This window comes from Oncorhynchus masou, chromosome 8 (assembly GCF_036934945.1).
Source record: "Oncorhynchus masou masou isolate Uvic2021 chromosome 8, UVic_Omas_1.1, whole genome shotgun sequence".
Taxonomy (NCBI): domain Eukaryota; kingdom Metazoa; phylum Chordata; class Actinopteri; order Salmoniformes; family Salmonidae; genus Oncorhynchus; species Oncorhynchus masou.
Window position 1 is genome coordinate 10,575,536 of NC_088219.1, and position 72,089 is coordinate 10,647,624.

At 44.2% G+C, this 72,089-nt stretch overlaps 1 protein-coding gene and 1 long non-coding RNA gene across 2 annotated transcripts; both read left to right on the top strand.

The window, feature by feature from the left end:
• The first annotated feature begins 2,746 nt into the window (after nt 1-2,746).
• On the top strand, nt 2,747-36,764 carry LOC135544058 (telomerase-binding protein EST1A-like). The gene is made up of 19 exons (XM_064971425.1): nt 2,747-2,889; nt 9,088-12,610; nt 12,761-12,953; nt 14,233-14,343; nt 14,452-14,558; nt 19,248-19,326; nt 19,609-19,719; nt 19,850-20,065; nt 23,851-23,912; nt 24,139-24,284; nt 24,897-25,010; nt 27,419-27,587; nt 28,201-28,423; nt 28,751-28,930; nt 29,146-29,295; nt 32,764-32,908; nt 33,161-33,414; nt 33,647-33,728; nt 33,988-36,764. Exons 1-19 carry the CDS (start codon nt 2,784-2,786, stop codon nt 34,116-34,118), a joined length of 6,102 nt encoding a protein of 2,033 aa, XP_064827497.1. The 5' UTR covers nt 2,747-2,783; the 3' UTR covers nt 34,119-36,764.
• A 19,158-nt stretch (nt 36,765-55,922) lies between these two features.
• LOC135544060 (uncharacterized) lies at nt 55,923-63,668 on the top strand. Its single transcript, XR_010456291.1, has 2 exons — nt 55,923-56,228; nt 59,616-63,668. It is a non-coding gene; the product is annotated as an uncharacterized LOC135544060 (long non-coding RNA).
• Nucleotides 63,669-72,089: the final 8,421 nt, after the last annotated feature.

Consider the following 72,089-nt stretch of genomic DNA (forward strand, 5'->3'; position numbering starts at 1 on the left):
TATCATTGTTGACTAGAGGCACATATGAAATGTAATGTATTTGAAATGACTTACAAGCCAGCTTTTACATATCTGATAAAGTCAAAATCACTTCACTCACCACCCAACCATTTCACGTAAGCAAGAGGTGTCATACGCCAACAAATCCTTCAGCATGGGGTTCTATTGTGTAAAGGTTAGCACTCTGAATCCAGCGATCTTCAAATCTCGGTTGGACCTTCCTGACTACTGTGCTGAAATCCATCCACGAACTGGTAGTCCTTGATTCATCTGACTAGCTATTTGTCATCTACCAAAATCAAAAGGCACAGATAGCCAAATCAACTATCCTCCAAAAGGTAGAACTAAAGTAAAGGTGTATAATGTTTTCCAATAGATTCATTATTTAATCCAAATATTTCTAAAAAAAAAACATTTAAAAGAGTCAGATCCCTTTTAGCCATTTGTTTTGTTAGCTACAGGTTGGTGTTGTTTCACTTTGTTGACATACTCTGACCCTAGGCTACTGACCCTAGGCTACTGACCCCGTTCTGGGTAGTGTGGTAGAAAGAGTATAGCCTAGCATGAAAGTCATTTAGGCAGGTTACCTTCGCTTTCTTGTGCACAGGGACTATGGTGGTCTGCTTGTAGGTATTACAGCCTCGGTCAGGTAGAGGTTGAAAATGCCAGTAAAGACACTTCAAATTGTATTTGTCACGTCCCGAATACAACAGTGAAATGCTTACTTACTAGCCCTAAACCCCAAAAAAGAACAACAAAATTAAGAAATACAAGTAACAAACAACTAAGGAGCAGCAGTAAAATAACAATAAGAGAGGCTATATACAGGTGGTACCGGAACAGAGACAATGTGGAGGCTATATACAGGGTGTTACTGTACAGAGACAATGTGGAGGCTATATACAGGGGGTACCTGTACAGAGTCAATGTGGAGGCTATATACAGGGGGTACCTGTACAGAGTCAATGTGGAGGCTATATACAGGGGGTACCGGTACAGAGACAATGTGGAGGCTATATACAGGGTGTTACTGTACAGAGACAATGTGGAGGCTATATACAGAGTGTTACGGTACAGAGACAATGTGGAGGCTATATATAGGGGGTACCGGTACAGAGACAATGTGGAGGCTATATACAGGGTGTTACTGTACAGAGACAATGTGGAGGCTATATACAGAGTGTTACGGTACAGAGACAATGTGGAGGCTATATACAGGGGGTACCGGTACAGAGACTATGTGGAGGCTATATACTGGGTGTTACTGTACAGAGACAATGTGGAGGCTATATACAGGGGGTACTGGAACAGAGACAATGTGGAGGCTATATACAAGGGGTACCGGTACAGAGACATTGTGCGGGGGCACCGGTGAGTCGAGGTAATTGAGGTAATATGTACATGTAGGTAGAGTTATTAAAGTGACTATGCATTGATAATAACAGAGAGTAGCAGCAGCGTAAAAGAGGGGTGGGTGGGTGGGGGGGAATGCAAATAGTCTGGGTAGCCAATTGATTAGATGCTCAGGAGTCTTATGGCTTTGGGGTAGAAGCTGTTTAGAAGCCTCTTGGACCTAGACTTGGAGCTCCGGTACCGCTTGTCGTGCGGTAGCAGATAGAACATTCCACGACTATGGTGGCTGGAGTCTGACAATTTTTAGCGCCTTCCTCGGATACTGCCTGGTATAGAGGTCCTGGATGGCAGGAAGCTTGGCCACAGTGATGTACTGGGCTGTACACACTACCCTCTGTCGTGCCTTGCGGTCGGAGGCTGAGCAGTTGCCATACCAGGCAGTGATGCAACCCATCAGAATGCTATCAATGGTGCAGCCGTAGAACCTTTTGAGGATCTGAGGACCCATGCCAAATGGGCCCTCGCATGCTCTGAGGACACGTCCTGGTAATCAGTCTAGACCTCATGTGGCTGGAGTGTGTCAGCAGTTCCTGCAAGAGGAAGGCATTGATGCTATGGACTGGCCCGCCCGTTCCCCAGACCTGAATCCAAATGAGCACATCTGGGACATCATGTCTCCCTCCATCCACCAATGCCACTTTGCACCACAGACTGTCCAGGAGTTGGCGGATGCTTTAGTCCAGGTCTGGGAGGAGATCCCTCGGGAGACCATACGCCACCTCATCAGGAGCATGCCCAGGCGTGGTAGGGAGGTCATACAGGCACGTGGAGGCCACACACACTACTGAGCCTAATTTTGACTTGTTTTAAGGACATTACATCAAGGTTGGATCAGCCTGTAGTGTGGTTTTCCACTTTAATTTTGAGTGTGACTCCAAATCCAGACCTCCATGGGTTGATAAATTTGATTTCCATTGATCATTTTTGTGTGATTTTGTTGTCAGCACATTCAACTATGTAAAGAAAAAAGTATTTAATCAATACTTCTCGTCAGGTCCCATATTTCTTTAGTTCTGTAGCTAGCAGTTCAATAAATGTGCTCTAAACTCTCTTCATCACTACAATTAGACAACCGTGGTATGACATGGCCTACAAGGGTGATCGGGGATTGGAGAAGCAGTTTTAGCGTATCTTCATACTGTACTGTCTTTGTCACAATAGACGACTGCATACAATGCTTTTGGAGCCATCAATACCATATCATTATCGCCATCTGTCGGCCTTTCGGCGAAGTAGAGCCTAATGTTCAAGCTTGGCTACTGTGCCCAGAATGACAAACAAGTTGTTTATCTAAACGCGTTTCTCTGAGGGCGCGTTGTGTTTTGTCCCTCCGAGTCGCCGTGTGTTTGTGTTGTTGGATATAGACGAAGATGGCGGACGAGTTAGACATCAGTGAACTAGACAGAGTACGGATTTCTGCTGCGGAGCTTCGAGTTGAAGCGTCGAGTTTCGTCAACCACGGCGATGTTCACAGAGGTGAGAACGATCGCAGAAAGTGCTCAATACATTAAGAAAGAGAACTCAAAATGAGCTAGCCAAAGTATAAAGTGCTACGAAACTAAGAAGCTAACGCTAACTTGCTAGCTAACGGTAGCTAGGCTCATCATGTGGTCGTTTGTTTTCAAACGCCCCCCCCCCCCCACCCCCCATGCTTACATAGGTATGGGAAACATGTTTACATTGCCAACGCAAGTGAAATAGATCATAAACAACATTTTAAATGAAAAATAAAAATTACACTAACAAAACAAAAGTTTCAAAATAATAGAGACATTTGGAATGTTATATTATTATGTAAAGTTACGATGTTGAAACACAGTGTAAACAGTTGAAGAACATAATGGAAAATAAATCAACATGGGTTGTATTTAAAATGGTGTTTGTGCTTCACTGGTTGCCTTTTTCTTGTGGCAAGTGAAATGCTTACTTACAAGCCCTTAACCAACAATGCACTTTTAAGAAAATACAACAAAAAAGTAAGAGATAAGAATAACAAATAATTAAAGAGCAGCAGTAAATAACAATAGCGGGGCACCAGTACTGAGGTAATATGTAGGTAGAGTTATTAAAGTGACTGCATAGATAATAACAGAGTAGTAGCAGCAGCATAGAGGGGCGGGGGGCAATCCAAATAGTCTGGGGAGCCATTTGATTTGACGTTCGGGAGTCTTGTGTCTTGAGGGTAGAAGCTGTTTAGAAGCCTCTTGGACCTAGACTTGGCGAATGACGGGGATGAGGGCCTGTACGGGTGTTTGGAGTATATCCTTCCTGTCCGACTCATTAAACAGAAATTCTTTGTCCAGTTCGAGGTGAGTAATCGCTCTTCTCATGTCCAGAAACTATTTTTGGTCATAAGAGACGGTAGCAGCAACATTATATACAAAACAAGTTCCAAACAATGTGAAAAAACAAACCAAATAGCACGGTTGGTTAAGAGCCAATAAGACGCCAGCATCCCCTCCTGCGCCATCTTGAACAGAAGAGGATTCCAACATTTTAGAATACCATGTCAATCAATTATTCGTCACGTGCTTCAGAAACAAAAGGTGTAGACTAAGCAAAATGTTTACTTACTGCCCTTCCCAACAATGCAGAGAGAGAAAAAAAAGAGAAGTATTAGAAAAATAATAACACATGGAATAAATACAGAATGAGTAACGATAACTTATACACGGGGTACCAGTACAGAGTCCATGTGCAGGGGTAGGAGGGAATTGAGGTAGATAGGTACATATAGGCAGGAATAAAGTGACAAGGCAACAGGATAGAAAATAGACAATAACAGCAGCGTATGTGATGAGTCAAAATAGTTAGCGTGTAAATGGTCAATGCAGATAACCAATAGCTACCTGGACTAACTATTTAAATACCTATTTAGCAGTCTTATGGCTTAGGGTATAAGCTGTTTAGGGTCCTGTTGGTTCCAGCCTTGGTGCGTTGATACTGCTTGCTGTGCGGTAGCAGAGAAAACAGTATATACCTTGGGTGGCTGGAGTCTTTGCAGCCAGTCAAGATGATCTCACTAGTGCAGCTGTAGAACTTTTTGAGGATCTGATGGCCCATGCCAAACCTTTTCAGCCTCCTGAGGGGGAATAGACGTTGTTGCATCCTCTTCACAACCGTGTTGGTGTGTGTGGATGATAATTCCTTAGCGATGTGGACACCAAGAAACTCGAAGCTCTTGACCTGCTCCGCTACAGCCATTTCAATGTGGATAGGGGCTTGCTTTGGCCCTCCGTTTCCTGTAGTCCACGATCAGCTGCTTTGTCTTGCTGACGTTGAGGGAGAGGTTGTTGTCTTGGCAACACACTGCCAGGTCTCTGACCTCCCTGTAGGCTGTCTCATCGTCGTCGGTGATCAGACCTACCCACGTCGTGTCGTCGGTAAACTTAACGATGGTTTTGGAGTCATGCACGGCCACGGCTCCATAGTACCGTTTCATATTATATAAAAAAACATTTGGTCCCTACCGATCTAAAAAGCTCACACCTATTATAAAATGTTTATAAAGTCAGTTAGGTTTATAAATGTACAAAAAAAAAATGAAGCAACAGCAACTAGTTTCTTGTATGTGCTGTAACGTCCACTTCACTTTCATGCACATCTCAAGTGTGGCAGCTGTGATCAGCCAGCCACATCCCCTTCCAGCCATCACTCACCTGCTTCTCTCCGTCCACTCTTCCTGTGCATCTATTCCGCCGTCAGTTTTTAAAATGAAAATTAGAGGTGATGTTGTTACATTTGTACATTTGATACATTGGAGCTGCGCCTAGGGCTTGTTACTCTGACTGTATTACCGCCACGCTGGTAGTCACGAGTAATGACTGTAGTTAAATTCCACATGACCGCTTAGTCACGGTAATTAGGCTTCTCCAAGCTCTGATGCTGCTGATGGTCATTAGTAGCCTACCAAACTTGCTAACTACCTGGTACTCAGCACTCTATTGTCCCTCTAATCACTCTGACATCAATGCAAATGTACCCAATAGCTTTCTGTAGGCAAGGAATACTATATTTATTTCTCAACTTTCCCAATATTAAGAACATTGTTTTGCTTGAAACAGGAGTATAGCCTAGCTGGCTGATATGAAAATTAACAACGAGAAAAGAGTCCTCCATTCACTATTTAAGTGCATAGATTACTTGTATTTTTTCCCCAGACCCGCTGCAGGTGCCTGATAATGGTCCATTCTAAACTCATTTCACACACAGTACCAGTCAAAAGTTTGAACACACCCACACATTCCATTTTTCCCCTCTTTATTTGTACAATTTTCTACATTTTAGAATAATAGCGAAGACATCAAAACTATGAAATTACACATATGGAATCATGGAGTAACCAAAAAATCTAAATCGATTTTAGATTCTTGAAAGTAGCCACCCTTTGCCTTGATGACAGCTTTGCACACCATAGCTAAAACTTATATCCAGGCCCTGGGGCAGCTGTGAGTGTGTGCCATGTCCGTTTTTTGTTGTTGAAAAATGGGGCATAGGTGTGCTACATTTTCATGCAGGCTCTCTCTTTCTCTTCTCTTCTCTCTCTTTCTCCTTCTCTTCTCTTCTTTTCTCTCTCTCTCTCAATTCAAGGGCTTTATTAACATGGAAAACATATGTTAACATTGCCAAAGAAAGTGAAAAAGATAATAAACAAAAGTGAAATAAACAATAAAAATTCACAGTAAACATTACACTCACAGAAGTTCCAAAAGAATAATGACATGTCAAATGTCATATTAAGTGTATATATATATATATACACAGTGTTGTAACGATGTGCAAATAGTTAAAGTACAAAAGGGGGGGAAAAACAACATAAATCTGGGTTGTATTTACAATGGTGTTTGTTCTTCACTGGTTGACCTTTTCTTGTGGCAACAGGTCACAAATCTTGCTGCTGTGATGTCACAATGTGGTATTTCACCCAATAGATATGGGAGTTTATCAAAATTGGGTTTGTTTTCAAATTCTTTGTGGTTCTGTGTAAACTGAGGGAAATATTTGTCTCTAATATGGTCATATATTGGGCAGGAGGTTAGGAAGTGCAGCTCAGTTTCCACCTCATTTTGTGGTCAGTGTGCACATTGCCTGTCTTCTCTTGAGAGCCATGTCTGCCTACGGTGGCCTTTCTCAATAGCAAGGCTATGCTCACGGAGTCTGTACATAGTCAAAGCCTTTCTTAAGTTTGGGTCAGTCACAGTGGTCAGGTATTCTGCCCCTGTGTTCTCTGTATAGGGACAAATAGCATTCTAGTTTGGTCTGTTTTTTTGTTAATTCTTTCCAATGTGTCAAGTAATTATCTTTTTGTTTTCTCATGACTTGGTTGGGTCTAATTGTGTTGCTGTCCTGGGGCTCTGTGGGGTCTGTTTGTGTTTGTGAACGGAGCTTCAGGAGCAGCTTGCTTAGGGGACTCTTCTCCAGGTTCATCTCTCTGTAGGTGATGGCTTTGTTGTGGAAGGGTTTTCTGGATCTTTTCTGGATTTTGATAATTAGCAGGTATCTCCCTAATTCTGATCATTGTTTGGTGATCAGTATTTGGTGTTTTACGTTGTGCACCGAGGATATTTTTTCTGAATTCTGCATGCGGTCTCAATTTGGTTTTTGTCCCATTGTGTGAATTCTTGGTTGGTGAGCGGACCCCAGACCTCACAACCATTAACCGCAATAAGTTCTATAACTGATTCAAGTATTTTTAATTGGTATTAGGGATGTACCGATATGCCATTTTTGGCCGATACCAATAACCGATATTTAAAATTATAGCGGCCTTTTAAGCATTCTAGTACAATTAAATAGTTAACACACACACATGGACGCAGTGGTCTAAGGCACTACATCTCAGTGCAAGAGGTGTCACTACAGTCCCTGGTTCAAATCCAGGCTGTATCACATCCGGCCGTCCCATAGAGCAGCGCACATTTTGCCCAGCGTTGTCCGCGTTTGGCCGGTGGTATGTCGTCATTGTAAATAAGAATTTGTTCTTATTGACTTGCCTAGTTAAATAAAGGTTACACACACACACACACACACACACACACACACACACACACACACACACACACACACACACACACACACCAAAAAGTTATTTTGTTGGCATTTACGTATGTCCCCATTACCAGTAATAATCAACCTGACGATTTTGCAGGTTTTCCTTCTTACAAAGCATGTAGAGGTCTGTAATTTTTATCATAGCTACACTTCAACTGTGAGAGACGGAATCTAAAACAAAAATCCAGAATATCACATTGTATGATTTTTAAGTAATTAATTTGCATTTTATTGCATGACATAAGTATTTGATCACCTACCAACCAGTAAGAATTCCGGCTCTCACAGACCTGTTAGTTTTTCTTTAAGAAGCCCTCCTGTTCTCCACTCATTACCTGTATGAACTGCACCTGTTTGAACTCGTAACCTGTATAAAAGACACCTGTCCACATACTCAATCAAACAGACTCCAACCTCTCCACAATGGCCAAGATCAGAGAGCTGTGTCAGGACATCAGGGATAAAATTGTAGACCTGCACAAGGCTGGGATGGGCTACAGGACAATAGGCAACAGCTTTTTAGATTCCGTCTCTCACAGTTGAAGTGTACCCATGATACAAATTACAGACCTCTAAATTCTTTGTAAGTAGGAAAAGCTGCAAAATTGGCAGTGTATCAAATACTTGTTCTCCCCACTGTATATCGTCCATCCCTAATTGGTATGTCGAATTTGATGCTCTTTTTGATGGCATAAGAAGGCCCTTCTTGCCTTTTCTCTCAGCTCGTTCACAGCTTTGTTGAAGTTACCTATGGCGCTGTTGTTTAGGCCGAGGTATGTATAGTTTTTTGTGTGCTTAGGACAACGGTTTCTAGATGGAATTTGTACTTGTGGTCCTGGCAACTGGATCTTTTTTGGAACACCATTATTTTTTGTCTTACTGAGATTTACTGCCCAGGTCTGGCAGAATCTGTGAAAAAGATCTAGGTGCTGCTGTAGGACCTCCTTGGTTGGTGACAGAAACACCAGATCATCTGTAGACTTTTTGACTAGAGATTCTAATAGGGTGAGGCCGGGTGCTGCAGATTGTTCTAGTGCCCTCACCAATTTGTTGATATATATGTTGAAGAGGGTGGGGCTTAAGCTGCATCCCTGTCTCACCCCACAGCCCTGTGGTAAGAAATGTGTGTTTTCTGCCTATTTTAACCGCACACTTGTTGTTTTCTTTCTCTCTCTGTTTCTCTCTCTCTCTCTCTGTTTCTCTGTTTCTCTCTCTCTCTGTTTCTCTTTCTCTGTTTCTCTGTCTCTCTCTCTCTCACACATTCTTAAACTGTCTCTTGCTGAGGGTTAGTTTAAGAGCCTGATGAGTCAGTTTAGTTCATTAGCCGACTGGGAGATGAATCACACATAAGAAGGTGAGATAGGGTGTGATGTGCTCTGTGCAGGTGGACCTGTGTCTGTGTGTTAACTCTGCAGTGTTACTGTGTGTAGGACAGGACAGGACAAGCAGTCTGTCTGTTGTCTGAACGTCCTCTCTACAGCTTCTTGGAACACTTTCAAGTTCATAACACACATCTTGTCATCACTGCTAATATATCTCTCCCTTTCTCCTCATTCCTCTATCTCTTTCCCCAACTATTTCTCTCCCTTTTTTATCTCCCCCTTCCCTCTCTCCCTGTCACAGAGGAGCAAGGAGAGGAGGGGCATGGCGAATGCCAGCAGCAGAGTAACCACGGCAACGACGCATCAAAAAAAAACGATCTGCAATGCTACACGTCCGAGGCCATCCATGGCAACCGTCACCATGACAGCAAGGAAGGCGAAGTGTTGACCTCCCCTCGTCACCCTGTAACCATGACCTCTGACCCTGAGGAGGAGCTGGTGATGTCACCACCGCCACAGAAGGAGGAAGAAGGACACAAGATGGCCGCCACTGAAATGGTTTCAACTGAACCTGGATGTACAGATGGGGAGATGGGGACAGAAGGAGAAGATACATATGGAGGAGGGGGTAGTCATGGTGGGGGAGGTTTTACTTTTAACCACGAAGGCTCTCGAGCATCTGCACAACAGAGGACTCAAAGAGGTGACCACCACACCAATAGAGTCGACAACAACAACAGTAGCAGTGCAGGCGGGCCATCGTGCTCAGGCAACAGACCACAGAGCTCCATACAGAGGGATGGAGGGAGAGAGAAGGACCAGAGAGATGGAGGGAGAGAGAAGGACCGGAGAGATGGCGGGAGAGAGAAGGACCAGAGAGATGGCGGGAGAGAGAAGGACCAGAGAGATGGCGGGAGAGAGAAGGACCAGAGAGATGGTGGGAGAGAGAAAGACCAGAGAGATGGCGGGAGAGAGAAGAACCAGAGAGATGGCGGGAGAGAGAACGACCAGAGAGATGGAGGGAGTGAGAAGGACCAGAGAGATGGAGGGAGAGAAAAGGACCAGAGAGATGGAGGGATAGAGAACGACCAGAGAGATGGAGGGAGAGAGAAGGACCAGAGAGATGGAGGGAGAGATAAGGACCAGAGAGATGGAGGGAGAGAGAAGGACCAGAGAGATGGAGGGAGAGAGAAGGACCAGAGAGATGGAGGGAGAGAGAAGGACCAGAGAGATGGAGGGAGAGAGAAGGACCAGAGAGATGGAGGGAGAGAGAAGGACCAGAGAGATGGAGGGAGAGAGAAGGACCAGAGAGATGGAGGGAGAGAGAAGGACCAGAGAGATGGAGGGAGAGAGAAGGACCAGAGAGATGGAGGGAGAGAGAACGACCAGAGAGATGGAGGGAGAGAGAAGGACCACAGTGGGAGAGACCCAGACCTCCCGGAGCCAGCAGGGGGTTCCCCTGGCTCTGCCAAGCCCACCAGGAAGACTCGTAAACCGGACCGGGAGATCTATCAGCCGGGGGGCCGAAGGAGCACCACCAGCACCCAGGGGAAGGAAGTGGGAAGAGAGACAAAGAAACCGAATATCCCTTGTCCTGGGTCTGGTTCTGTTAGAGAGGAGGCTGTAGTCAAGAGAGAGCCAGCCCCACAAAAAGAGAATGGAGGGGAAGAGAAGGGGAATGGTGGCACGTGTGAGGAGAAGGAGAGAAGGCAGGGGAGCAAAGCGGCAACAGCAGTCTCAGACCCTGTATCAGAGAACCTGACTGGGAAGATGGAGAAACTCAGTGTGACTGTCCCAGCCAGGAGAGAGGAGGAGGATGAGAGAGGAGGAGGAGAGAAAGGAGAGGGTCAGGAAGTAGACAGGAGGAAGAAGGCTAGCGTTGAGGGCAGGAGGAGCAGAGGAGTTGAGGGAGGAGGAGCAAATGTAGGTGAGAAGAAGAGAGAGAGGGGAAACCGCAGGAACAGAGGAGGAGGAGGGGAGAAGGGGGGCAATCAGGACTCCAAGAGAAGAGGAAGAGAGGGAGGAGGGGGGAAGGGTGAGCGAGTGATGAAAGAGAGAAATAAGAGAGAGTCAGAGGGGGACAAGGAGGGGGAAGCAAACCGTCCTGCAGATACACTGCCAACAGAAGGAAGAGAAAAACAGAGGGATAAAGAGATGGAAAGAGAGGAACCGAGGGACAGGGACAAGCAGAGAGGGAACAACAGACCCCGAGACATAGACAGAGAAAGAGAGGAACCGAGGGATAGGGAGATGGAAAGAGAGGAACCGAGGGACAGGGACAAGCAGAGAGGGAACAACAGACCCCGAGACATAGACAGAGAAAGGGATGGAGAGATGGAGAGAAACAGAGAGAGGCCAGCGGAGGGGAACGAGAGGAGCAGAGCCAACACTAGTCCTAACAACAACCACCACCACCCATCATCATCCTCTAAGCGTTACTCCAAGTCAGACATCAGAAGACCCAGGAACCGCACCTACAGCACCAGCTCTGCCAGCAGTGGCACCAGTCTGGACGGACCTGGACTGGGACAGGGAGGGGGTTTGGGGGAGGACAGGGCCCGACGAGACCGGTTGGGGCGCAAGGAGCGAGAGAGAGGGGAGGGAGGAGGAGGAGGTCAGCTCCAGAACAGGAGGAGAAGCACTAGAGACTCCTCTACTGACTCACTGGAAGAGAGCAAGGTGGGAGACTGGATGGATGAGAGGAGGAGGAGGAGGAGAGACGGAGGAGAGAAGGACTGGAGCCCGGAGAGGAGGAAGAGGGGGGAGGAGAGCAGAGGGACAGGAGGGAGAGGAGGGAGAGACGGAGGAGAGAAGGACTGGAGCCCGGAGAGGAGGAAGAGGGGGGAGGAGAGCAGAGGGACAGGAGGGAGAGGAGGGAGAGGGGGGAGGAGAGCAGAGGGACAGGAGGGAGAGGAGGAAGAGGGGGGAGGAGAGCAGAGGGACAGGAGGGAGAGGAGGAAGAGGGGGGAGGAGAGCAGAGGGACAGGAGGTCTCCTGAGAATATCGCACAGTGACAGACAGTCAGGCTCCTCCCAGGCTACCTCAGGCCCTGGCGAGGACCCCCAGGGGCGACGCAGACAGGGCACTGGGCCTCGCAGCAGGGGGAGGGGCATCCTCATCCTCCCCGCCCACACCAACCTCTCCAATTTGCCGGCAGAGCCCGGGTCGAGGCTTCTGTTTGGTGGGATCCGTGGAGGAAGAGATGCGGGGCTAGGGAGAGGAGGAGGAAGGGGCGGAGGAACAAGGCGTCTCTGGGACCCGAACAACCCCGACCAGAAACCCGCCCTCGGGCTCTCCCAGCATGCATCGCTCCAGCAGCAGCCCATGTACCTGCAGACAGGCGTTGGTTACGGAGCGCTGCACTTCTTGGATACAGATGACGAGGCTGCAGGGAGTCCCCCGGTCCGCCAGGGGGAGCACTTCCACCTCCAGCAGCAGGCTGCAGCCATGGCCCAAGCCTTCTACAAGTACCAGAACTCTGACAACCCTTACCCTTACAACGCCAACCCTAACCCCAACACACGCTACCCCTACCCTTACCACACTATGCCCGCCGGCCCTTACCAGATCCTCCCCTCTAACGACATGTACCACCCGGGTCAGTTCTACGGGGGATACAGGGGCCAGGGGTACCCGGATGGACCCGAGGCTGTAGCAGGGGGTGGATCCGGAGCAGGTGTAACCCCTGAGGAGGCTGGGCAACATGCCAGAGGAGAGCTGGGGAGACTGCTGAGAGCTGCAGACAGTCAGGAGTTACAGCTCACTAACCTGTTGTCTCGAGACAGACTCAGTGCTGATGGACTAGACCGCATGGCTCAGCTCAGGTAAGACATAGGGATGGAGAGGAGAGGAAGCAACAGCTCACTAACCTGCTAATGGGGGGGCGGGGGGTGGAGGAGTCGTGAAAGCTGCAACCTGCTGTCTAAAAACAGACTATGCTTCTTTCTTTATCTTGTCTCCCCCCCCCCCCCCAGAGCTGACCTGTTGACCCTATACGAGCGTGTGATCCTAACGGACATAGAGTTCAGTGACAGCCAGAACCTGGACCAGGCTCTATGGAAGAACGTGTTCTACCAGGTTATAGAGCGCTTCAGACAGCTCCTCAAAGATCCCAGTGGAGACTCAGCTCCGCGCATCACCACCATGCTACTGACACTGCTGGACGAGGTACACACACACAGGCATCAATCAGCTGTTACCTAAAACACATGTAAATATTGGACTATAAATTGTGCCTTCCTTTATTGTATTTACGCTGAAATGTTTAATCTATTCTACTGAGAAATGTACTTTTTGTTCCTATTCTTATCCTTCGTTATTTATTATTGTTGTTGCATTATCCAAAAGGAACCTGCAAGTAAGCATTTCGTGGGACGGTGTGAATCATGTGTGTCCCGTACATACGACTAATAAAACTGACCTTGAAACACGTACAGACACACACACCACGTACAGACACACACACACCACGTACAGACACACACACACCACGTACAGACACACACACACCACGTACAGACACACACACACCACGTACAGACACACACACACCACGTACAGACACACACACACCACGTACAGACACACACACCACGTACAGAGACACACACACACCACGTACAGAGACACACACACACCACGTACAGACACACACACACACCACGTACAGACACACACACACACCACGTACAGACACACACACACCACGTACAGACACACACACACCACGTACAGACACACACACACACCACGTACAGACAGACACACACCACGTACAGACACACACACACACCACGTACAGACAGACACACACCACGTACAGACACACACACACCACGTACAGACAGACACACACCACGTACAGACAGACACACACCACGTACAGACACACACACACACCACGTACAGACAGACACACACCACGTACAGACACACACACACACCACGTACAGACAGACACACACCACGTACAGACAGACACACACCACGTACAGACACACACACCACGTACAGACAGACACACACCACGTACAGACACACACACACCACGTACAGACACACACACACCACGTACAGACACACACACACACCACGTGCAGACACACACACACACCACGTACAGACACACACACACCACGTACAGACACACACACACACCACGTACAGACACACACACACACCACGTACAGACAGACACACACCACGTACAGACAGACACACACACCACGTACAGACAGACACACACACCACGTACAGACAGACACACACACCACGTACAGACAGACACACACACCACGTACAGACAGACAAACACCACGTACAGACACACACACAAGCACTGATTACGTGAACAGCACTGTAATGCGAATAGTATTGGTGACAGTATGCAGACTACATTTCTTCAGGGAACTAAACTTTTTCTATCATGCTGTCGTTTGTTTCCCAGGGGGCAGTATTCTTTGATGCGCTGCTGCAGAAGCTTCAGATGGTGTTTCAGTTTAAACTGGAGGATTACATGGACGGCATGGCCATCAGACCACGACCACTACGCAAAACGGTTACTACTGTGTGTGTGTGTGTGTGTGTGTGTGTGTGTGTGTGTGTGTGTGTGTGTGTGTGTGTGTGTGTGTGTGTAATTAACCATGTTTAATGTGTGTTGGTTCAGGTGAGGTATGCTCTGATCAGTGCCCAGCGGTGTTTGATCTGTCAGGGGGACATCGCCCGTTACCGGGAGCAGGCCAGCGACTCGGCTAACTACGGCAAGGCCCGCAGGTACGTAGCACATCAACCGTGGCTATTGGCTACCACAAAACACATAATTGTCTGACCATTCATACATGTCCATTCATGTGTGTTCCTGCACGTTTCTCCACAATGGAGAAAACGGTATGATTTTTGTTCTCAGGTCTCTTTTGCTAAATATATTTTCCTCAGGGAGACTATTCCCCGACTAGTAAATGTAGCTTACACCACAGCATTGTTGAATACTAATTTCTGATTGGCTAGAAGGGCATTCTAGAATGTACATTAAAACCAGATAATGGGAGAGTTGGAAAACACCTTGATGCAATATGCACCTACGCATACTTGCTACACAGTTCAGGAAAACTAAACCAACAACCACACTGTCGTGTCTTTAGTATCATTGAAGGTGAAAACGTATTTTATCAAATCAATTCTCTGTAATTATTATTACGTGATTAAACTGATCATGTAAATGTAATTAATTTGGAAGTTGGGGCACCATGGAAAATATTCACCTCTTCAGATATTTTAATATCTGATCAATTAGTCTTCTATTAATGATTTATTATTACCTTTGTCAGTCTCATCTGAACGTTGTGAATTTTTGGTTGTCTGCACGAACCCACCCTTTACTATAAATCATCCATACACCAATTGGCTCAATTATTTATTTACTAACTAATGAAACAATTTCAGAATATACAATGCATAATAACATTATACAGTAAAATGCCGTCCCTAGTGGACTAAACAAGACAAAACACTGGGGTTATAACTTGGTAAATTCAGAGAGAAGAGAAGGAGGTTTTGGAAGGAAGACTAAGGAACATGGGTCTCTATAGGACCTGGGAAACTATTCTCACATAAATATATCCCACTAACGATCGCTCATTCGGGAAAAAGCAATGCATTGTATTTACATGAAGCTGGTGATGTGATGCTCTGGTTTTCCCAGTCGATGTCGCCCTCGTCCTTTGTGGAAACTTCCGGGTCATCATGTGAGAAGTTAGCGTGGTCGGAGAGGTTCATCTCACTCTGGAGATTGGTCCAAGTTGGTCAGTGTTGTCGTACTAGATTTGCTACCTTTCCAGCTGCAGTCTGATAGGCTGTCATCTAGGACTAATTTATTCTTGAGTGATCAATAGTTCAGCGTTCATACCATTTCAAGCTATAATTCAAGCTCCCATGTTTCCTGGCCTGTATGGTTGACATTAGAATTAGCCCTTTTAAACGTGAAGACAAATCCTCGCAATATTCGGGACTTGAGTGAATTTTTGTTATGTAGAGTGGATGTCCAACTATTCGCCACCACAGCTCACGCTGGTGTTTGCTTAGTTCAATGTGAATTGGGTCATGTGGGCTCTTATAGAAATGTAGAAAAGGGGATGGTTCATCATTTCCAACCAATGCCTATTCACTTCGGCGTGGCTACTGACTTAGTTAAACTTTACAGGGAAGACAATTTTCTCATTTTAAAAGTGAACATCACATTACATCATTTCTTAAATAGTTTCATCTTTACTCATTAATTTTCTCTAAGAATTAGATGCAAACCTCATAGCTGAGGCACCTGTATAAACAGAAGGTAATGTGGCTGTATGAGATTACGAACATGAAACAAAACGGATGGGTCGTAGCTGGCTTCTCCACCGACCATTTTCACATTCTCCAAAATAGGACTATTGTTCCATTCTCACATTCTGGGATGTAGTAGAATTGAGCGGGAGAATCCCTTTGTCTTACAGTGAAGCTCTCTCTCAATTGCATGGTCAGGGAAAGTCTCTGTGGTATTTACGACGTGGTTGTAAGGTCATAAAACTGCCCCGTAAAACTGTGTGTGTGGGGGGGGGTGTTTACATCTCTGCTAGCCAATTCACTGACCGGGCCAGCGTTGACAATGCAAACCGAAATTGGATATATTGTAAACGCAGGTCCAACGAGGAAAAAAATAAATATCCATAATATCCATAAATATCAAACCAATTGAACAAACAACTGGGTTTCGTCTCTAGCAATTAAAATATGAGAAAGTATGAATTCTCTTATAAAAATGAAAATATCAACAACAAAAAAAAAAATTCTACTTGTAAATGTTTGCTTCTAATGGCCGCTGTAAAACATTCTAAGTATAAACCATAAACTTAGTGAATACCGTTGGTGTTTAACATGAGGGTTTCAGCATCAGCTGTCAGAGCAGTTTACCGATCACTGTACCTGTACACAGCCCATCTGTAAATAGCCCACCCAACTACCTCATCCCCATATTGTTATTCATCTTTTTGCTCTTTTGCACCCCAGTATCTCTACTTGCCCATCATCATCTGCACATCTATCACTCCAGTGTTAACGCTAAATTGTAATTATTTCGCCTCTCTGGTCTATTTATTGCCGTATCTCCCTAATCTTCTACATTTGCGCACACTGTATATACATTATTCTATTGTGTTATTGAGTGCGTTTGTTTATCCCATGTGTAACTCTGTTTTTGTCACACTGCTTTGCTTTATCTTGGCCAGGTCGCAGTTGTAAATGAGAACTTGTTCTCAACTGGCCTACCTGGTTAAATAAAGGTAAAATAAAAAAACATTTAAAAAATGAAATATCCCCTATTTATTTTTTTGCACTATATTTAATTTACTATGTCAATATGTTTTGCCGTTAAACTGGTGGCAGTTGTGAAAATAGTCAAATCATTGGACAAGTTGCAGAGGTAATTGAAAATAATGCTAGTGCTGATTGGATGCTTTTTTCATTCATTAGGCTATTTTCTCCTGGAGCATATGGTCTCTCTACTAAGAACTGTTGGACAATATGGACACAGATATATATATATATTTTTTTTTAAATATATATATGAATTTTAAAAATGCAGTTATTAAAGTAGAAATTACCAAAGTTGCAATAGATTAACAGAAAATCTATGGCAATTACCAGGATTCCAGTAACTTCAGTAAATTACCGGTAGCTATCAAATCACATGCGCCGAATACAACCGTGAAATGCTTACTTACAAGCCCTTAAACAACAATGCAGTTCAATAAATAGTTAAGAAAATATTTACTAAATAAACTAAAGTAAAAAATAAAAAGTTACACAAAATGACTTAACAATAATGAGGCTATATACAGGGGTACCGGTACCGAATCAATGTGCAGGGGTACAGGTTAGTCAAGGTAATTTGTACATCTAGGTATGGCTAAAGTGATTATGCATAGATAATAAACAGTGAGTAGCAGCAGTGTAAAAACAAAGGGGGGGGGGGGGTCAATGTAAATAGCCCAGGTGGCCGTTTTATTAATTGTCTTTTGAACCTAGACTTGGCACTCCGGTACCGCTTGCCGTGCTGCAGCAGAGAGAACAGTCTATGACCTGGGTGACTGGAGTCATTGACAATTTTCTCTTCCTCTGTTACCGCCTAGTATATAGGTCCTGGATGGCAGGAAGCTTGGCCCCAGTGATGTATTGGGCCGTACGCACTACCCTCTGTAGTGCCTTACGGTCGGAGGCCGAGCAGTTGCCATACCAAGCGGGGATGGAAGCAGTGAGGATGCTCTCGATGGTGCATCTGGGGAGCCATGACAAATCTTTCCAGTCTCCTGAGGGGGACAGGTGTTGTCGTGCCCTCTTCACGACTGTCTTGGTGTGTTTGGACCATGATAGTTCGTTGGTGATGTGGACACTAAGGAACTTGAAACTCTCGACCCGCTCCACTACAGCCCCGTCGTCGTTAATGGAGGCCTGTTCAGCCCTCCTTTTCCTGTAGTCCACGATCATCTCCTTTGTCTTGCTCACATTGAGGGAGAGGTTGTTGTCCCGGCACCACACTGCACTGACAGGTCTCTGACCTCCTCCCTATAGGCTGTCTCATCATTGTCAGTGATCAGGCCTACCACTGTTGTATCGTCAGCAAACTTCATGATTGAGTTTGAGTCGTTCTTGGCCACGCAGTCATGGGTGAACAGGGAGTACAAGAGGGGACTAAGCACGCACCCTTGTTGGGCCACGGTGTTGAGGATCAGTGTGGCAGAAGTATTGTTGCCTACCCTTACCACTTGGGGGCGGCCCATCAGGAAGTCCAGGATCCAGTTGCAGAGGGAGGTGTTTACTCACAGGGTCCTTAGCTTTGTGATTAGCTATGTGGGCACTATGGTGTTGAACGCTGAGCTGAAGTCAATGGACATCATTCTCACATAGGTGTTTCTTTTGTCCAGGTGGAAAAGGGCAGTGTGGATTGAGATTGCGTCATCTGTGGATCTGTTGGGCGGTATGCGAACACTTCATGGATACCGACGTGAGTGCTACAGGGCGGTAGTCATTTAGGCAGGTTACCTTCTCTTTCTTGAGCACAGTGACTATAGTGGTCTGCTTGAAACGTGTAGGTATTACAGACTTAGTCAGGGAGAGGTTGAACATGTCATGGAAGATACTTGCCAGTTGGTCCGTGCATGCTCTGAGTACACACCCTGGTAATCCATCTGGCCCCGCGGCCTTGTGAATGTTGACCTGTTTAAAGGTCTTGCTCACATCGGCTACGGAGAGCGTGATCACACAGTTGTCCGGAACAGCTGGTGCTCTCATGCATGCTTCAGTGTTGCTTGCCTCGAAGCCAGCTTTACAACCCCTACACATAAGTGTTCTCTCTTTTTGTGTAAAGTCATCTTCTCTTCTCTCTCTACCTTCTCCCTCTTCTTTCTTCCTCTTCCTCCGCCTGTCTAGTTGGTACCTGAAGGCCCAGCAGATTGCTCCTAAGAACGGACGACCCTACAACCAGCTGGCCCTGCTGGCTGTCTACACGGTGAGAGGATGTGTTATTTTCTACAGTAGGGGACAAGATGAGACGAGACAAATATCTGCTGTGTTGTGTTGATGTAATGCTGTGTAAAGTATGTATTGCTGATTTCTCCCCTCCCAAAAATAATTTCCATGAAAATAATGTGAATAATGTATATAGTTAGTAATATTTTGACAGACACATCAAAGATCACTCGCATCTCTCTCTCTCTAACTCTCTCTCTTTCTCTCTTTCTCTCTCTCTCTCTCTTTCTCTCTCTCTTTCTCTCTCTCTCTCTCTCTCTAGAAGAGGAAGTTGGATGCAGTGTATTATTACATGCGTAGCCTGGCGGCATCCAATCCCATCCTCACTGCCAAGGAGAGCCTCATGAGTCTGTTTGAAGAGGCCAAACGCAAGGTCAGACACACACACACACACTGGCCACAAATACACCTATAGCTCAACCGATATTGCAGCTAATGAATTCATAGACCAAACACATCCAAGCCTTTCATCTCCTGGTTCTGTCCCCTGCTTGTGTATTCAGGCAGACCAGATGGGGCGGAGGCAGGAGTCAGAAGGGGGTTCCAGGGGCCCGGGGGTCCAGGGTGGAGGAAGAGGACGGGGGGAGCCGGGGGCCAGAGTAGAGATCTGGCTTCGCCCTGTCGTCCAGGCAGGGGCTCTCTCATCACACCGCGGGGGCAGCGAGTCCAGCAGAGACTCTGAACAGGACGGAGAGCTCGGCAACCTCAGCGCTAGTGATGTGAGTACAATACACATATACGTATGCACCCACGCACACTCACTCTTTACCACTTCTCTTCTGCTTCTCTTCCGAGTGTGTTCCAGTTCTTCTATATTGGACGTTGTTAATACTCCTCTGTGTCTCTTTGTGTCCATCTGTGGGTCTGCACATGTTCACTCATGCTCCAGAAGAAGTGTACACACACACACACACACACACACACACACACACACACACACACACACACACACACACACACACACACACACAGAGATACACACACACAGAGACAGACACACACAGCAACAGAGACACACACACACACAGAGACACACACAGCAACAGAGACACACACAGAAATGGAGGCACACATGACCTTGTTTCCAGACACACAACAGGAACTATTCACCATTATCCATGTCTCTCTCTCTCTCTCTCTCTCTCTCTGTCGGTCTTTCTTTCTGTCTTTCTGGCTCATATTCCCCTCTTCCTCTCTTTGGAAAAAAAATCTAAAATCTGTTTTTGCTTTGTCATTATGGGTTACTGTATGTCGATTGATGAGGGGGGGAAATAATTTAATCAATTTTAGAATAAGGCTGTAACGTAACAAAATGTGGAAAAAGGGAAGGGGTCTGAATACTTTCTGAATGCACCGTATATGCTGTCACTCCCTCTGTTAAATACCTCTGGTTCTCAGGTGTATATTAGAGGTCGAACGATTAATTGGAATGGCCGATTAATTAGGGCCGATTTCAAGCTTTCATAACAATCAGAAATCGGTATTTTTGGCCGAATTATTATTTTTTTATTTTATTTTTTACACCTTTATTTAATCTTTATTTAACTAGGCAAGTCAGTTAAGAACACATTCTTAATTTCAATGACGACCTAGGAATGGTGGGTTAACTGCCTCGTTCAGGGGCAGAACGACAGATTTTCACCTTGTCAGCTCGGGGGATTCTTACATGGCACATATTGCACCTTTACTTTCTTCTCCAACACTTTGTTTTTGCGTTATTTAAACCAAATTGAACATGCTTCATTATTTATTTGAGGCTAAATTGAATTTATTAATGTATTATATTAAGTTAAAATAAGTGTTCATTCAGTATTGTTGTAATAGCCATTATTACAATTATTATTTATTTTTTGAATTGGTCAGATTAATCGGTATTGGCTTTTTTGGTCCTCCAATAATCGGTCGACCTCTACTGTATATTCCGTCACTCTCTCTGTTAAATACCTCTGGTTCTCAGGTTCCCTTGTCCACAGGGCACAGTCAGAGAAACACACCCATATTCTCTCTCTCACACACACATGCACACAGACAGACATAAACACACATATACACACACTAGAGATGTTTTCTCTCTCAGGAAGTGGTGGCTCTGTGACTCACCCTCCGTAGTGGACAGACAGAGTGCGTCGTGGGCCGCGGCGCTCTCGCCGTCTCCATGGAGATACGCCCTCGTAAACACATCCACACACACACACATACGCAGGCAGACACACAAACACACACACACACACCCGCTCACACACACAGTCTTGTACAACTAACCTTGATGGCGACACACAGTTTAGTCCCATTCTAAATACAATTTTCCCTAACCCCTAAACCTAACCCTTACACTAACCTTAACCAAAAAACCTAACCCAGTTTTTGTTAGTTTACTTTTCTTGTGTGGACTTCTAGTTAAACATGTTCAGACACACACAAGCAGGCAGAAACATGTAAACACACAGATGCCAACACACACCCACACACAGACACATATGCAGACATTAGGGATGGGCACTGTTATATGAATATTCAAGTACATTAGTATTAGAATACTTGCGAGAATATTCAATTTTTTTCAAGAAAAAATAAAGAAACGCCCTATTTTAACAATGAAATAGCTTTGTCTAAAATGATCTGTGATATTGCAACACACGGATACACCATGACATTTTAAATTCTTAATTCAATAAAACAATACAAATTTTTATGTTGTTTTTAAGACGTGCCCCCAATAAAAATGCATAATGTAGTCTTACAAAGGTTCTACGCGTTTGTTGTAATTGTTGGCCAATCAGTGGCACCACAGTCCGAGGCGACATGTGTAGAAAGCAATGTGGGAGATCTCTAATCATTGCAAAATTGAATTAAAATTACGGAATTAAGTTAGCTAAACGAGAAGGAGTAGGTTGCGACGAGCGACCATCAGGTTGGCTGTTTAATCTGAATGGAATTGTTGTAGACAAGGATGGGAAGCACAGCAAAATAGACTCAATTAGCCTAGTAGCTAGCTAGCTGACTAACATAGCTGTCTCAGCTAGCTTCTTCACATCGATTTGATGCCGTCAAGACAGGCACTACAAGATGGGATGATAGATAACTTATGGCATCCAGGGATTCTTCTGCCATAGAAACCCGGGCAGCCTAAGTCCAAGCAGTATATGTTTTTCATTTTTTTTTTTTTTACATTTTCGGGGTGGAAAAATGCTTTGTGTAAACCTAAAGGAAAACTCCATCCAAAAACAATCTTTTGGTATTTGTTTCATTAGTCCATTGTTGATATAGTCCCATAATGCATCATACGGGCCGGATGTCTGTACAATAATCTTAACAATCCAGTTGCCGTTTCCATTCCCACGCCCCCTGCCACACCACCTAAGCCCTTTTTTTGTCTAGAAAAAACCCTGGCATCCACAAGTCTGTATTGGCTACTCTCTCTCCTTCCCGTCTCAAACACAACGACCCCCGCACAGCTGCAAGCAGAGCAGCACCTCTCTACCATGTTTTCGCTGGCTGTGTAGCAAGCCATTTCCCAAGCTGAAACACAGTTCCAAATGTTTGTTTTTTTATTTATTTTTTTACATGTAGTTCGACTATCCGGGATATCTGTAAAAAATATATATGTAAAAAATATATATATTATTTGAATAGTGAAAAAATTTAAAATGCCCTTTACTAACACAAACACACACACCACACACACACACAACACACACACACACATCCATGTGTCAAACCTGTTAGTTAACAGGCTTCCCTATGACTATATCAGTAGTTCATGAGAAATGTCTGTCTTTGTGTCTGGAAGACTGTTTACCATAGTTTAACCTTCCTCTCTTTTTCTTTTCATCTCTTCAATTACCTTTGTTGTTTTTCTGATGTAAGTTGGCCTATAGTCAGGTTCTGGTGCCCACCTTTCTGTTCAGTCTCTTTCACCTACCTAGCTGTTATAACAAGTGTTATAACCAGTCCCCTTCACTTAGCTGTTATAACAAGTGTAATAACCAGTCCCATTCACTTAGCTGTTATAACCAGTGTTATAATCAGTCACCTTCACTTAGCTGTTATAACAAGTGTTATAATCAGTCCCATTCACTTAGCTGTTATAACAAGTGTTATAATCTTTCCCATTCACTTAGCTGTTATAACAAGTGTAATAACCAGTCCCATTCACTTAGCTGTTATAACCAGTGTTATAATCAGTCCCCTTCACTTAGCTGTTATAACAAGTGTTATAATCTTTCCCATTCACTTAGCTGTTATAACAAGTGTAATAACCAGTCCCATTCACTTAGCTGTTATAAACAGTGTTATAATCAGTCCCCTTCACCTAGCTGTTATAACAAGTGTAATAACCAGTCCCCTTCACTTAGCGGTTATAACAAGCGTTATAACCTGTCCCCTTCACCTAGCAGTTAAATAGCATAGAACAACGAAAGAAGGCGACAGGACAGACATGACTAATCAATGCTAGACCTACTATCTGACTCATCCGTGCTCTGTTGCTCTTGTCTGTCTTCAGCTCAATAAGAGGTTCATACTCAGCTTCCTCCACGCTCATGGAAAACTCTTCACTAAAGTGGGGTGAGTTATTTTGGTGTGTGTGTGTGTGGTCGTGAATTAAATATGTAGACTTCTTCTTTTTTTTAAAGCCCGTGTGGTTATGTGTATGCTCTAACACACACATTTAACAGATTATGCTGTTGTTTTTGAAGAAGGATTTTACTTCCAATCACTGTGATATGTGGTTGTCTTACCGAGTATCTCTGGATAAGAGTGTTAAATGAGCAACATGTCCACTGTGTGGCAGCATGGAGTCGTTCCCAGAGGTGGTCAGTCGTGTTCTCCAGGAGTTCAGAGTGCTGATCCAACACAGCCCCTCCCCCCTGGGCAGCACACGCATGTTACAGATCATCACCATCAACATGTTCACTATACACAACGCTCAGAGCAGAGGTAACACATGCGCACACTCACACACACACACACACACACACACACACACACACACACACACACACACACACACACACACACACACACACACACACACAGAGAAAAGCGACCTTGTACAAAAGTATTGTGCAAAAACACTGAAGCCTATGATCTCTTTCTCTCTCCCTCTACCTCCTTCTCCCTCCCTCTCTCCTTCCCATCTCCCTCCCTCCCCCTTCCTCCCTCTCCTCCCATCTCCCTTCCTTTCTCTCTCCCCCCTCTCCTTTCTGTCTCTCCCTCCCTCTCTCTCCTTTCTCTCCCTCCCTCTCTCTCCTTTCTCTCTCTCCCTTCCTCCCTCTCCTCCCCCTTCCTTCTCCCTTCTTCTGTCTCTCTCCCTCCCTCTCCCCCCTCCCTCCTCCCCTTTCCGTCTCCCCCTCCCTCCTCCCCCTTCCTCTCTCTCTCTCCCTCCCTCTCCTTTCCTCTCTCTCTCCTTTCCTCTCTATCTCTCCCTCCCTCTCCCCCTCCCTCCTCCCACTTCCCCTCTCTCCCTCTCCTTTCCTCTCTATCTCTCCCTCCCTCTCCCCCCTCCCTCCTTCCGTGTCCCTCCTCCCCCTTCCGTCTCCCTTCCTTTAGGAGGAGATGGTGAGGTGAGGTCTGTTTTACAGGAGCAGACTACAGCTCTGGGTCTGGCCATGTTCTCTCTGCTGGTCCAGCGCTGCACAGAACTACTGAGAGACACACCTGCAGGTATGTCATTCACAGATGGGATATTTGTATATATTGTATGGTTGTAAAATGACTGTCGGACTGACAGTTCATATGAGGGAAGAGCACTCTAACCCACTAACCCTCTAACCCTCTAACCCTCTAACCCTCTAACACACTAACACACTAACACACTAACACTCTAACCCACTAACACTCTAACACTCTAACCCACTACCATTCTAACACTCTAACACTCTAACCCACCAACCCACTAACAGGCTATTGTGAAATGGTATAACCTGCAGTAGCCAGCTAACTAGCCATTTAAAAAAAAAATTGTACCTTTATTTAACTAGGCAAGTCAGTTAAGAACAAATTCTTATTTTCAATGACGGCCTATGAACAGTGGGTTAACTGCCTGTTCAGGGGCAGAACGACAGATTTGTACCTTGTCAGCTCGGGGATTTGAACTTGCAATCTTCCGGTTACTAGTCCAACACTCCAACCACTAGGCTACCCTGCCGCCTCTACACTCTAACCACTAGGCTACCTGCCGCCTCTACACTCTAAACCACTAGGCTACCTGCCACCTCTACACTCTAACCACTAGGCTACCTGCCGCCTCTACACTCTAACCACTAGGCTACCTGCCGCCTCTTCACTCTAACCACTAGGCTACCCTGCCACCTCTACACTCTAACCACTAGGCTACCTGCCACCTCTACAGTCTAACCACTAGGCTACCTACCGCCTCTACACTCTAACCACTACGCTACCTGCCACCTCTACAGTCTAACCACTAGGCTACCTACCGCCTCTACACTCTAACCACTAGGCTACCTACCGCCTCCACACTCTAACCACTAGGCTACCTACCGCCTCTACACTCTAACCACCAAGCTACCTACCGTCTCTACACTCTAACCACTAGGCTACCCTGCCACCTCTACACTCTAACCACTTGGCTACCCTGCCACCTCTACACTCTAACCACTAGGCTACCATGCCACCTCTACACTCTAACCACTAGGCTACCTGCCACCTCTACACTCTAACCACTAGTCTACCTGCCGCCTCTACACTCTAACCACTAGGCTACCTGCCACCTCTACAGTCTAACCACTAGGCTACCTACCGCCTCTACACTCTAACCACTAGGCTACCTATCGCCTCTACACTCTAACCAGGCTACCTACCGCCTCTACACTCTAACCACTAGGCTACCTGCCGCCTCTACACTCTAACCACTAGGCTACCTGCCGCCTCTACACTCTAACCACTAGGCTACCTATCGCCTCTACACTCTAACCAGGCTACCTACCGCCTCTACACTCTAACCACTAGGCTACCTACCGCCTCTACACTCTAACCAGGCTACCTACCGCCTCTACACTCTAACCACTAGGCTACCTGCTGCCCCATGTGCTTTTACTCCATGACCAACACATGGTGTTTTATTTAGGTGCTATGGGAATGAATACACAAGCAGCGTATCAAACTGGGATCATGTTTTTAGGTTGGATGGATTCTCCTAAAACTTAGGGTTAATTATCAGGCATCCTATTGAAATATTGAGCGCGGTGGTTTAGAGGGCCTACACCAGAAGTGAATGGTTATCTGTAGGAGGAAGGAATATGGTGTGGGTGCAATGAACCTTGGAATGTACTGAGTGTAGGGAATCGATCACATGTGTCAGGCATTGATAAGGGGACAGAGCCATGGATTAGTGATGAAGGGGGTCCAGGTCAGGTCACTCTAAGAGAGAACAGCTTATTTCCTGCCTAGCAATAAAGATGCCACCACTGGTGAACCATGTCTTGGTCGGTTCAGCTGTTCGCCCCTCTGGGATGAATTCACTTGGTTTAAGCTTCCGTAGTGTCCGCTGAGTTCTTACTCTGATAATTACAACCTAACAGGTCACACCGACAAGTAGAAGAATATTTTCCGGGGGCATATTTCTTTTCAATGATGAATCTGATTATGTCGCATTGGAGAAGTGAGAAGCGAAAAAGGCTAGCTAGCTTGCTATGTTTTTTACCAGGCTAAAGCCAGCTAGCCAGGCTGGTAGCTAGCTACTACTAGCAAGGGAAGGCAAGGCGACTCTTCCTTGCTTTCAAAAAATGTAATGACAAATGTTTGTTTTTTTACTTTGCTATTGTGAGTGGGAGTGGGACCGGTGAGGATATCATGTTACCAAAAATCCAACTCCACCCACACAGCTTGTAGTAACCTTGATGGAGAGGTTTGCCTGACCTATGAACTCTACTCCCTAGGAAGGTAGACAATGATTCTCTTTTTCTCTCTCTCTCTCTCTCTCTCTCTCTCTCTCTCTCTCTCTCTCTCTCTCTCTCTCTCTCTCTCTCTCTCTCTCTCTCTCTCTCTCTCTCTCTCTCTCTCTCTCTCTCTCCCTTTCTCCCTTTCTCCCTCTCCCTCACTCCATCTCTCAGAGTCCATCCCCGAGGAGGAGAGAGAAGATGGGGATGGGTGGGAGGAGGGGATGGTGAGAGTTTCTGCCTTCCCATTGGACCTGAGGGAGCTGCTGCCCAGCGTTAAAGTCTGGTCTGACTGGATGCTTGGACACCCCGACCAATGGAATCCTCCGCCTTGTAGTATAGAGTGAGTATACAATCCAAACACAGGACGATCTTCCTGTGGGGAGGTGTTACTGTCTCCTCTCTCTTCCTGTGGGGAGGTGTTACTGTCTCCTCTCTCTTCCTGTGGGGAGGTGTTGCTGTCTCCTCTCTCTTCCTGTGGGGAGGTGTTACTGTCTCCTCTCTCTTCCTGTGGGGAGGTGTTACTGTCTCCTCTCTCTTCCTGTGGGGAGGTGTTACTGTCTCCTCTCTCTTCCTGTGGGGAGGTGTTACTGTCTCCTCTCTCTTCCTGTGGGGAGGTGTTACTGTCTCCTCTCTCTTCCTGTGGGGAGGTGTTACTGTCTCCTCTCTCTTCCTGTGGGGAGGTGTTACTGTCTCCTCTCTCTTCCTGTGGGGAGGTGTTACTGTCTCCTCTCTCTTCCTGTGGGGAGGTGTTACTGTCTCCTCTCTCTTCCTGTGGGGAGGTGTTACTGTCTCCTCTCTCTTCCTGTGGGGAGGTGTTACTGTCTCCTCTCTCTTCCTGTGGGGAGGTGTTACTGTCTCCTCTCTCTTCCTGTGGGGAGGTGTTACTGTCTCCTCTCTCTTCCTGTGGGGAGGTGTTACTTTACCACACTGATTGTCCCTCGTCTCTCTACCAGTGGTTGTAGCTCTGGTGTGTGGCGTAGCTTGGCCGACCTGTGTAATGCGTTGGCTCGTGTCGACCACGGGGAAGCGCCGCTGTACAAGGCAGACGGGGACGGAGGCGAGGGGGATGAGGAGCTCCGCCTGTTGCTATTGGAGGAAGACAGGCTACTGGCCGGCTTCGTCCCGCTGCTCGCCGCCCCACAGGAACCCTGCTACATAGAACTCACCAGGGATACCGTGAGTTTATACACCATATATACATTACATACATGTTCTCTCTCTCTCTCTCTCTCTCTCGCTCTCTCTCTCTCTCTCTTGCTCACTCTCTCTCTTTCTCCCCCCCTCTATCTCTCTCTCCCTCTCTCTCTCTTGCTCGCTCTCTTTCTCTCTCTCCCCCCCCCTCTCTCTCTCTCCCCCTCACTCTTTCCCTTTCTGTCTCTCTCTCTTTCTTGCTCGCTCGCTCTCTCTCTCTTTCTCTCCCTTTCTCTTTCTCTCCCTTTCTCTTTCTCTCCCTCTCTCCTCCCCTCACTCTCTCCCTTTCTCTCTCCCTATGTCTCTCTCTAGGCAATAGCAGCAGACTGTAAAAGGGTAACAGTGTTGAAGTATTTCCTGGAGGCTCTGTGTGGACAGGAACAACCTCTTCTGGCCTTCAAGGGAGGGAAGTATGTCTCCATGGCAACCTCTCCCCAACCCAGCATCCCTGGCGACGCCCACAGTCGACACGACTCACTGACCGAGAGAGAGGTGTTTGTTTGTTTCTGTCTCTTACTTATCAAATGTAGTCCAGGTTCTTCTCCAAGTTTCTCTTTCTCTCAATCCTTGATTATTTGTTTTAAGTCTAGTTAGACACCTGTCTCAACTAGTCACTGTCATGAATGCCTTGGTTAGCTGAATCAGGTGTGTGTGTGTCTGCTAACATGTCCCTCTGTTCCCCTCTCTCCTGTGGTGCTATATCTTAGAGCGATGATGTCATCGTGGAGGCGGAGTCGTCTGTTTCCGAGGGGGATGAGGGCGGGGGCAGCGAAGATGACATCAGAGAGCTCCGGGCCAGACGCAGCGCCCTCACTAACAGACTGGCTCAGCAGCAACGACGCAGGGACAAGATACAGGTCACACACACACACTATATACACACTCACACAGACACGCACACTATATACAGACACACACACACACACACACATACATACACACACACAGACACACACACACTATATACACACTCACACAGACACGCACACTATATACAGACACACACACACACACACACATACATACACACACACAGACACACACACACACACACACTATATACACACTCACACAGACACGCACACTATATACAGACACACACACACACACACACACACACACACATACATACACACACACAGACACACACACACACTATATACACACTCACACAGACACACACTATATACAGACACGCACGCACGCACGCACACTATATACAGACACGCACACACACACACACACTATATATACACACACACACACACACACACTATATACACACACACACACTATATACATACACACACACACACACACACACTATATACACACTCACACAGCCTCACACTATATACAGTCGTGGCCAAAAGTTTTGAGAATGACACAAATATTAATTTTCACAGTCTGATGCCTCAGTTTGAATGATGGCAATTTGCATATACTCCAGAATGTTATGAAGAGTATTAGAATGAATTGCAATTAATTGCAAAGTCCCTCTTTGCCATGCAAATGAACTGAATCCCCCAAAAACATTTCCACTGCATTTCAGCCCTGCCACAAAAGGACTAGCTGACATCATGTCAGTGATTCTCTCGTTAACACAGGTGTGAGTGTTGACGAGGACAAGGCTGGAGATCACTCTGTCATGCTGATTGAGTTCAAATAACAGACTGGAAGCTTCAAAAGGAGGGTGGTGCTTGGGAATCATTGTTCTTCCTCTGTCAAACATGGTTACCTGCAAGGGAACATGTGCCGTCATCATTGCTTTGCACAAAAAGGGCTTCACAGGCAAGGATATTGCTGCCAGTAAGATTGCACCTAAATCAACCATGTATAGGATCATCAAGAAGGGCAGCAAAGAAGCCACTTCTCTCCAGGAAAAACATCAGGGACAGACTGATATTCTGCAAAAGGTACAGGGATTGGACTGCTAAGGACTGGGGTAAAGACATTTTGTCTGATTAATCCCCTTTCCGATTGTTTGGGGCATCCGGAAAAAAGCTTGTCGGGAGAAGACAAGGTGAGCGCTACCATCAGTCCTGTGTCATGCCAACAGTAAAGCATCCTGAGATCATTCATGTGTGAGGTTGCTTCTCAGCCAAGGGAGTGGGCTCACTCACAATTTTGCCTAAGAACACAGCCATGAATAAAGAATGGTACCAACACATCTTCCGAGAGCAACTTCTCCCAACCATCCAGGAACAGTTTGGTGACGAACAATGCCTTTTCCAGCATGATGGAGCACCTTGCCATAAGGCAAAAGTGATAACTAAGTGGCTCGGGGAACAAACCATCGATATTTTGGGTCCATGGCCAGGAAACTCCCCAGACCTTAATCCCATTGAGAACTTGTGGTCAATCCTCAAGAGGCGGGTAGACAAATTCTGAACAACTCCAAGCATTGATTATGCAAGAATGGGCTGCCATCAGTCAGGATGTGGCCCAGAAGTTAATTGACAGACAGCATGCCAGGGCGGATTGCAGAGGTCTTGAAAAAGAAGGGTCAACACTGCAAATATTGACTCTTTGCATCAACTTCATGTAGTTGTCAAAACAAGCCTTTGCCACTTATGAAATGCTTGTAATTATACTTCAGTATTCCATAGTAACATCTGACAAAATATCTAAAGACACTGAGGCAGCAGACTTTGTGAAAATTTATATTTGTGTCATTTTCAAAACTTTTGGCCACGACTGTACACTACTGTTCAAAAGTTTGGGGTCACTTAGAAGTTTCCTTGTTTTTAAAAGAAAAGCAAATGTTTTGTCCATTAAAATAACATGAAATTGATCAGAAATACAGTGTCGACATTGTTAATGTTGTAAATGACTATTGTAGCTGAAAACGTCTGGTTTTTAATGGAATATCTACATAGGCGTAGAGAGGCCCATTATCAGCAACCATCACTCCTGTGTTCCAATGACACGCTGTATTAGCTAATCCAAGTTTATCATTTTAAAAGGCTAATTCATCATTAGAAAACCCTTTTGCAATTATATTACCACAGCTGAAAACTGACCCGATTTAAGATAAGCAGTAAATTATTTATTTGACTTTATTCCAGTGCATGTTTTGTATTTATTTATTTATTTCACCTTTATTTAACCAGGTAGGCAAGTTGAGAACAAGTTCTCATTTACAATTGCGACCTGGCCAAGATAAAGCATAGCAGTTCGACACATACAACGACACAGAGTTACACATGGAGCAAAACAAACATACAGTCAATAATACAGTATAAACAAGTCTATATACGATGTGAGCAAATGAGGTGAGATAAGGGAGGTAAAGGCAAAAAAAGGCCATGGTGGCAAAGTAAATACAATATAGCAAGTAAAACACTGGAATGGTAGATTTGCAATGGAAGAATGTGCAAAGTAGAAATAAAAATAATGGTTGGTGCAAAGGAGAAAAATAAATAAATAAATAAAATACAGTAGGGAAAGAGGTCGTTGTTTGGGCTAAAATATAGGTGGCCTATGTACAGGTGCAGTAATCTGTGAGCTGCTCTGACAGTTGGTGCTTAAAGCTAGTGAGGGAGATAAGTGTTTCCAGTTTCAGTGCTTTTTATAGTTCGTTCCAGTCATTGGCAGCAGAGAACTGGAAGGAGAGGCGGCCAAAGAAAGAATTGGTTTTGGGGGTGACTAGAGAGATATACCTGCTGGAGCGTGTGCTACAAGTGGGAGATGCTATGGTGACCAGCGAGCTGAGATAAGGGGGGACTTTACCTAGCAGGGTCTTGTAGATGACATGGAGCCAGTGGGTTTGGCGACGAGTATGAAGCGAGGGCTTAAACATACTCATTGCACGATCGGAATATGGGACCAAATACTAAACTTTTGACTCATTTATTTACAAGAATGTTTAGGTGTGTCAATTTTGACCCCTACCTTTTTTTGAGGAAAAAAATATGACTTAAAAAACATTTCTTTCTCTGAGCAATTGTATTGGTATAAAATAATATAATTTCCCCATTTTTTTTGGTGCATACTATACAGTACCTGTCAAAAGTTTGGGTCTACGCATTCAACGGATTTTTATTTATTTTTACAATATTGAAAATAGTATAAAAATAAATAAATAAATCAAATAAATAAAAACCCCTGGAGCGAGTAGTGTCAACATTTACCTGGTTCTGTATAGCTCAGCATTGACTTTCTACTGTCATTATTGATCATCTTTTTTTAGGGTGTCAATAATTTTGGCCCCCACTTTATGTCCTGAATTGTTGAGCGTATTAACCTGTGTGTTAACGTGTGTGTGTACATGTGTTTATACCATGTAACGCGTGTTAACATGCGGTGTGTCTCCCTCCGTGCAGGCGGTGTTACAGACGTGTGGTCAGTTGGAGTTGGAGGTACGTCCTCTTTTCCTGGTTCCAGACACCAATGGCTTCATCGACCACCTGACCGGCCTCAAGACGCTGCTGCATTCTGGGACTTACATACTGGTGGTGCCCCTCATAGGTAACTAGCACACAGACTGACTGACTGACTTCATCACCATCATCATCAACCACCTCACTGGCCTCAAGACACCTCTCCCCCTACTTTTCTATCCACCTCTCTCTCTCTCTTTCTCTCACTCTCACTCTCTCCCCATCTCTCACTCTCTCTCTCACTCTCTCTCTCTCACTCCCTCACTGTCTCTCACTGTCTCTCTCTCTCCCCCCCCCTTAATCTCTCCCCACTGTCTCTCTCTCTTTCTCCCTTCCCAAGTGATAACAGAGTTGGATGGTCTGGCGAAGGGTCAGGAGAGCTGCGGAGGCTCTGGCGGTGGTCATGGCGGCGGTGGTTCCCGTGGTAACCCTGGTGCAACTCATGCGCGGGCGGTCCAGGAGAAGGCCAAGGTTGCCGTGGCGTTTCTGGAGCGAGGGTTCGAGGCCAGAGAGCCCTGTCTCAGAGCACTGACCAGCAGAGGAAGTCAACTGGAGTCTATCGCCTTCCGCAGTGAAGACACCTCCGGACAACAGGTGCGTGTGTGTGCGTGTGCGTGTGTGTGCGTGTGTGTGTGTGTGTGTAAACACCCAGATCCTCTGTTTACAGTGCAATGTTTTACCATCTGTAGTATGTGAATTAGTTTGGAGTAGTCTGACGGCATATCAATGCATTTTCATCCAATTTTGGGCTGTCATTGCAAATCAACTTTAGATTTACCAGTCTCTCCTCCCTCCCTACCTCCTCCCTTCCTTTCTCTCTCTCCAGGGGAACAATGATGATGTAATCTTGTCCTGCTGTCTCCACTACTGCAAAGACAAGGCTAAGGACTTCATGCCTGCAAAGAGAGGTAGACAACCACACGCACACACCACCACCACCCACACACACACCACCACCACCCACACACACACCACCACCACCCACACACACACACCACCACCCACACACACCACCACCCACACACACACACACCACCACCACCCACACACACACCACCACCCACACACACATTATGCCTGATTTGTCTATACCTTTATAGACAAATCCCATCCTCTGCTCCCCTCCACTCTCTCTCCCCCTCCCAACCCCTCTCTCCTCTCTACCAGACGGTCCTGTGCGGTTGCGTCGGGAGGTGGTTCTTCTGACAGATGACCGTAACCTGCGGGTCAAAGCCCTGACCAGGAATGTGCCGGTCAGAGACATCCCCGCATTCCTCACCTGGGCCAAAGTGGGCTGAACTGGGTCACACCTTCGACCACGCCCAGAGCACCCAAACAACCAATCAACTGCTGAGAACAGCTGGCCACCTCCCATACCATCGAGGTGGAGGAGGAGCCTGTAAGCGAATGCAGAAGTGAAGACTGATGGAGAGAAGGAGAAGAAAGCTTTTTTTGTGGAAAAATGAAATATGGAAAGTAAAAAGCATTTTGTTGTTGTTGTGTGGAATGAGTTGAAATAGGCTGAGATCTTTTTACCCTCTCATTGTGATGAGGTGTGTGTGTTTGCCGCTGAGCTCAGGGAGCGGGAGGGAGGAGAGGAGCAAGGAGAGTTTTAAGAGATGCAGGAAGGCTGGCCCATGAAGAGATGTAGAAGACAGAAGGAGGAGAGGTATTTGTGTTAATTTCTGGTTTCTTCGGTCCAGCCGTGCGTCTTGTGTAACTTCTGCAGTGCGTTCACAAGGCCAGGTACTGACCTCAGTGGAAACGACAGAGAGGAAGAGAGACATGGAATGGAGAGGGACAGGGAGGTTAGGGCTGGAGGACGAAGGGCCAAACCTGACTGAGAAGTGCTACAGTATCTGTGAGGGTCTGTTTGACTGACAGCTGTCTGGAACCCCAGAGCAGCACAGAGAGAGAGGCTTTGTATTTTTTTAATTTAACCTTTATTTAACTCGGCAAGTCAGTTAAGAACAAATTCTTATTTACAATGAGGGCCTACCCCGGGCCAAACCCTAACCCCGATGACGCTGGGCCGGTTGTGATACAGCCTGGAATCGAACCAGGGTCTGTAGTGACGCCTCCAGCACCGAGATGCAGTGCTATAGACCGCAATGCCACTCGGGGAAGTGGCAGGGGAGCCAGGTTGTAGTATCGGGGTACCAGCCAGGTTGTAGTTTCAGGGTACCAGCCAGGTTGTATTATCAGGGTACCAGCCAGGTTGTAGTATCGGGGTACCAGCCAGGTTGTAGTATCGGGGTACCAGCCAGGTTGTAGTATCGGGGTACCAGCCAGGTTGTAGTATCGGGGTACCAGCCAGGTTGTAGTATCGGGGTACCAGCCAGGTTGTAGTATCGGGGTAGCAGCCAGGTTGTAGTATCGGGGTAGCAGCCAGGTTGTAGTATCGGGGTAGCAGCCAGGTTGTAGTATCGGGGTAGCAGCCAGGTTGTAGTATCTGGGTACCAGCCAGGTTGTAGTATCGGGATACCAGCCAGGTACCTTCATCTACCCTCCCTCCTCCAGGTCCCCGTGACCCCGAGCCACATTCTCAGCCTCTGATGACCCGGAAGTGGTCCGTTTCAGTTCCTGTAAAACCATGAAGTGATTTTCATCCCAGTTGCCCAGCAGCTTGTGTTGACTGAGAGTCTTTCCCAAGGCTTCTGTAAAGAAACAGCTTTAAAGACAAAAAGACAAAGAAAAAATACTTGGTCTTTTTTAGCATTGTGTGTGTTGTTTCTGAGTTGGTTGGTGTATCCATTGGGAGTGTGTGATGTTTATGCTCTACAGAAGAGCTTTTCTGTCAGCAGACGTTCTCACTCACCTACCCTTTTAGTTTGTTGTTTTTAATGGTTTAAATATTATAATAAGATCGAACGTTAGTTTTAGGTCATTGTATATTTTGTGTGTTTTGTTTTCCTTTGTTTTTATCACCACCTCTGGGTAACTCGTTCAGCTTCTATAAATTATATATCTATGTTCGTTCTAAGTGCAGAACTTTGTGCTGATCTGTTTCTTTATGAGTGGCTAAGACCTGGGCTGCGTCCCAAAATGGTCAAAAGTTGTGTACTAAGCCTATAAGGAACAGGGTGCCAATAGGGTGCCAATAGGGTGCCAATAGGGTGCCAACAGGGTGCCAATAGGGTGCCAACAGGGTGCCAATAGGGTGCCCTACACTGATCAGACAATTAACAATGGAATTATCTTTTGTAGCACCACAGTGTGCACACGTTAACAAGCGGGTATGTGATGTGTGTGTTTACCACAAACGTGTGTGTCAGAGTGCACACTGTTCTGCACTGCGTCAGACAGACGGGGGGGTCTTTTCACAACCATAAAATGTCCCACACAGTATAAACAAAGATGACATCAGTGAACGACGTACCAGATGTAATATGTTTGATCAGCATGCTATAATGGTTAACTATGCATGCTGATGTTAAATGTGTTACCAGTTCTAATCTGTCCTCCAGACGGCACAAGGTAGTTGGTTTATTATCCGTCTATGACAGTAACACACATAGTTGAGTAATTTCACAAAGCATTAAACACCAGTCTTGTAAGCTCAGGTCTATGAACAACTATAGATAGATTTGGTATAAATGCGTTGATACTCTCAATCATTTGATCTTTACCTTTGTGTGTTGTGTATTTGCCAAAACCATAGCTAGTTAACTTGTTGATCCCACTTGTTTAGGAATCTTTGAGTGGGTCCCAATGATCTCTCCTTTCTCCCAAAGTGTGCACTTGTTCCCTTTTTGTGGGAGGGATTGGTGATCGAGTGCGCACTTCAGGAGGAAGGAGAGATTCCAGGGATGCTCCCTCCATCTACTCTCACTGTTCTGTCTATATGCTGGATCCGACCCCAGGCCTGCATGTACTATCCCATCACAAGCCTTTTTCATTATTTTCCATGAGTTGTTTGATTAAATGATTTGTTTTGATTCAAATCAGTTGTCTGTTTGTTTATTTGTGTGTGTGTGTGTGTGTGTGTGTGTGTGTGTGTGTGGTGTACAATGATGGGTTTACATCACGTGTCAAACTCATTCCACAGAGGGACGAGTGTCTGTGGGTCTTCACTCCTCCCTTGTACTTGATTGATGAATTAAGGTCACTGATTAGTAAGGAACTCTCCTCACCTGGTTGTCTAGGTCTTAGTAAGGAACTCTCCTCACCTGGTTGTCTAGGTCTCAGTAAGGAACTCTCCTCACCTGGTTGTCTAGGTCTCAGTAAGGAACTCCCCTCACCTGGTTGTCTAGGTCTTAGTAAGGAACTCTCCTCATCTGGTTGTCTAGGTCTCAGTAAGGAACTCCCCTCACCTGGTTGTCTAGGTCTTAGTAAGGAACTCTCCTCACCTGGTTGTCTAGGTCTCAGTAAGGAACTCTCCTCACCTGGTTGTCTAGGTCTCAGTAAGGAACTCTCCTCACCTGGTTGTCTAGGTCTCAGTAAGGAACTCTCCTCATCTGGTTGTCTAGGTCTCAGTAAGGAACTCTCCTCACCTGGTTGTCTAGGTCTCAGTAAGGAACTCTCCTCACCTGGTTGTCTAGGTCTCAGTAAGGAACTCTCCTCACCTGGTTGTCTAGGTCTTAGTAAGGAACTCTCCTCACCTGGTTGTCTAGGTCTCAGTAAGGAACTATCCTCACCTGGTTGTCTAGGTCTCAGTAAGGAACTCTCCTCACCTGGTTGTCTAGGTCTCAGTAAGGAACTCTCCTCACCTGGTTGTCTAGGTCTCAGTAAGGAACTCTCCTCATCTGGTTGTCTAGGTCTTAGTAAGGAACTCTCCTCACCTGGTTGTCTAGGTCTTAGTAAGGAACTCTCCTCACCTGGTTGTCTAGGTCTCAGTAAGGAACTCTCCTCATCTGGTTGTCTAGGTCTTAGTAAGGAACTCTCCTCACCTGGTTGTCTAGGTCTTAGTAAGGAACTCTCCTCACCTGGTTGTCTAGGTCTCAGTAAGGAACTCTCCTCATCTGGTTGTCTAGGTCTTAGTAAGGAACTCTCCTCACCTGGTTGTCTAGGTCTTAGTAAGGAACTCTCCTCACCTGGTTGTCTAGGTCTCAGTAAGGAACTCGCACCTGGTTGTCTAGGTCTCAGTAAGGAACTCGCACCTGGTTGTCTAGGTCTCAGTAAGGAACTCTCCTCATCTGGTTGTCTAGGTCTCAGTAAGGAACTCTCCTCATCTGGTTGTCTAGGTCTTAGTAAGGAACTCTCCTCACCTGGTTGTCTAGGTCTTAGTAAGGAACTCTCCTCACCTGGTTGTCTAGGTCTCAGTAAGGAACTCTCCTCATCTGGTTGTCTAGGTCTTAGTAAGGAACTCTCCTCACCTGGTTGTCTAGGTCTTAGTAAGGAACTCTCCTCACCTGGTTGTCTAGGTCTCAGTAAGGAACTCGCACCTGGTTGTCTAGGTCTCAGTAAGGAACTCTCCTCATCTGGTTGTCTAGGTCTCAGTAAGGAACTCTCCTCACCTGGTTGTCTAGGTCTCAGTAAGGAACTCTCCTCACCTGGTTGTCTAGGTCTCAGTAAGGAACTCTCCTCACCTGGTTGTCTAGGTCTCAGTAAGGAACTCTCCTCACCTGGTTGTCTAGGTCTCAGTAAGGAACTCTCCTCACCTGGTTGTCTAGGTCTCAGTAAGGAACTATCCTCACCTGGTTGTCTAGGTCTCAGTAAGGAACTCGCACCTGGTTGTCTAGGTCTCAGTAAGGAACTCTCCTCATCTGGTTGTCTAGGTCTTAGTAAGGAACTCTCCTCACCTGGTTGTCTAGGTCTTAGTAAGGAACTCTCCTCACCTGGTTGTCTAGGTCTTAGTAAGGAACTCTCCTCACCTGGTTGTCTAGGTCTTAGTAAGGAACTCTCCTCACCTGGTTGTCTAGGTCTTAGTAAGGAACTCTCCTCATCTGGTTGTCTAGGTCTTAGTAAGGAACTCTCCTCACCTGGTTGTCTAGGTCTCAGTAAGGAACTCTCCTCACCTGGTTGTCTAGGTCTCAGTAAGGAACTCTCCTCATCTGGTTGTCTAGGTCTTAGTAAGGAACTCTCCTCACCTGGTTGTCTAGGTCTTAGTAAGGAACTCTCCTCATCTGGTTGTCTAGGTCTTAGTAAGGAACTCTCCTCACCTGGTTGTCTAGGTCTCAGTAAGGAACTCTCCTCACCTGGTTGTCTAGGTCTTAGTAAGGAACTCTCCTCACCTGGTTGTCTAGGTCTTAGTAAGGAACTCTCCTCACCTGGTTGTCTAGGTCTCAGTAAGGAACTCTCCTCACCTGGTTGTCTAGGTCTTAGTAAGGAACTCTCCTCACCTGGTTGTCTAGGTCTCAGTAAGGAACTCCTCTCATCTGGTTGTCTAGGTCTTAGTAAGGAACTCTCCTCACCTGGTTGTCTAGGTCTCAGTAAGGAACTCTCCTCATCTGGTTGTCTAGGTCTTAGTAAGGAACTCTCCTCACCTGGTTGTCTAGGTCTTAGTAAGGAACTCTCCTCACCTGGTTGTCTAGGTCTCAGTAAGGAACTCTCCTCATCTGGTTGTCTAGGTCTTAGTAAGGAACTCTCCTCACCTGGTTGTCTAGGTCTTAGTAAGGAACTCTCCTCACCTGGTTGTCTAGGTCTCAGTAAGGAACTCTCCTCATCTGGTTGTCTAGGTCTTAGTAAGGAACTCTCCTCACCTGGTTGTCTAGGTCTTAGTAAGGAACTCTCCTCACCTGGTTGTCTAGGTCTCAGTAAGGAACTCGCACCTGGTTGTCTTGGTCTCAGTAAGGAACTCGCACCTGGTTGTCTAGGTCTCAGTAAGGAACTCTCCTCATCTGGTTGTCTAGGTCTCAGTAAGGAACTCTCCTCACCTGGTTGTCTAGGTCTCAGTAAGGAACTATCCTCACCTGGTTGTCTAGGTCTCAGTAAGGAACTCGCACCTGGTTGTCTAGGTCTCAGTAAGGAACTCTCCTCATCTGGTTGTCTAGGTCTTAGTAAGGAACTCTCCTCACCTGGTTGTCTAGGTCTTAGTAAGGAACTCTCCTCACCTGGTTGTCTAGGTCTCAGTAAGGAACTCTCCTCACCTGGTTGTCTAGGTCTTAGTAAGGAACTCTCCTCACCTGGTTGTCTAGGTCTTAGTAAGGAACTATCCTCATCTGGTTGTCTAGGTCTTAGTAAGGAACTCTCCTCACCTGGTTGTCTAGGTCTTAGTAAGGAACTCTCCTCACCTGGTTGTCTAGGTCTCAGTAAGGAACTCGCACCTGGTTGTCTAGGTCTCAGTAAGGAACTCTCCTCACCTGGTTGTCTAGGTCTCAGTAAGGAACTCTCCTCACCTGGTTGTCTAGGTCTCAGTAAGGAACTCTCCTCACCTGGTTGTCTAGGTCTCAGTAAGGAACTCTCCTCACCTGGTTGTCTAGGTCTCAGTAAGGAACTCTCCTCACCTGGTTGTCTAGGTCTCAGTAAGGAACTCTCCTCACCTGGTTGTCTAGGTCTCAGTAAGGAACTATCCTCACCTGGTTGTCTAGGTCTCAGTAAGGAACTCGCACCTGGTTGTCTAGGTCTCAGTAAGGAACTCTCCTCATCTGGTTGTCTAGGTCTTAGTAAGGAACTCTCCTCACCTGGTTGTCTAGGTCTTAGTAAGGAACTCTCCTCACCTGGTTGTCTAGGTCTCAGTAAGGAACTCTCCTCACCTGGTTGTCTAGGTCTCAGTAAGGAACTATCCTCACCTGGTTGTCTAGGTCTCAGTAAGGAACTCGCACCTGGTTGTCTAGGTCTCAGTAAGGAACTCTCCTCATCTGGTTGTCTAGGTCTTAGTAAGGAACTCTCCTCACCTGGTTGTCTAGGTCTTAGTAAGGAACTCTCCTCATCTGGTTGTCTAGGTCTTAGTAAGGAACTCTCCTCACCTGGTTGTCTAGGTCTCAGTAAGGAACTCTCCTCACCTGGTTGTCTAGGTCTTAGTAAGGAACTCTCCTCACCTGGTTGTCTAGGTCTTAGTAAGGAACTCTCCTCACCTGGTTGTCTAGGTCTCAGTAAGGAACTCTCCTCACCTGGTTGTCTAGGTCTTAGTAAGGAACTCTCCTCACCTGGTTGTCTAGGTCTCAGTAAGGAACTCCTCTCATCTGGTTGTCTAGGTCTTAGTAAGGAACTCTCCTCACCTGGTTGTCTAGGTCTCAGTAAGGAACTCTCCTCATCTGGTTGTCTAGGTCTTAGTATGGAACTCTCCTCACCTGGTTGTCTAGGTCTTAGTAAGGAACTCTCACCTGGTTGTCTAGGTCTCAGTAAGGAACTCTCCTCATCTGGTTGTCTAGGTCTTAGTAAGGAACTCTCCTCACCTGGTTGTCTAGGTCTTAGTAAGGAACTCTCCTCACCTGGTTGTCTAGGTCTCAGTAAGGAACTCTCCTCATCTGGTTGTCTAGGTCTTAGTAAGGAACTCTCCTCACCTGGTTGTCTAGGTCTTAGTAAGGAACTCTCCTCACCTGGTTGTCTAGGTCTCAGTAAGGAACTCGCACCTGGTTGTCTAGGTCTCAGTAAGGAACTCTCCTCACCTGGTTGTCTAGGTCTCAGTAAGGAACTCCTCTCATCTGGTTGTCTAGGTCTCAGTCAGGAACTATCCTCATCTGGTTGTCTAGGTCTCAGTAAGGAACTCCTCTCATCTGGTTGTCTAGGTCTCAGTCAGGAACTATCCTCATCTGGTTGTCTAGGTCTCAGTAAGGAACTCTCCTCACCTGGTTGTCCAGGTCTCAGTAAGGAACTCTCCTCACCTGGTTGTCTAGGTCTCAGTAAGGAACTCCCCTCACCTGGTTGTCTAGGTCTTAGTAAGGAACTCTCCTCATCTGGTTGTCTAGGTCTTAGTAAGGAACTCTCCTCACCTGGTTGTCTAGGTCTTAGTAAGGAACTCTCCTCACCTGGTTGTCTAGGTCTCAGTAAGGAACTCTCCTCATCTGGTTGTCTAGGTCTTAGTAAGGAACTCTCCTCACCTGGTTGTCTAGGTCTTAGTAAGGAACTCTCCTCACCTGGTTGTCTAGGTCTCAGTAAGGAACTCTCCTCACCTGGTTGTCTAGGTCTTAGTAAGGAACTATCCTCACCTGGTTGTCTAGGTCTTAGTAAGGAACTCTCCTCACCTGGTTGTCTAGGTCTCAGTAAGGAACTCCTCTCATCTGGTTGTCTAGGTCTTAGTAAGGAACTCTCCTCACCTGGTTGTCTAGGTCTCAGTAAGGAACTCTCCTCATCTGGTTGTCTAGGTCTTAGTAAGGAACTCTCCTCACCTGGTTGTCTAGGTCTCAGTAAGGAACTCTCCTCACCTGGTTGTCTAGGTCTCAGTCAGGAACTATCCTCACCTGGTTGTCTAGGTCTCAGTAAGGAACTATCCTCATCTGGTTGTCTAGGTCTCAGTAAGGAACTCTCCTCACCTGGTTGTCTAGGTCTCAGTAAGGAATTCTCCTCACCTGGTTGTCTAGGTCTCAGTAAGGAACTATCCTCACCTGGTTGTCTAGGTCTCAGTAAGGAACTCTCCTCACCTGGTTGTCTAGGTCTTAGTAAGGAACTCTCCTCACCTGGTTGTCTAGGTCTCAGTAAGGAACTATCATCACCTGGTTGTCTAGGTCTCAGTAAGGAACTCTCCTCACCTGGTTGTCTAGGTCTCAGTAAGGAACTCCTCATCTGGTTGTCTAGGTCTCAGTAAGGAACTCTCCTCACCTGGTTGTCTAGGTCTCAGTAAGGAACTCTCCTCATCTGGTTGTCTAGGTCTTAGTAAGGAACTCTCCTCACCTGGTTGTCTAGGTCTTAGTAAGGAACTCTCCTCACCTGGTTGTCTAGGTCTCAGTAAGGAACTCCTTTCACCTGGTTGTCTAGGTCTCAGTAAGGAACTCTCCTCACCTGGTTGTCTAGGTCTCAGTAAGGAACTCTCCTCATCTGGTTGTCTAGGTCTTAGTAAGGAACTCTCCTCATCTGGTTGTCTAGGTCTTAGTAAGGAACTCTCCTCACCTGGTTGTCTAGGTCTCAGTAAGGAACTCTCCTCACCTGGTTGTCTAGGTCTTAGTAAGGAACTCTCCTCATCTGGTTGTCTAGGTCTCAGTAAGGAACTCTCCTCACCTGGTTGTCTAGGTCTCAGTAAGGAACTCTCCTCACCTGGTTGTCTAGGTCTCAGTAAGGAACTCTCCTCACCTGGTTGTCTAGGTCTCAGTAAGGAACTCTCCTCACCTGGTTGTCTAGGTCTCAGTAAGGAACTCTCCTCACCTGGTTGTCCAGGTCTCAGTAAGGAACTCCTCTCATCTGGTTGTCTAGGTCTTAGTAAGGAACTCTCCTCACCTGGTTGTCTAGGTCTTAGTAAGGAACTCTCCTCACCTGGTTGTCTAGGTCTCAGTAAGGAACTCTCCTCACCTGGTTGTCTAGGTCTCAGTAAGGAACTCCCCTCACCTGGTTGTCTAGGTCTCAGTAAGGAACTCTCCTCACCTGGTTGTCTAGGTCTCAGTAAGGAACTCTCCTCACCTGGTTGTCTAGGTCTCAGTAAGGAACTCTCCTCACCTGGTTGTCTAGGTCTCAGTAAGGAACTCTCCTCACCTGGTTGTCTAGGTCTCAGTAAGGAACTCTCCTCACCTGGTTGTCTAGGTCTCAGTAAGGAACTCTCCTCACCTGGTTGTCTAGGTCTCAGTAAGGAACTCTCCTCACCTGGTTGTCTAGGTCTCAGTAAGGAACTCTCCTCACCTGGTTGTCTAGGTCTCAGTAAGGAACTCTCCTCACCTGGTTGTCTAGGTCTTAGTAAGGAACTCTCCTCACCTGGTTGTCTAGGTCTTAGTAAGGAACTCCTCTCATCTGGTTGTCTAGGTCTCAGTAAGGAACTCTCCTCACCTGGTTGTCTAGGTCTCAGTAAGGAACTCCTCTCATCTGGTTGTCTAGGTCTCAGTAAGGAACTCCTCTCACCTGGTTGTCTAGGTCTTAGTAAGGAACTCTCCTCACCTGGTTGTCTAGGTCTTAGTAAGGAACTCCTCTCATCTGGTTGTCTAGGTCTCAGTAAGGAACTCTCCTCACCTGGTTGTCTAGGTCTCAGTAAGGAACTCCTCTCATCTGGTTGTCTAGGTCTCAGTAAGGAACTCCTCTCACCTGGTTGTCTAGGTCTTAGTAAGGAACTCTCCTCACCTGGTTGTCTAGGTCTCAGTAAGGAACTCCTCTCATCTGGTTGTCTAGGTCTCAGTAAGGAACTCTCCTCACCTGGTTGTCTAGGTCTCAGTAAGGAACTCTCCTCACCTGGTTGTCTAGGTCTCAGTAAGGAACTCCTCTCACCTGGTTGTCTAGGTCTCAGTAAGGAACTCTCCTCACCTGGTTGTCTAGGTCTCAGTAAGGAACTCTCCTCACCTGGTTGTCTAGGTCTCAGTAAGGAACTCTCCTCACCTGGTTGTCTAGGTCTCAGTAAGGAACTCTCCTCACCTGGTTGTCTAGGTCTCAGTAAGGAACTCTCCTCACCTGGTTGTCTAGGTCTCAGTAAGGAACTATCCTCACCTGGTTGTCTAGGTCTCAGTAAGGAACTCTCCTCACCTGGTTGTCTAGGTCTCAGTAAGGAACTCTCCTCACCTGGTTGTCTAGGTCTCAGTAAGGAACTCCTCTCATCTGGTTGTCTAGGTCTCAGTAAGGAACTCTCCTCATCTGGTTGTCTAGGTCTCAGTAAGGAACTCTCCTCACCTGGTTGTCTAGGTCTTAGTAAGGAACTCTCCTCATCTGGTTGTCTAGGTCTCAGTAAGGAACTCTCCTCACCTGGTTGTCTAGGTCTCAGTAAGGAACTCTCCTCACCTGGTTGTCTAGGTCTCAGTAAGGAACTCTCCTCACCTGGTTGTCTAGGTCTTAGTAAGGAACTCTCCTCACCTGGTTGTCTAGGTCTTAGTAAGGAACTCTCCTCACATGGTTCTCTAGGTCTTAGTAAGGAACTCTCCTCATCTGGTTGTCTAGGTCTCAGTAAGGAACTCTCCTCACCTGGTTGTCTAGGTCTTAGTAAGGAACTCTCCTCACCTGGTTGTCTAGGTCTCAGTAAGGAACTCCTCTCATCTGGTTGTCTAGGTCTCAGTAAGGAACTCTCCTCACCTGGTTGTCTAGGTCTCAGTAAGGAACTCCTCTCATCTGGTTGTCTAGGTCTTAATTGAAAGGGGAAACTAAAAAGCAGCAGACACTCAGCCCTCAGTGGAATGAGTTTGACACCATTAGTGGTATGTTGTGTCTGGCAACTTCGCCTTAGAATGACATTATCTAACGAGTACATTGTCTAGCAATGTATTACCCTGCCTCTGGTTGGATTTCTTTGGGTCCTCAACATGTCACTGTTTCGTCGACCCGGAAGTGGATATGGAAAGAAAATGGCTTCCACTGCATTCTACAGCCACAGTCTATCACATCCTGACCTTAGTTCCTTTTTATGTCTCTATTTTAGTTTGGTCAGGGCGTGAGTTGGGGTGGGCATTCTATGTTTTTGTTCTATGTTTTGTATTTCTGCTTTTGGCCTGGTATGGTTCCCAATCAGAGGCAGCTGTCAATCGTTGTCTCTGATTGAGAACCATACTTCGGTAGCCTGTGTTCCCACTATGATTTGTGGGTAGTTGTTTTCTGTTTCATATCTGTGCCAGACAGAACTGTTTCGGTTTCGTTCGTTCACGTTGTTGGTTTTTGTATTTTTCAGTGTTCTATTTAAATATTATGAACACGTACCACGCTGCACCTTGGTCCTCACCTTCCTCCACCTACGATGATCGTTACACAGTCCAAATTGGCTAAATTGTAAAAATGCATGATTATAATCATTTTTCTTTTTGGTCTTAACTTAAGGTTAGGTTTAAGCATAAGGTTAGCAGTGTGGTTAGTGTTGGGTTTAAAATCACACTTTAAGAAGAGAAAATGTAGAAATAGCCTGGGTTTATGTCTTGGATATGTGGATATGATCTGCTGACAACTGAAGTAAATTGACAAGGGGCATGGGACTCATGATGGAGGTTAGGGAGAGGAAGCTCAGACCGTTTGCTTTTGGGTAGGTCAACAGGGCGTAGCATGTCCCTCAAGGAGGCAAGAAAGAGATTTTGATTTGGAAGAGTCAGGAGTCTGGTAATTGGTTAACGGAGGAGGATTGGAGGGAACGACAGAGGAGGGTGAAAAGGCTGAGGGAGGCCGAGGATAGGGTGGAATCTGTTGAAGGGTATGTCGAGAAGGATTGGTGTCAAGTTCAACCAGAGTGAGCTGGACGTCAGTTGGCGTTCTGGCGGTGAAATGGAAGAAGGGGGAATGTGTGGTGAGGATCCTGAGCCTTGTATCGATGGGTATGATAGAGATGAGTTTGGTCCAGTGGGAGTGAGATTTTTGAAGAGGGTGGATCCAGGCCTTTTGGCTGATGCATGTGTGGTTTCAGTTTGGATGGAAAAGATGGTGGGTGCGGTTGAGTCAGTGAAGGTAACCTGAAGGGGACTTGTGCTGTTTTGTTTGTGTTTCTTCAGATCAGAGGGTGCAGGTGCTCTGTGCGATGCAACTTGGGGAAAGACATGTATCTTGCTCTACGCTTAGGAACAGGGCACCATTGAAGGGAGGGATTTCTGGGATAGTGTTAAGTGTGGAAGTGGTGGTATTGAAGTTTAAGATTCCTGGTGTTTGTGGCGCTCGCCGTTTGGTGCAACGCAGACCCGGTGGAGAGCGTGGTGAAACAGAAGAGAAGCAGTCTGTTCTTTTGAGATTTGATTTAGTCTTTATCTGACAAAGTAATGTTAAGATATGAGTTATGCTGTTAGAGGTTTTGTACCGAATCCTCTGCGGTGTATCCTTCTAATAGTAGATTTGTGCCAGAACAGAGGGATAGGCCAATAACTGATATGTTTCAGTAAAGGTTGGCTTCTTAGCATTCATGGCAGTAGATATCAACTGTACCGCAGAGATGGAACGTAAATCACAACAACAAAAAATAGATGATGTGGTGGCAGCTGCAGAGAAGTACTTGGTGGTAGAGATTTGACTTCAAAAGAGTTACAGACAGGGCCGGCGTTATGAGCGGCCCTTAGGTGGCCTGGCCTACCGTTCCTCCTTGCCCATCCAAATAAAATATTGAAATATTGATCATTTATTTGACCGAGACGCACTCCAACAGAAAGGTTTAGATTTTTAGGTTTTATTTATTCACATCAAAGAAAAGATGTGAAAGACAAACTAGTACAGATTGTTTTTTTAACAGGTCAAAATGGTGTGCAGGTGAGGTTGTAAGCCCAAAAGGGCTTATATGAAAACCACACCACAAATATAAGTACAAAATATATAAAAAGTTTGTTCAATACGGTAAACAATTATAATTGTACATGATATACTCGGTATACAAGAAAAATATTAATCAATCTCAGTAAAAGTATCTGAGCGAGCAAAACGAGAACCCATCTGTCAATCTTTGCAGCTTCCGAACAATGACTTTCCTGAGAGTGGAAGACTCACAGAGTATCCTGTATGTGGAAAAGGCTATACATCACTGAGTTATCTCAAAGACCACCAGGGAATTCACACCGGAGAGAAACTTATCTGTGCACTGTTTGCGGCAAAAGCTTCACTTGGAAGCGAGTCCTGTCCTGACGGACCACATGGCGACTCACACAGGGGAGAAATCACATCAGTGTAATGTTTTCAGCAAGCGCTTCAGTCAGAGCGGATACCTGTCATGTCATATGATGACTCACACAGGGGAGAAATCACATCAGTGTAATGTTTTCAGCAAGCGCTTCAGTCAGAGCGGATATCTGTCATGTCATATGATGACTCACATAGGGGAGAAATCCAAGAATCCATTTAAGTGTTCTGTATGTGGACAATGTTGGATATCATTAAGTATTCTAAAACGCCACCAGCGAATTCACAACGCAGTGAAAACATACCAGTGCAACGGTTGCAGCAGAAGCTTCACTCAGAGCACAATCCTGACACAACATATGAAGACATACACAGGGGAGAAGCGGTATAAGTGTTCTATATGTGAAAAATGCTTTACAACATTAGGTGATCTGACACACCACAAGCAAGTTTACAATGGAGAGAAAACATATAGCTGCAATGGTTGTGACAAATGCTTCAATCAAAGTAGCTCCCTTAAATCACCCAAGAAGAATATTCACAAGAGGGAGAACCCAAGGCTTATTCTTACTGACAACTGTAAAAGAAAAACATAACATGGATTTTGACCACTGGTTAGCCGGGCTACTAGACCACAATTTTAACCAGGTCCAAAATCTGTGCCATGTGATATTTGAAAAGATGTTGCTTATTTTGAAGAGTGCAGTCTGTTTATCTGTAAGCAGCAGGTTATTGAAATAATGAAATAGGATAAATAGAAGACAGTTCAATCTTCATTTAAAGGAAGCTTTAGTCGTTGTTAAAGGACAATGCTCATTGTTAAAGGACAATGCTCATTGTTAAAGGACAATGCCCATTGTTAAAGGACAATGCTCATTGTTAAAGGACAATGCCCATTGTTAAAATGCAATGCTCATTGTTAAAATACAATGCTCATTGTTAAAATACAATGCTCATTGTTAAAGGACAATGCTCATTGTTCACAAAAACGTCTGATTAAAATGGATGTTGAATGATTGTAATTTTGAATAAACTTGATCTTGTTTTTTTTTATTTTACATGGCTATCTGACTAGGACAGCAGGTGCGGTATTCATAATGCCTCTCATGGTGAATTTCCACCTGATACTTACCCCTCACCAGTGTGTCCCCAGTGTTTATGTTAATGTTGGCTCTCGTGTTGATTTGTTTCCTTCAGTTCTGTAAACAGTACAACCTCTGCACCCTCAAGACAATTGCTTTGTGAGAAGGTGTTCATCGTGGAAGGTGTTAATTGATGTTCACAGTTAGCCGGGTGTTATGTAAAGTATCAGTGGCCTGTCCTTGGCCCCAAGTCACAGCAGGTTCACTGAGGCCGGGTGTTATGTAAAGTATCAGTGGCCTGTCCTTGGCCCCAAGTCACAGCAGGTTCACTGAGGCCGTGGCCCAGAAAGATACTGGAGCCAGTCTGTGGAGTGGAAACACAAACGTCTGAGCCTTTTTGTTGTTGTGAAACACTGTGGGTAAGTCTTAGGTGGAAATGTAGCTTCCGAGTGCTGATCTAGGATCAGGTTGTCAAATCTGATCTAGTCAAATCTGATCCTAGATCAGTACTCCTACTTTGTGACTATGATAATAATACAGGTCCAGGAGCGAGGACTTGTTAACACAAAGCAAATTATTATACGCTGGGTGGTTCGGGTCCTGAATGCTGATTGGCTGACAGCCGTGGTATATACCACACCCCCATACCTTATTGCTTAATTAGGATAACAGTCGGTCTATGGTTTCTCCACCTTTGTTGATGTATATACTGTATGCCAATGGTTTCTCCACATTTGCTGATGTATATATTGTAGGTCTATGGTTTCTCCACATTTGTTGATGTATATACTGTATGCCAATGGTTTCTCCACATTTGCTGATGTATATATTGTAGGTCTATGGTTTCTCCACCTTTGTTGATGTATATACTGTATGCCAATGGTTTCTCCACATTTGCTGATGTATATATTGTAGGTCTATGGTTTCTCCACATTTGTTGATGTATATACTGTATGCCAATGGTTTCTCCACATTTGCTGATGTATATACTGTAGGTCTATGGTTTCTCCACATTTGTTGATGTATATACTGTAGGTCTATGGTTTCTCCACCCTTGTTGACATATATACTGTAGGTCTATGGTTTCTCCACATTTGTTAATGTATATACTGTAGTTCTATGGTTTCTCCACATTTGTTGATGTATAATGTAGGTCTATGGTTTCACCACCGTTGTTGACATATATACTGTAGGTCTATGGTTTCTCCACCCTTGTTGACATATATAATGTAGGTCTATGGTTTCTCCACCCTTGTTGACATATATACTGTAGGTCTATGGTTTCTCCACCCTTGTTGACATATATACTGTAGGTCTATGGTTTCACCACCGTTGTTGACCTAGCTACAGTAGGTTTATCCGGTAGAGATGTACGGTCTCCCAAACCCTCTGTTCAGTGGGGGACTTTCTGTCTGTCATTGGAGCCTTACTTTCTTTATTTGATTAAATCGCAAATCAAATTTTATCGGTCGCATACACATATTTAAAAGATGCTATTGCGGGTGTAGAGAAATGCTCGTGTTCTTAGCTCCAACAGTGCAGTAATATCTAACAATTCACAAAAATACACACAAATCTAAAATAATGGAATTAAGAAATAGATAAATATTAGGATGAGCAATGTCAGAGTCCGGAGTATATATCTACATATATATAAATATATATATGTGATGGGATGTATCGACATTGTGGACAGTATATGATAGAATATGTAGAATATCTGAAGAATACCTAGATATAATAGTACATGTACAGCAATAGTTCAATAGGATGGCCTTGACTACAATCATGTCTATACAGTATATACTTATGAAGTGGGTAAGACAGTATGTTAACATCATTAAAGTGACCAGTGCTCCATTATTAAAGTGACCGGTGTTCCATTATTAAAGTGACCGGTGTTCCATTATTAAAGTGACTAGTGTTCCATTATTAAAGTGACCAGTGTTCCATTATTAAAGTGACCGGTGTTATATTATTAAAGTGACCAGTGTTCCATTATTAAATTGACCGGTGTTCCATTATTAAAGTGACCGGTGTTATATTATTAAAGTGACCGGTGTTCCATTATTAAAGTGACTAGTGTTCCATTATTAAAGTGACTAGTGTTCCATTATTAAAGTGACCGGTGTTCCATTATTAAAGTGACCGGTGTTCCATTATTAAAGTGACCGGTGTTCCATTATTAAAGTGACCGGTGTTCCATTAAAGTGACCGGTGTTTCATTATTAAAGTGACCGGTGTTCCATTATTAAAGTGACCGGTGTTCCATTAAAGTGACCGGTGTTCCATTATTAAAGTGACCGGTGTTCCATTATTAAAGTGACCGGTGTTCCATTATTAAAGTGACCAGTGTTCCATTATTAATTAAAGTGACCTGTGTTCCATTATTAAAGTGACCGGTGTTCCATTAAAGTGACCGGTGCTCCATTATTAAAGTGACCGGTGTTCCATTATTAAAGTGACCGGTGTTCCATTATTAAAGTGACTAGTGTTCCATTATTAAAGTGACCGGTGTTCCATTATTAAAGTGACCGGTGTTCCATTATTAAAGTGACCGGTGTTCCATTAAAGTGACCGGTGTTCCATTATTAAAGTGACCGGTGTTCCATTATTAAAGTGACTAGTGTTCCATTATTAAAGTGACTAGTGTTCCATTATTAAAGTGACCGGTGTTCCATTATTAAAGTGACCGGTGTTCCATTATTAAAGTGACCGGTGTTCCATTATTAAAGTGACCGGTGTTCCATTAAAGTGACCGGTGTTCCATTATTAAAGTGACCGGTGTTCCATTATTAAAGTGACCGGTGTTCCATTAAAGTGACCGGTGTTCCATTATTAAAGTGACCGGTGTTCCATTATTAAAGTGACCGGTGTTCCATTAAAGTGACCAGTGTTCCATTATTAAAGTGACCAGTGTTCCATTATTAATTAAAGTGACCTGTGTTCCATTATTAAAGTGACCGGTGTTCCATTAAAGTGACCGGTGCTCCATTATTAAAGTGACCGGTGTTCCATTATTAAAGTGACCGGTGTTCCATTATTAAAGTGACTAGTTTTCCATTATTAAAGTGACCGGTGTTCCATTATTAAAGTGACCGGTGTTCCATTATTCAAGTGACCGGTGTTCCATTAAAGTGACCGGTGTTCCATTATTAAAGTGACCGGTGTTCCATTATTAAAGTGACCGGTGTTCCATTATTAAAGTGACCGGTGTTCCATTATTAAAGTGACCGGTGTTCCATTAAAGTGACCGGTGTTCCATTATTAAAGTGACCGGTGTTCCATTATTAAAGTGACCGGTGTTCCATTATTAAAGTGACCGGTGTTCCATTAAAGTGACCGGTGTTCCATTATTAAAGTGACCGGTGTTCCATTATTAAAGTGACCGGTGTTCCATTAAAGTGACTAGTGTTCCATTATTAAAGTGACCGGTGTTCCATTATTAAAGTGAACGGTGTTCCATTAAAGTGACCGGTGCTCCATTATTAAAGTGACCGGTGTTCCATTATTAAAGTGACCGGTGTTCCATTATTAAAGTGACCGGTGTTCCATTATTAAAGTGACCAGTGTTCCATTATTAAAGTGAACGGTGTTATATTATTAAAGTGAACGGTGTTCCATTATTAAAGTGACTAGTGTTCCATTATTAAAGTGACCGGTGTTCCATTATTAAAGTGACCGGTGTTCCATTATTAAAGTGACCGGTGTTCCATTATTAAAGTGACCGGTGTTCCATTATTAAAGTGACCGGTGTTATATTATTAAAGTGACCGGTGTTCCATTATTAAAGTGACCGGTGTTATATTATTAAAGTGACCGGTGTTATATTATTAAAGTGACCGGTAATATATTATTAAAGTGACCGGTGTTATATTATTAAAGTGACCGGTGTTCCATTATTAAAGTGACCGGTGTTCCATTATTAAAGTGACCGGTGTTCCATTATTAAAGTGAACGGTGTTCCATTATTAAAGTGAACGGTGTTATATTATTAAAGTGAACGGTGTTCCATTATTAAAGTGACCGGTGTTCCATTATTAAAGTGACCGGTGTTCCATTAAAGTGACCGGTGCTCCATTATTAAAGTGACCGGTGTTCCATTATTAAAGTGACCGGTGTTCCATTATTAAAGTGACTAGTGTTCCATTATTAAAGTGACTAGTGTTCCATTATTAAAGTGACCGGTGTTCCATTATTAAAGTGACCGGTGTTCCATTATTAAAGTGACCGGTGTTCCATTATTAAAGTGACCGGTGTTCCATTAAAGTGACCAGTGATTCCATGTCTATGTACATAGTGCAGGAGCTTCTAAGTTGCAGGGTTGAGTATCCGGGTGATAGCCGGCTGGTGACAGTGACTAAGTTCCGGGCAGGGTACTGGGTAGAGGTTGGCTAGTGATGGCTATTTAATAGTCTGATGGCCTTGAGATAGATGTTTTTCAGTCTCTCGGTCCCAGCTTTGATGCACCTGTACTGACCTAGCCTTCTGGATGATAGCAGGGTGAACAGGCTTTGGCTCGGGTGGTTGTTGTCCTTGAAATTCTTTTTGGCCTTCCTGTGACATCGGGTGCTGTAGGTGTCTGGGAGGGCAGGCAGTGTGCACCCGGTGATGGGTTAGAAAGACAGCACCATCCTCTAGAGAGTTCTGGATTACGGGCGGTGCAGTTGCCGTACCAGGCAATGAAGCTCAACAGGAGGCTCTCAATAGTGCATCTGGAAGAAACTCTTAACTTGTGTTTTCTAACAGCTCATTTAGCTAATGCAATTTAAAAACAGTTCTATTTAACTTGAAGCTACTCAGTGTGGAGTTGGGATGGGCTTTGAGCTAGGATAGGATGAGGGGGGAGTGTTTATGTAACAGCTGTTGGTGGAAGAAGGTGAGGACCAAGGTGCAGCGTGTTCATCATTATTTAATAGAACAGAACACTGAATGACAAAACAACAACCGAAACAATTCTGTCTGGTGCAGACACAAAAACAGAAAGCAACTACCCACAAAACCCATGTGGGCAAGAGCTACCGAAGTATGGTTCTCAATCAGAGACAACGACAGACAGCTGTCCCTGATTGAGAACCATACCCAGCCAAAACAAAGAAATACAAAAACATAGAAAAAAGAACATAGAATGCCCACCCTAGTCACACCCTGGCCTAACCAAAATAGAGAATAAAAAGCCTCTCTATGGCCAGGGCATGACAGTTCACTTTGTAATGAAGATGTAATGGAACCCGGTTTGTTAATTAATGACAAAAACATCTCAATAAGGAAATACACACCGAGACAAAATGAGAATGACGAAACATATTTTATCCTACTTTCAGTGTTAGTAGATGCACAACTGGAAATAGTGTTTAGAATTGTATTCCTCTCACCTTAGCTTGAATTTCATTGGGTCACCAATGTCACTTACATCACCAACCCGGAAGTTGATTTACCTCAGTATTTTGCACACAATCGGTCGTTTTTCCTGTCCAGTGTTACAGTGCCTTGCGAAAGTATTCGGCCCCCTTGAACTTTGCGACCTTTTGCCACATTTCAGGCTTCAAACATAAAGATATAAAACTGTATGTTTTTGTGAAGAATCGACAACATGTGGGACACAATCATGAAGTGGAACGACATTTATTGGATATTTCAAACTTTTTTAACAAATCAAAAACTGAAAAATTGGGCGTGCAAAATTATTCAGCCCCCTTAAGTTAATACTGATACTACTGGTTATGACTCATTATTCTGGTAGATACTACTGGTTATGATTCATTATTCTGGTACATACTACTGGTTATGGTTCATTATTCTGGTAGATACTACTGGTTATGATTCATTATTCTGGTAGATACTACTGGTTATGATTCATTATTCTGGTACATACTACTGGTTATGGTTCATTATTCTGGTAGATACTACTGGTTATGTTTCATTAATCCTGGTAGATACTACTGGTTATGTTTCGATATTCTGGTAGATACTACCGGTTATGTTTCATTATTCTAGTAGATACTACTGGTTATGATTCATTATTCCTGGTAGATACTACTGGTTATGATTCATTATTCCTGGTAGATACTACTGGTTATGTTACAATATTCTGGTAGATACTACTGGTTATGTTTCATTATTCTAGTAGATGCTACTGGTTATGATTCATTATTCTGGTAGATACTACTGGTTATGTTTCAATATTCTGGTAGATACAACTGGTTATGTTTCATTATTCTAGTAGATACTACTGGTTATGTTTCATTATTCCTGGTAGATACTACTGGTTATGATTCATTATTCCTGGTAGATACTACTGGTTATGTTACAATATTCCTGGTAGATACTACTGGTTATGATTCATTATTCCTGGTAGATACTACTGGTTATGATTCATTATTCTGGTAGATACTACTGGTTATGATTCATTATTCTGGTAGATACTACGGGTTATGATTGCAGACAGAGCCCAGAGAATGGGATGGGGCAATATTGAATTTGTAATATTTTGATAAGGTGCATGCATGTTGTTGGCATAATACAACTAGTGCTGTCTAGACTTGCAGTGGCAAACAAATCCATTACATTAGCAAACTAAATGTGAGATAAACTCAACTGAGGAGTAATAGAGAATGGAGACTTTTAACTTGAAAACGTGCAGGATACCTCTTTCTGGTTTTCCTGACTACCTTTTTTTAACTAGGCAAGTCAGTTAAGAACAAAATCTTATTTTCAATGAAGGCCTAGAGATCTGAACACAGTCAGACCACAAAGCGAATTTTGTGCGTCTAAACCCGTCTTTCAGTGCAATCTTCGTATTTTGATAGCAGAAGTCGCATGTATGTGTCAAGTGTAGACACCGCATGTGTCAGGGATTACCTATGCACATGTATTTGTGTAAATAAAACCTATCTAATATGCACATATTTGGATTTAAGCGGATTGTCCACTCTTAAAGGGCCACAATAGTAGCAATGATGACGCTGGGGGTGGAAACTTAGAAGTGCTCCTGAATAGAATGACCCCCCCCCCCCCCCTCCCCCTCCCCACTTTACTGCGACACAGCATGCAATTATGTAAGGTGCAATATGTATGACCAATATGAAGGTTAAAAAACGATTGGATTTAAACTGATGGGCCCCTCTTTAAGGGCTGCAAAATGAGCAGTGATGCTCCTCGGGGTTTACACTTTGTGGATTTGGAAAGTAGAAGTGCTCCTGACTATGGAACTCTCTTTTACTTTGACACAATGTTCAGGCAATTATGTATGCTGCAATGAATAATAGAGGTACCCACACCAAAAACATTGTTGATCACTTAATATAGACTATCTTATAGAAACACTTAAAATTATTATTTGTATGATAAGTAGTATAACATTTCGATAATTGTGCACATTATCCACCATTTTCTCCATCATTATTAATTGACAAAATATACAGGACAAGACTCTTATTCTGAAGCATTGCAAAAAATCCATGACCCGGAAGTACTTAGTTATTATTGCGTATTTCACAAGCGGTAATGGCGCTCGGTCGCATGTTTTCAGCAAAACGTGTGGGTCTAATAGGAATATGTAGTTTGATCGTCTGAAATTTGGATTTGTACGTAAAATGTCTAAACTACAGGTGTTGAGTGTGTTTATTACCGAGCGGCTAACAGCAGCGGCTGTGGATATATTTGGTTCGGCGGAGAAGACGTTAGCAGAGTACCGGGAGCGGCTGACAACAGCGGCGGTGGAGATATTTGTTGTGGTAGAAAAGACGGTAGCAGAGGTTCAGGGAGAGAACGACCGCCTACGGGGGCTTCTTCTGGATCATTTCGGAGCAGGTTTGTAGCCACCACTTACACCAAGTTATCGGATAACAACATAGTGTGTTTGCTGAATCACTAGCCGTGGACGGATCGTATTCACTACTAAGGTCAGGTGACTTAAGCTGTTTTGACCTAAAGTTTAGTAGCTAACGTTAATTATCTAGCCTGGCTGACGCGACTCACGCTGAGATCCTATAGGCCTTTCTCTGCTGCGTTAACGCAGCTACTGTACACTACGGGCACAGATCGAACAAGGACTTGGCTAGTGATAAAAGTGTGTATCGAAGGTCATTCTCCGGTCAAATGTTTTACTGAAGTCTTCTAAACGAATATACTAATGTTTTAACGACCTTTTTTCTTCTATCGTCTACACTTGATGCTAAGTAGCTAACGTTTGCAAAACTAACGTTAGCTAAATATTATAGCTAAAAAAAGCTTAGCTTAGCTTGCTGGCAAAGAGCTTGCTAAGGCTAGGTATATAACGTATATACAATAAAGTAAATATGTTATTTCCATGTTTTTTAACAGTTAACATAATGCATTATACAGTGTATATATACAAAAGTATGTTGACACCCCTATTTCAACTACACCAGTTGCTGACAGGTGTAACGTTATAAAGTCGAGCACACGGCCATGCAATCTCCGTAGAAAAACATTGGTAGTAGAATGGCCCGTTCTGAAGAGCAGGGTGGGTATAATTTGTGGAACGTTCCAACAGGAATCTGTTTCAAAAACTTTGGAAAGTACAAGGTTGCCAACCCCATCTAACACCTTTGGGATGAATTGGAACGCCAACCTTGAGGCAGGCTTAATCGCCCAACATCAGTCCCCGACCTCACTAATCCTCTTGTGGCTGAATGGAAGAAAGTCCCCTCAGCAATGTTCCAACATCTAGTGGAAAGCCTTCCCAGAGGAGTGGAGGCTGTTATAGCAGCAATGTTCCAACATCTAGTGGAAAGCCTTCCCAGAGGAGTGGAGGCTGTTATAGCAGCAATGTTCCAACATCTAGTGGAAAGCCTTCCCAGAAGAGTGGAGGCTGTTATAGCAGCAATGTTCCAACATCTAGTGGAAAGCCTTCCCAGAGGAGTGGAGGCCGTTATGGCAGCAATGTTCCAGCATCTAGTGGAAAGCCTTCCCAGAAGAGTGGAGGCTGTTATGGCAGCAATGTTCCAACATCTAGTGGAAAGCCTTCCCAGAAGAGTGGAGGCTGTTATGGCAGCAATGTTCCAACATCTAGTGGAAAGCCTTCCCAGAAGAGTGGAGGCTGTTACGGCAGCAATGTTCCAACATCTAGTGGAAAGCCTTCCCAGTAGAGTGGAGGCCGTTATAGCAGCAATGTTTCAACATCTTTCAACAATCGTTTTCCCACAATTCCTTTAATCCAAGGTGTATTTTTAGAAACACTTCAAATAAAGGCTGTGTTTTGTGTAGGCTTACCCTGTTTAAATTCATTGTCAGAATGCACTGCTGTAGTAAAGCAATTCAGAACTAACTTGACATGTTCTGTTGCAGATTCAAACCCAGAATAACTCATTGCAGAACGTATCCATAATCATTCATTAATAAGCATATTTATATGACAAGAATGTACCTGGTCACCCGTCAAACACCTGAACTCCAACAATTACATTGTTTTAAAGAAATCAAAATGGTAAACAATGCATACATATGCCTTTTACACATAACATCGGAATTTAAGTAAACATTCAATGATTTATTCATCAATGCCACAAACCTGGGATATGGAAGAGCAGCATATGAACTGTTCGGAGAGCCCACGGGTTCTTCTGCTTGTCCATTCTAGGAATTAGCCCAGCACAAATAACACAATGTAAAACAGCATATTGTGATTTTGGTGGGTAAGTTACAAATGAAACAACTGGATGCGTGCGGTAGGGGTTAATAAAATACTAGGTCAACTCCAGCAGATTGAGAAACACGCATAACATACTGAAAACAAGGAAACCATGCCTAAACACAGCTATATATCAACACCCTTCTAGTCAATTTAACAGGTCCATGTTGCTGCTGTCTACTGTGAGCAGCACATTTACCACTGCGTTTAGTCTGAACACTAGAATAAACAGCAGGAGAAGGACCGCATTACACAGGTGACAAAAGTTAGCAAGAACAGGACACCACAACACATGTTACTGAGTCTAGATGTTATCCAATCAGGAAATCTGGAAAATAACAAGTGTAGGAAGCAGCATAGGGAAAATACATCATTACAGTAACGTATCTTCATGCTTTATGTCAAACTTCAAGTTTGTTACATTTTAAAACAATTTAAGAAATTAACATGCAACTTTTATAGGAACTTAATATGCTAATTAGTACATACGGAATTGAAAGAAAATCCAGTATGTTAGGCCCATTCATTTAAAGTTGGTCATATTAACATATACTGAGTACACAAAACATTAAGAACACATGCTCATATTTCGTTTGTCATTTCTCAAAAAAACTTTCCAACGACGCTTGCGAATAAGACCGGCCTTATTGATTGATTTTCTTTGAACGATTCATGATTATTTTTGACACACAAAATGATTCACTTCGTCATTGCTTTAGTTCAGATTGCGGTGAATCGAATAATGAAACTCATTTCATTATTCATCTGCAATAGAACCCTATTACTGGCATTCTGGATTCATTTGACAGTTGATCATGAAAGATTTGTTTAGACTAAAAAGTCTCATTCAAACAAAAAGTGAAATGACCCTCATTCCCTCTCCACCAAGCCAATGGGTGGTCATCTCCTCTGAAGACATCAGTAGGGAGGATGTGAGTTCTGCGCTGGCCTGCTGTTGAACACTGAGAATGACTGTTTGCTTCGCTCTCCCAAGAGGACTGCCCAGTGATGTCTTCTATGGTGAACATGCGCCCACGATCTCAGGTGAAATTGTCGGTAATCACCATTGAAAGGGTCTCCTATCACATTGTCGGCCTACAACATTTGGTTCCAAATCACCAATCAAAGTTATCGGTACCACATGTAACCATACGATTGGTTCATATTGATGTACTTATTTACACACAGGGAAATACAATATTGGTAAGATGATTTTCACATTGTAGTCTAATGATTTGACTTGAATCAGTGGTTTGTAGAGGACCCAGGCTGAATTGCTAGGCAACGCAAAGACCCCCTGCCCCGGGTAAAAATAAATAGACCATACAATGTTCGGACAGGTCGACGGGACGATGTGTCATTCCAGAGATCGATGTGTCATTCCAGACATCTTCTCAATTACCGTGAGACCGGCAGTTATTTGCTTCACAATCACCGGCTGACAATTTCATGACCGCCACAGCCCTAAGCACGGCATAGAGAATTCAGAATGTGAAGTATTTTGAGTTGTTATTCAGTATTTTTACTCCTTTCCTTCTCTACAGACCCCAAGCAGGTAACTCTCCCTGAAGAGGAGGTTCCCCCTAACCAGCAGCCGCACTGTGAGCAGGAGTGGAGCCCCAGTCTGAGGCAGGAGGACCCAGAGCCCACCCAGATTACAGAGGAACTCCGGACCAGTCAGGAGGAAGAGCAGCTTCAAAGACTTAGGTCTGCTACCACAGAGGTCATACAGTTGATATTTATTCCTCCCTGTGTGGAAAGTGACTGTGACCAGGACAGCAAAAGGGACTCTCTACCCACCAATACAACTGAACAGACCCAATCAGATGAAGAGCACTACAGTATCAGAGTATCAGAGCCAACCAGTGACTCTCAGACGCTCTCTGTACTACATCCAGACTGTTCTGCAGCTCCAAGTGAAATCATTGTAAGTATTGATGAGGAGGAGAGTGAAGAACTACCGTCAGGGTCAAAGAGAACCCGGGACAAGAAAGGACAAAGCTCTCAAGTCTGCACTGAAGCCAAGACAACCAACGAGCAGAAAGCACCATTGAAGTGTCACGCAAGCAAGAGGCGATACAAGTGTCCTGTGTGCAGTAAACTGTTTAAGGCACCAGTCAGTTTAAAAGTACATCAGAGAATTCACAAAGCAGAGAAACGACACACATGTCCTTTCTGTGGAAAGGGCTTTAAATCACTAAATGGTCTACAACGACACAAAAAAGTTCACACAGGGGAGAAAGAACCACAGCAGTGTTCTTTGTGCAGTGAATCCTTTCTTTGCACAGCTTCTTTAAAAGATCATCAGCGAATTCACAAAGGTGAAAAAACATATCTGTGCAAAGAATGTGGCAAATCCTTCAGTGTCAAGACCGACTTCAACAAGCATATGAGCACTACTCACCCAGATGCAAAACCGTACAATTGTCCAGTGTGCAAGGAATGTTTCAACACACCAGGCTCTCTGAAAATACATGGGAAAACTCATGGAGTGAATCCATGCATCTGTCCTGTGTGTAATAAATGCTTTAAGAGGCCACGCTACCTAAAGGAACACCAACAGAAGTTTCATGGTAGTGAGAAACCATACACGTGTGCGGTGTGCAGTAAATGCTTTTATAATGTAAGCCATTTTAAAGTACATCAGAGAAATCACACAGGGGAGAAACCCTTCAAGTGTCCTGTGTGTATTAAAAGCTTTACTAGCTCAGGCCTGTTAAAAATACATCAGGTAATTCATACAGGTGAGAAACCGCATAAGTGCAAAGAATGTGACAAATGCTTCTACCGCAAGGGACATCTTGTCAAGCATATGAGGACTCACACAGGGGAGAAACCGTATGGTTGCCGTGAATGTGAGAAATGCTTCACTCAAAGGTCATCATTAAAAGACCATATGAGGATTCACACAGGGGAGAAACCGTTTTGTTGCACTGAATGTGAGAAACGCTTCACTCAAAGGGCAACATTAAACGTGCATATGAAGATTCACACAGGGGAGAAACCATATCAGTGTAAAGAGTGTGACAAATCTTTCAGTCAAAAACATGAACTGAGAAAGCATATGAGAATTCACACAGGGGAGAAATCATACCTGTGCCCTCTTTGTGAAAAATGCTTTAAATCATTGGGTGGTCTGAAACAACACGAGCTGAGTCACTCTGGAGAGAAACCATCATATCTCTGCAGCGATTGTGGCAAAAGCTTCCGAACGATGAGTTACTTGAGGGTTCATATGAAGACTCACACAGAGAGCGAACCGGGGAGCCGGACAGAGAGCGAACCGGGGAGCCGGACAGAGAGCGAACCGGGGAGCCACAAAAAGAGAAGACTGCATATGTGTCCTGTATGTGGGAAAGGCTTTGCATATCCAAATGTTCTAAAAATCCACCAGCGAATTCACACTGGGGAGAAACCACATCAATGTCATGTTTGCAACAAAAGATTCATTCAGAAATGTGATCTGACAAGACATATGAGGACACACACAGGGGAGAAAAGGAGAGAAAATCAATCAGAGAAACAGTTGTATCTTTGTAGTGATTGTGGCAAGTGCTTCCGGGAGAAACGTTATCTGAGAAAGCATATGAGAATTCACACAGAGAGAGATTCGGGAACTAAAACCGAGCGAGAGCTGCATAAGTGTCCTGTGTGTGGAAAAGGCTGTACGTCACTGAGTTATCTTAAAGACCACCAGGGAATTCACACCGGAGAGAAACCGTATCTGTGCACTGTTTGTGGCAAAAGCTTCACTTGGAAGGGAGTCCTTAGAGAACACATGAAGACTCACACAGGGGAGAAATCACATCAGTGCCATGTCTGCAGCAAAAGGTTCATTTATAGCAGAAAACTGTCACTTCATATGATGACTCACACAGGGGAGAAACCATTTAAGTGTTCTGTATGTGGGAAAGGTTTTACATCATCGGGTGATCTGACACGCCACAAGCGAATTCACACTGGAGAGAAACCATATCGCTGCAACGATTGCAACAAATGCTTTAGTCAGATAAGTTCCCTTAAATCACACATGAAGAATATTCACCAAACAACAGTGTCCATTGTGTAAAATGTCAGTTTGAAGATAAAGGCTTATTCAAACTGACACCTGTAAGTGAACATACCCTCAGGTTTGATAATAACTGAATTATACTGTACTGTAGGCCCTCACTTATGTGCTTTGTCACCTCTGGGTCTGCATGGCAAATTACCCAGGAAGACACTCAAGGGCCATTCAGCCCTTCCTGACTATTGAAATGTGTGTTAGTGATGCTGTTGCCTCCATGTTTGGTATCTCATAAACTTCTGAAGAGAATGTTGATGTCATCTATATGGATGTATGATCTGTGGTAACTTGTATCTGGACAGGGTGAACTTTAAGCTACTATGTGTTAAGTTATTTTATTGTCCTTAGGAATTCTGCCTTATTTGGTTTCCTCCCCCACACAAGCCGTTAGACTCTGACACCCTGTGGATTTTGGGCCTGGGTGATCAGGTTACTGTAACTTGTTATGGTTGGATGGTTTGATTAAGTCACCTTGAAATGTTCTGTCTGTTCCTCATGTCCTACGCTCTACAGAAAAGCTATATGAACATGTTTTTCTGTCTGTTCCTCATGTCCTACGCTCTACAGAAAAGCTATATGAACATGTTTTTCTGTCTGTTCCTCATGTCCTACGCTCTACAGAAAAGCTATATGAACATGTTTTTCTGTCTGTTCCTCATGTCCTACGCTCTACAGAAAAGCTATATGAACATGTTTTTCTGTCTGTTCCTCATGTCCTACGCTCTACAGAAAAGCTATATGAACATGTCCTACGCTCTACAGAAAAGCTATATGAACATGTTTTTCTGTCTGTTCCTCATGTCCTACGCTCTACAGAAAAGCTATATGAACATGTCCTACGCTCTACAGAAAAGCTATATGAACATGTTTTTCTGTCTGTTCCTCATGTCCTACGCTCTACAGAAAAGCTATATGAACATGTTTTTCTTGTAGGCTGCTCGGCCTGAGTAGGTCTGTTTTTGGTCATGCTTTGCCTTTTAACTGTAAGATCCCAGCCCCTCCAATATTTTTTCTCTCACACACACTGGATAGGTGCAGTGAAATGTGTTGTTTAACAGGGTCAGACATAGTAGTACAGCCCCCCTGGAGCAAATTAGGGTTAAGTGCCTTGCTCATGGGCAAAGACAGATTTTTCACCTGGTATTCAAAACAACGCCCTTTCGGTTACTGGCCCAACGCTCTAACCACTAGGCTACCTTGCCGCCCCTGTCATATGCCTTTATAACTTTATAATGCTTTATAACTTAAGCTTCATGCCTGTGAATCGTTAAAGTTTTTACAATGTAGTTAAATCTATTTTCCTTTACAATTTTAATTTTGACATTTCTTGATTAGCCTATTACTGTAAAAAAAAAAATCTAAGTATATTCTCTATTCTAATCAGATAATTCATTAAGATATAAATTGTGAAGTCTTATCACAGGTCGCATGTGAGATATATATATATATATATATATGAGATCACGTCGTAGCAAACCTGTTATGTATCGGTTGTTACTTTGAAACCTTCAATAAATGTTTTTGTAAGCTATTTTGTTTATTTATATATTTCTGTTTAAGATGGTAACTTTCTTTTGGAGTTGCAGGGTTTTTTATCTACTCCAGCACTAACATGCTTCGGGATTGTTTATATTATGAAGAGTACAGGTAAGATGTGACGCGTTGCTCGTACACCATGTCACAGTGTTCTACCTGCGAGTCCTGCTTCACTTGATGGAATGTAACCATCCCATCTTCACTGTAGCTCAGGACTCATGTTATAAATCACCAACATGTTTGTCTTATGAATTGGATTGTACAATGTGTCTGTGTTGTGTGAAGTATCTGTATGTAGGCTCCTGTCATGTAGAATTGACTGCGTTTCGGGTTTGTTCATTCATACTCAAACCCCAGAATAAAAAACAACAACAATTAAAAACAAACCCCAGAGTGAAACAACAACAACAACAATTAAAAACAAACCCCAGAGTCGAACCGTGACTGTTGGATCGTCTTTATTAAAAGGAGGTAGTTTCAATAGGCAGAAAATGAATGGCAGCAGACCACTGTACACTTACCCAGTGCTAATCTTGAAGCCTTTCCCTGGCTCTTACACTAATCTCACTAAAGCTATCCCAAACCTTAACCTAACCCTTGTCCCTAAACTTCAACTATTTTGACCCCTGATGTTTTTTTGTTTCCCAGTTGATTTCCACTTTGTTCAAATATGCCAGGAAATGACTCTCTGGTCCACTTCCTGTCTGCTGAACTCTGGGACAGTTTCCTGAGTCCTGGACTAGGATCATCTCTCTTGATCGTCCTACTCTAGGACAAGGTTATATCTGTCTGGGGAATGTACTGTCTTGTATTTCTTATTAATGACAAATACAAAGAGTTCTGTGAGAAATTAATAAAAAGTTAAATTCCACAAACTGCACGAACACAGCTACAAGATATCAGTATACAGTGGAAAGAAAAAGTAGGTGAATCTTTTTTGGAATTACCTGGACTTCTACATAAATTGGTCATAAAATGTGATCTCCATTTAAGTCTCAACAATAGACAAACACAATCTGCTTAAACTAATAAAACACAATTATGTTTTCATTGAACACACTGTGTAAACATTCACAGTGCCGGGTGGGAAAAGTATGTGAACCCTTGGATTTAATAACTGGTTGACCCTCCTTTGACAGCAATAACCTCATCTGCAGCTGTACATCATCTATTGGTAAATAGCCCACCCATTTTCACCTACCTCATCCCCACAGTTTTTATTTATTTACTTTTCTGCTCTTTTGCACACCAATATCTCTACCTGTACATGATCATTTATCAATCCAGTGTTAATCTGCAATATTGTAATTATTTTTCGCCTACCTCCTCATGCCTTTTGCACACATTGTATATAGACTCCCCTTTTTTTTCTACTGTGTTATTGACTTGTTAATTGTTTACTCCATGTGTAACTCTGTGTTGTCTGTTCACACTGCTATGCTTTATCTTGGCCAGGTCGCAGTTGTAAATGAGAACTTGTTCTCAACTAGCCTACCTGGTTAAATAAAAATCCAAACGTTTTCTGAAGTTGCGGATCAGACCTGCACAACGGTCAGGAGGAATTTTGGACCATTCCTCTTTATCAAACTGTTTCAGTTCAGCAATATTCTTGGGTTGTCTAGTATGAACAGCTTGAGGTCATGCCACAGCATCTCAATCGGGTTCAGTTCAGGACTCTGACTGAGCCACAGAAGGCGTATTTTCTTCTGTTGAAGCCATTCTGTTGTTGATTTACTTCTGTGTTTTGGGTCGTTGTCCTGTTGCATCACCCAACTTCTGTTGAGCTTCAATTGTCGGACAGAGCCTAACATTCTCCTGCAAAATGTCTTGATAAACGTAGGAATTCATTTTTCCGCCGACGATACCAAGCTGTCCAGGCCTTGAGACAGCAAAGCAGCCCCAAAACATGATGCTTCCTCCACCATACTTTACAGTTGGGATGAGGTTTTGATGTTGGTGTGCTGTGCCTTTTTTTTCTCCACACACAGTGTTGTGTGTTCCTTCCAAACAGCTCAACTGTAGTTTCATCTGTACACTGAATATTTTGCCAGTAGCGCTGTGGAACATCCAGATGCTCTTTTGCAAAATTCAGACAGCAGTCGCTTCTTCCGTGGTGTCCTCCCATGAACACCATTCTTGTTTAGTGTTTTATGTATCGTAGACTCGCCAACTGAGATGTTAGCATGTTCCAGAGATTTCTGTAAGTCTTTAGCTGACACTCTAGGATTCTTCTTAACCTCATTGAGCATTCTGCACTGTGCTCTTGTAGTCATCTTTGCAGGATGGTTACTCCTAAGGAGAGTAGCAACAGTGTTGAACTTTCTCCATTTAAAGACAATCTTACCGTGGACTGATGAACGTGACTCAGCTCCTGTAATAGGGTTAGAGGCAGAGAATCCCAGTGGAAAGAGGGGAACCGGCCAGGCAGAGACAGCAAGGGCGGTTCGTTGCTCCAGAGCCTTTCCGTTCCCCTTCACACTCCTCCTGGGCCAGACTACACTCAATCATATGACCCACTGAAGAGATGAGTCTTCAGTAAAGACGTAAAGGTTGAGACAGAGTTTGCGTCTCTCACATGGGTAGGCAGACCATTCCATTAAAAGGGAGTTCTATAGGAGAAAGCCCTGCCTCCAGCTGTTTGCTTAGAAATTCTAGGGACAATTAGAAGGCCTGCGTCTTGTGACCGTAGCGTACGTGTAGGTATGTACGGCAGGACCAGATCAGAGAGATAGGTAGGAGCAAGCCCATGTAATTCTTTGTAGGTTAGCAGTAAACCAAACAAGGGCACTGCGTTCATCCACCTCTGGCCTGCTCGCCTTCCTACCACTGAGGAAGTACAGTTCCCGCTCAGCCCAGTCAAAACTGTTCGCTGCTCTGGCCCCCCAATGGTGGAACAAACTCCCTCACGACGCCAGGACAGCGGAGTCAATCACCACCTTCCGGAGACACCTGAAACCCCACCTCTTTAAGGAATACCTAGGATAGGATAAAGTAATCCTTCTCACCCCCCCCCCCCCCTTAAATTATTTAGATGCACTATTGTAAAGTGGCTGTTCCACTGGATGTCATAAGGTGAATTCACCAATTTGTAAGTCGCTCTGGATAAGAGCGTCTGCCAAATGACTTAAATGTAATGTAAATGTAAACCCTTGAAATCAGCCCTTGCCTTGACAGGAAGCCATTGTAGGGAGGCTAGCACTGGAGTAATATGATCACATTTTTTGGTTCTAGTCAGGATTCTAGCAGCTGTATTTAGCACTAACTGAAGTTTATTTAGTGCTTTATCCGGGTAGCCGGAAAGTAGAGCATTGCAGTAGTCTAACCTAGAAGTAACAAAAGCATGGATACATTTTTCTGCATCATTTTTGGACAGAAAGTTTCTGATTTTTGCAATGTTACGTAGATGGAAAAAAGCTGTCCTTGAAACAGTCTTGATATGTTCGTCAAAAGAGAGATCAGGGTCCAGAGTAATGCCGAGGTCCTTCACAGTTTTATTTGAGACGACTGTACAACCATTAAGATTAATTGTCAGATTCAACAGAAGATCTCCTTGTTTCTTGGGACCTAGAACAAGCATTTCTGTTTTGTCCGAGTTTAAAAGTAGAACGTTTGCAGCCATTCACTTCCTTATGTCTGAAACACAGGCTTCCAGGGAGGGCAATTTTGGGGCTTCACCATGTTTCATTGAAATGTACAGCTGTGTGTCATCCGCATAGCAGTGAAAGTTAACATTATGTTTTCGAATGACATCCCCAAAAGGTAAAATATATACTGAAAACAATAGTGGTTCTAAAATGGAACCTTGAGGAACACCGACATCTACAGTTGATTTGTCAGAGGACGAACCATTCACAGAGACAAACTGATATCTTTCCGACAGATAAGATCTAAACCAGGCCAGAACTTGTCCATGTAGACCAATTTGGGTTTCCAATCTCTCCAAAAGAATGTGGTGATCGATGGTATCAAAAGCAGCACTAAGGTCTAGGAGCACAAGGACAGATGCAGAGCCTTGGTCTGATGCCATTAAAAGGTCATTTACCACCTTCACAAGTGCAGTCTCAGTGCTAGGATTGGGTCTAAAACCAGACTGAAGCATTTTGTATACATTGTTTGTCTTCAGGAAGGCAGTGAGTTGCTGCGCAACAACCTTTCTAAAAATTTTGAGAGGAATGGAAGATTCGATATAGGCCGATTTTATAAAAATAAAAAAAAAGTTAAAAAATATATTTTCTGGGTCAAGGTTTGGCTTTTTCAAGACAGGCTTTTTTTCACTTTTAGTGAGTTTGGTACACATCCAGTGGATAGAGAGCCATTTATTATGTTCAACATAGGAGGGCCAAGCTCTTTCAGTAGTTTAGGGTCCAGTATGCAGCTTGAAGGTTTAGAGGCCATGATTATTTTCATCATTGTGTGAAGAGATATAGTACTAAAACACTTGAGCATCTCTCTTGATCCTAGGTCCTGGCAGAGTTGTACAGACTCAGGCCAACTGAGCTTTGAAGGAATACGCAGATTTAAAGAGGAGTCCGTAATTTGCTTTCTAATAATCATGATCTTTTCCTCAAAGAAGTTCATGAATTTATTACTGCTGAAGTGAAAGCCATCCTCTCTTGGGGAATGCTGCTTTTTAGTTAGCTTTGCGACAGTATCAAAAAGGAATGTTGGATTGTTCTTATTTTCCTCAATTAAGTTGGAAAAATAGGATGATCGAGCAGCAGTAAGTGCTCTTCGGTACTGTCTTTCCAAGCTAGTCGGAAGACTTCCAGTTTGGTGTGGCGCCATTTCTGGAAGCTTGCTTCAGAGCTCGGGTATTTTCTGTATACCAGGGAGCTAGTTTCTTATGAGAAATGTTTTTAGGGATGCAACTGCATATAGGGTATTGCCAAATGTTAAATTGAGTTCCTCAGTTGGGTGGTTAACTGATTATTTTCCTCTGACGTCCTTGGGTAGACAGAGGGAGTCTGGAAGGACATCTAGGAATCTTTGTGTTGTCTGTGAATTTATAGCACAACTTTTGATGTTCCTTGATTGGGGTCTGAGCAGATTATTTGTTGCAATTGCAAACGTAATAAAATGGTGGTTCGATAAAAAAAACATGAAGATCCACAACATTTATTCCATGGGACAAAACTAGGTCCAGAGTATGACTGTGACAGTGAGTAGGTCCAGAGACATGTTGGACAAAACCCACTGAGTCCATGATGGCTCCGAAAGCCTTTTGGAGTGGGTCTGTGGACTTTTCCATGTGAATATTAAAGTCACCAAAGATTAGAATATTATCTGCTATGACTACAAGGTTCGAGAGGAATTCAGGGAACTCAATGAGGAACGCTGTATATGGCCCAGGAGGCCTGTAAACAGTAGCTATAAAAAGTGATTGAGTAGGCTGCATAGATTTCATGACTAGAAGCTCAAAAGACGAAAACGTCTTTTTTTTTGGTAAATTCAAATTTGCTATTGTAAATTTTAGCAACACCTCTGCCTTTGCGGGATGCACGGGGGATATGGTCACTAGTGTAGCCAGGAGGTGAGGCCTCATTTAACACAGTAAATTAATCAGGCTTAAGCCATGTTTCAGTCAGGCCAATCACATCAAGATTATGATCAGTGATTAGTTCATTGACTATAATTGCCTGAACAAGGCAGTTAACCCACTGTTCCTAGGCTGTCATTTGTTCTCAACTGACTTGCCTAGTAAAATAAAGGTAAAAAATATTAACAAAATGTGGATACATGCAGCTCTCGCTTTGATCTCAATACAAGCGCATCTACTCACAACCGCACATGCTGTAAACACAGTCCAGTTCAAAGTGAATGGCACAGATCCATATATGGCAATGGTGTATTTGCATATAGACCTCCTGCAGCTCTGATTGTTTATGCTGCACAGGTCTGTAGAGTACTGGCTGAGTCATGCGTGTCAATGCAATAGAATCCTAGTTTGATGCGTTCTGCCTCCAACAAAATCTCTTGCATAGTTTTTGTTTCGTTATGTTGCAACGAAAGTGGCTCATATTGTGTTGATTCGATCACAATTGCCACATTAAAGGGAAACGTTGATAGTGTTAACAGAGAACTCTAGAACCGTGGTCACCAACGTTATCTGAGTCAAGATCTCTTTTTGAGTCCATTTGTTTAACGCCTATGCAACATTAACCAATTAAAAACAGTATTGTAGCAATGAGGTTTGTGCAGTAGGCTATAGGCCCAATACATTATCACCGCAAATTTGCTTGACCCATTTAAAAATATATATATTTAAGTTTGCGGTAGGCTATATGAACATATCGGTGATAGATCCATCGTTGTGTTACTTGTCAAGCACAGCCGTTGCGAGCATACATTTAACTCATTTGCTTTTTATTTTACTGGGCTGATGGTGCCTGCATCTGATGGTCAGTCTCAGCGGAGGGAGAGAGCAGCAGACTGAGGGTCCATCTCTCAACATCCCTCCGCTCTCCCTTTCCTCCACTGACACTGACCAAAAAGGGACACCGTCTTCCAGTTGATGGCGAAACTCGAGTCGCACCACATTATTAATGCCACATGCACAAATTCACCTTGTTACTCCTACGAATAGAGAGAGTGAAATATTCCTTGATATTAAAAAGACCCAAGCTGCTAATCGAGTCTATAGATACACTTTCCTACTCATTCAGTACAGCTGCAGTGCTGGTTGTAGCGCTGAGTGGAAATAGGAAGAACAGGCATTTTATGGCTAAAAGTGCTGACAGGGCTGAGCAAGTCATAAAAACAGCAGCTCTTTGCTATATTCATTGACAATCTCTCTTGTCATGGTTTTAAACATTTTGAAATCTCACAGTATCAACTTTGCTGTAGTTTTCTTTTATGCCTGCTGCTACTGCAGACACAGTAATGTGAGCCATCCAGTTGGCCAGCAGTGGGCCTATAGTGCGCTTGATTTGCTCTCCGGGCCCACCCGGAAGGCATAGGTTGGACTTTCAGACACATTACATGTGACTGGGGGTTCGCCTACAGCTGAATCGGGGGCACCTACCGCAAAAGAAAAACAAGGAACACAAGGTTTTATTGTTGCGTTTTTTTACAGAAATGTTTGGCAATCGACTAGGAATGCCTTGGATGGTTGGTGACCACTGCTCTAGAAAGTTGAGTGAAGTTTAATCTGTGCTGATATGTTTTGCGCAGGGCAGTCTCTGGTGAGCGGGGGCTACTGCTGGCCCACCTGCAGCCAACATGCTGACTGCACCTGGCTCGCACACATTGTGATTTTTGTCCATCCACACCAGACTTGATCAGGACATGCAGGTTGAAATATCAAAATGAACTCTTATACCAACTATATTAATTTGGGGACAGGTCGAAATGCATGAAACATTCATGGGAATTTAGCTAGCTTGTTTGCTAGCTAGCTAATTTGTCCCGGGATATAAACATTGGGTTGTTATTTTATCTGAAATGCACAAGGTCCTTTTTTTCTGGATCTTTGAAGAATTTTTACCTATTGAGTCACACAATTTTGTGTACTCTACAACAACAATCAAATTTGCCAAAAAAAGTTCCCAAACAGCCCACCCACCAAAGAAAAGTGTACAAAATTCTGTTCATGTTTTGTTGTTGAATTTTCACTCAAAATCAGACTTAAAAAAAAAAAATTAATAGAACTTCAAATTTTTGTCTATTCCAAGTCCACAACAATCTGATTGGTTGGGCCCCATGCCTACGCCCCTAATGCAAACAGTCCATGATGATAATTGCGCATCACAAATAGCTTACTAACCAACACTTCGGACCAACATTTTTCAATATCTGGTTTGCATAACCATGGTTGACTTAATTGGCATGTTACTGGTAGATATCATAAATTTAAATGTCTTTCCTACACTACTGGCTAATGATGTCATTCTGTTAGTTGCTCCATGACAAAACCAGTTGAGAGCTGTGCACTCTTGCTGCCTGGAGGTGATATTCTGGTCAAACCAGGCTATGTATGCGGAAAGCATGTTTAATATATACTGAACAAAAATATAAATGCAACACGTAAAGTGTTGGTTTCATGAGAGCTGAAATAAAAGATCCCAGACACACAATTTATTTCTCTCCAATTTTGTGCACAAATTAGTGTACATCCATGTTAGTGAGCATTTCTCCTTTCGAGAAGCTGATTAAACAGCATGGTCATTACACAGGTGCACCTTGTGCTGGGGACAATAAAAAGTCACACAACACAATACCACAGATGTTTTAAGGAAGTGTACAATTTGCACGCTGACTGCAGGAATGTTCACCAGAGCTCTTGCCAGAGAATTCAATGTTAATTTCTCTACAATAAGCTGCCTCTGACATCGTTTTAGAGAATTTGGCAGTACGTACAACCGGCCTCACAACAGCATACCACGTAACTACGCCAGCATCCACATCCAGCTTCTTCACC

Coding starts and splice junctions, on each gene's coding strand:
- LOC135544058 (XM_064971425.1), top strand. CDS start 2,784: ATGGCGGACGAGTTAGACATCAGTGAACTAGACAGAGTACGGATTTCT. Junction 2,890..9,087: donor CCACGGCGATGTTCACAGAG/GTGAGAACGATC, acceptor TCCCTGTCACAG/AGGAGCAAGGAGAGGAGGGG. Junction 32,909..33,160: donor ACTGGTGGTGCCCCTCATAG/GTAACTAGCACA, acceptor TCCCTTCCCAAG/TGATAACAGAGTTGGATGGT.